This window comes from Mercenaria mercenaria, chromosome 19 (assembly GCF_021730395.1).
Source record: "Mercenaria mercenaria strain notata chromosome 19, MADL_Memer_1, whole genome shotgun sequence".
NCBI classification, from domain to species: Eukaryota; Metazoa; Mollusca; class Bivalvia; order Venerida; family Veneridae; genus Mercenaria; species Mercenaria mercenaria.
The window spans coordinates 44,122,538-44,194,626 of record NC_069379.1 but is presented as its reverse complement, the minus strand read 5'-3'; the positions used below and the strand labels follow the sequence as shown (position 1 = coordinate 44,194,626).

At 34.3% G+C, this 72,089-nt stretch overlaps 2 protein-coding genes across 3 annotated transcripts; both read left to right on the top strand.

Annotated features, from left to right (window-relative positions):
• Nucleotides 1–16,125: 16,125 nt before the first annotated feature.
• On the top strand, nt 16,126–36,789 carry LOC128546170 (fibrinogen C domain-containing protein 1-like). Of its 2 annotated transcripts, XM_053531798.1 has the most exons (9): nt 16,126–16,456; nt 17,248–17,412; nt 17,599–17,763; nt 18,495–18,659; nt 21,116–21,220; nt 26,488–26,618; nt 27,786–27,882; nt 32,974–33,138; nt 33,737–36,789. In XM_053531798.1, the coding sequence occupies exons 1-9, from the start codon at nt 16,162–16,164 to the stop codon at nt 34,006–34,008; spliced, it is 1,560 nt and encodes a 519-aa protein (XP_053387773.1). In that variant the 5' UTR covers nt 16,126–16,161; the 3' UTR covers nt 34,009–36,789. The 2 variants fall into 2 exon arrangements, with proteins under 2 accessions (XP_053387773.1, XP_053387774.1); XM_053531799.1 differs by lacking the exon at nt 17,599–17,763.
• A 1,973-nt stretch (nt 36,790–38,762) lies between these two features.
• Nucleotides 38,763–55,923, top strand: LOC123542214 (uncharacterized). The gene is made up of 8 exons (XM_053531888.1): nt 38,763–39,114; nt 39,563–39,727; nt 40,273–40,377; nt 44,322–44,432; nt 47,650–47,786; nt 48,812–48,908; nt 50,807–50,971; nt 55,041–55,923. The coding sequence occupies exons 1-8, from the start codon at nt 38,820–38,822 to the stop codon at nt 55,301–55,303; spliced, it is 1,338 nt and encodes a 445-aa protein (XP_053387863.1). The 5' UTR covers nt 38,763–38,819; the 3' UTR covers nt 55,304–55,923.
• Nucleotides 55,924–72,089: the final 16,166 nt, after the last annotated feature.

The following is a 72,089-nucleotide window of genomic DNA, read 5'->3' as shown; positions in this document are numbered from 1 at the left end:
TCAATTTGAAAGAAAGATTATTTTTAACCAGATCTGGAGGCATGCTGCTTTAAGCTTCACATGTCGTGAATAAAAAACATTCTGTAGCCTGTTCTGCGTAAAACCTATAGAAATATATATGAACATACGGCTTTAAGAAAATGTTTACAGTCGTGTTTGATTTGTTCACCGAAGAAAGTTTATCGCGAGTGTTAATTTAAAGAACAAGCACATGAAAAAAAAAGTATAGATTTTTTCACAGACATGTTTTATTTTCAAATGCTGGAAAAATAAAAATTATTGTATGCTCATATAGATCTTCTTAGAATTGGCCAGACATGTTGTGTTTCTAATTAATGGTTATCCAGTACTGGTACAAGACGCTGATTGAAATGCGCCAGCAGTGATGTAATAAAGCCGTGGCGTCACCAATGGCTAAAAACAAATCGAAAATATAGGTCAGTGTGTGACTTTCCTCAGGTACTGCGATGTGCTCATGACATGGTACATCATGTATTACACAAAAAAAACACAGACAAATATCAAAAAAACGCAGCCTCCCCAAAACGAAACCCACAGCATGCAGACGTGCACACCACAAACACACACACATATACACATACACGCGCGCACACACAAAGCCAACATATGAGGACAAAACGAACAAACAAAGGAACACAGTGGGGCATCGCCTTGGAACGGTCACACTGGGGGGCTTAATCCGGTTTATGGTGCGCACCCAACCTCACTCTTACCCCTACCATGTTCCAAAGACACGGGACAGTGTAAATAAATTAAAGTAATCCCCTCCAGGTGAATCTCTAACACACGTAATGGAAACAAAAAAGCATGACATGTAAAACACAAAAATGCTCGTGTATAAATATATAAAAAGCAAACCTTTAGAACAAAAAAACGTATGTACTCAATGCCTTTTCAGAAGACAGAACAACAAGAGAAACACCCTTAAGGGCCCGACGAAACAGGCCAGAAGACAGATATCAAAACAGTTCAGTCCTGGTAGGATTTAAAAACTGCTCATCATAGTCCTCCCCCTCTTCCGTCAGACACAATCAAAGAGGGATGAGTAGTGTTCAACTGTAAACGGGTTGAACACTAAACATGCGGTATGTCTCAAAACAGTTGGGTCGTAACCTTTTTTAATAAAACGCTTTATAATTTTACCAAATACATTTCGAAAATTACCACGACCCAAGATCTTATGAAGTTTGTAAACCACATCCCCATTAATATTTTATAAACTTCAGTAATTTATGTTTTTATCCCCAAAACCACTATAATGGGCCTCAAATTGTCAATTTAAATCCGCGCCAAAGTAGTTAGATTCCCCGGCTATATCGTGAATCCCGTGGAAACACAAATAGTCGGAGTCCACGGCTTAGCCGTGAATCCCATGAAATTTAGTATTTGGCGGGACATTATCCTTTAAATAGACTGGACTAGATATGCCTTGCGCACACCACCTTACGACTTTATAGACGAATCTATGTCTGAATTATTTTCTTGCTAGAAATTTATGCTCGATCGAGGTAAGAAATTTATTTGTTAGATTTTTGTATGATTTTTGCATTACGATTTTTATTTGGTAAATTTTTGTGCATTCTACAGAATTCTGTAACATTTACTTTTTGGCACATGATTTTGGCTAGTTTCGGTATGTCAGGATAATTTATTAAATTTTTCAGACTTTTATAAATTATTTAGAAAGAGGAGTCTAAACGTTTCGTTTATATAAGATGTTAGATTTATACTGAAATTTGTAACATGATATTTATAAAGTACTTTGTTTCAAAAACTTATGTCAAACATTTTGTTAATTATGGAATGCCATTACTGCATTGTATGGTTATGTATAAATCTATATGGCAAGTCTAGTGCCATGTTTGTAATATATTATTGTAATTTGTAATTGTGTGCCAGTCTATAGCACATCTAATTAATGTCCGTTGTAGTGTATGGCATTAGATATTATATGGATGCCAACTATGATATAACGTTTGATTTATATTGAATTTTGTTAATTTGTAGTTGTAAATAATGGCTGCAGTTTATCATTTCCATTACTATAATGTTTCATCATATACTTTTCATATCTTTTTCATACTTTAACTTTAGTCTTTTAAATAAGTAATCTTTGTAATAATGGAAGTAATAAGTGACGTATTTTAATCATATGACGTATGAACTTAGTAGCACATATGTTTTGTATAAGTAGCACGTATTATTTATGGGAGCCTACGGAGGTATGGTGTACCCAAAGGAGCAGTTTTATGCCCTGACTTATTTGTTTTGCTATGGTGCTTACCATATGTTATATATTTTAGCTTCTTCCGCCAGACGATTTTACCTGGTGATGTCATAACCCGGAAGTACAATGCCCGAGGTTCACTTGTCTTCACTCGCCTGGATGTGATATTCCCAGCGCAGAGCTTTCGTCCCATGGTTGTGCCGTAAACCGCAAAGACGATGATTTTTGTTATCCTCTGAAGTCAGCTCAGGGATGCAATCACCTACCACCATAGGGAGCCAACACGGAATCAACGTATTCACGGTTTAAAGGGACTGAATTTAGAAGCTTCGTTTTGTTTGTGCTACTTAAAGTTCACAATTAAATTAAAGAACTGTGTCACGTCAGATTAGAATGGAATTATAAGAACTCTTGTATCTAGAGATACTGAACTTTCTTTTTTTTTTTTCTTTCTTATAATCATTTTTTTTTCTTTTCATATCTATTCATTGTTAATAATCATCTTTTGTAAATAAATTTGTAAATATTGTAAAGGGTGTTGATTTGTTCTGATGGTTACTGTCGCCGGTACGGCCTTTCATGTCACAATATTAATTATAATATCAACTCAAAAACTTACAAAAAGATGATGCAATACCTGCATTTACAATACAGATAAAATAAGGCCCGTATGTCAATTTGTGACACACGTTCCCCCTTAAAAAAGAAAATTTATAATTTTCTTAAATGAAAACAAAATGACATACTGAAAATAGCAAACACAAAAGAAAACACACACTGTCACTATCTGTACATCATATAATATAGCCACCTGCCTACACTCTACTCAAATAATCTGCGCCTACATTTTCTCTACCAGGAATTGCTCTAATACTGATCCTATATGGCTGTAATGCCAATGCCCATCTCATCAGCCTGGAATTGCTAAGTTTCGCTTTATTCAAATAAGTGAGCGGCTGATGATCTGTCTCTAATACAAAGTCTTTACCGAACAAATACCGGTGAAACTTAGCTACTGCCCATACTATCGCTAAACACTCCTTCTCTATCACTGAGTACTTTTGCTCCCTAGGTAGCAATTTTCTACTAGCATACGCTACAGGTAATTTCTCTCCATCACTTTCCTGAAGTAATACTGAGCCTAAACCTACATCTGAAGCATCTACTCTCAATATAAAAGTCTGATCTAAATCTGGCAACTTCAAAATAGGCGGACCCATTAAGCTAGCCTTCAAAGTCTGGAAAGCCTTTTCTTGACTTTCACCCCACTCTACAAGATTTGGCTGACCCTTTTTCGTCAAATCTGTGAGTGGAACTGCAATGGCGCCGACATTTGAGATAAACTTAAAAAGTATCAATAGAAGTATGCATACAAAATAAATATCTGTCAATACCTTTGAGAAATTGTCTAACAAATCTACTACTTCCTGTTTACATGCTACTGGTAATTCTGGATTTATCTCTACATCTTTGTACGTTTCTGTACCCTGCTTTATAGGACACAAAACTATATCCTTTTCTACTCTACTCGAAAACTCATCACTACTTTCATTCGGATCTAATCTGTCATAATCTCTCTGATCCTCCTCTACAATAGCTGCTCCAACCTTACTTAATATACCCTTATCTGGTATAGACTTACTATCATCCTTCCTTTCACAGTACTGTTTCAGCATGTTTGCATGAAACGTTTTCAACTTTCCGTCTACATCTATCCTGTAATCTAGTCTATTTACTACCTCTACTACTACGTAAGGACCCTTCCAATGTAACAACAACTTATTATGTTTCGTAGGTAACAATACAAGTACCTTACTACCTGCCTTAAACCTCCTATCTCTAGCCTTCCTATTGTAATACTTTTTGTATCTAGCACTACTTTTTGCTAACTGTTGCTGAGCTATCTTACACGTATCTTCCAACTTTTCTTGTAAATCCATAACATACTGGTAAGTGGTTTTAACCTCATCATTCTCCGTCTTACCAGCCCATAATTCTCTTAGCACAGTTATCGGTCCACGGATTGTTCTACCATAAAGTAACTCAAAGGGAGAAAATCCCAAACTTTCTTGCGGAACTTCACGGTAAGCAAACAACATAGCATTCAAATACCTATCCCAATCTCTAGGTCTCTCACTACACATACGCTTCAACATTTGCTTCAAACTACCGTTAAACTTCTCTACTAAACCGTTACACATAGGGTGATACGGTGTTGTAGTTAACTGCCTTAATGACAATAACCTACTAACTTCTGCCATAAGTTCTGACGTAAACTGCGATCCACAATCGGTAAGCATTTCCTCTGGCACTCCTAATCTACTATACATATCTACTAATGCCTCTGCTACTCTCTCAGTTTCAATACTAGGTAGTGCTATAGCTTCTGGATATCTAGTAGCATAATCTACCATAGTCAAAATGTATCTGTTTTTCCTATCAGTCATAGGTTCGATCGGACCAACAATGTCGACAGCAACTCTCTTAAACGGAGTATCAATCAAAGGCATTTTTCCTAACGGAACTTTACTTACCCTACCCTTAGCTATAGTACGTTGACAAATACTACACGACTGACAGTACCTCCTAACCTCTGCCATTACTCCTGGCCAGTAAAATTCGCCTAATACCCTATCACTTGTTTTCCTTATACCTAAATGGCCTGACAGTAACGAATCATGTGCAACTTTCATCACAGTTTCTCTAAGATATTTAGGTACAATCAACTGTCTACTTTTGTCTAAATTCTGGGCGGTATACTCTCTATATAACAATCTATTCCTAATCTCAAACCTAACTGAACCTTTACCTCTACACTGCTTAATCGTACCTTCCTCAGCCTTCTTTCTACACAAATCTAACGTGCTATCTTTCTGTTGCTTTTCTAAGAATTCCTCTCTAGATATATCTAAAATCTGAGACGGAACATTAAGCTTTACTTGCTTCTTAACTTTGGCTTGCGCCCTAGTTTCTACTGCTGACGCTAAGCTACTAAACTGAGGTTCTACAGCTCCCTCTACATTACCAATTATAACATCATTGGTAGGATTATCTACAACCAACGTCTCTACTGTACCCTTGAAATACGGACAATCAATATCTATTCTAGCTACATCTAGCCTATGTTCACTCCCATCTATGTACTTACATCTACGGGTTTTCTCTAAAAACTGACTTGCTTCTACTAAGTCCCGTTTCACTATCACACATGTACAACCTGTATCTCGCATAGCGATAACATCCCTACCATTACAAGTACCGGGTTTTGTAGGACATGTACTTACACTAAGCATACCTAACTCCTCTACATCACTTAGTTCTATAATACTATTTCCACTCTCTGACCTACTTGACTTACTCCTATCTCTATCTCTATTTCTTCCTCTACCTCTACTCCTAGATCGGTCACGGCCTCTACCTCTATTTATATTTTCCTTACTATTTCTATTCTCCCCTTTACTACTTTCCTGTTCTACCTCTACCTCTGCTGCTGCATTAGCACTATTACCGTACTTTCTACTCCTACAGTAATATGAACTATGCCCTATACGACCACAATTACTACACTTCAGTACACCAAAGGGTTGATAACCTCTACCTCTATTAGCAACATTGCTACTACCTCTATTACTAGTGCCTACATTACGTCTACTAGGATACTGTCTCTGAGGTATTTCATATGGTTTATAGTTCCGGTCCTTATTGGTTCGACTCACGACATACTTCGGACCTCCACGAGTCTTTGCAAACAAGTCTGCATCTTCTGCAACATCCGTAGCTTTAACTAACTTCTTACTACTCAAATTCTGGTATAGTTCTCTATTACATACATCTAAAAATTGGTCCCTAAGAATAAAATCTAACAATCCTTCGTACGTTTTATCTACCTTACTCAATCTAAGCCAACCATCTAAATATCTACTTATTCTGGCTAGAAACATCACAAAGGTCTCATTATCACGAGGCCTCTCAGTTCTAAACTTTTTCTTATAGCCATCGTCAGTGAGTTTGAACTGACGTAGCAAAGCGGCTTTCAGTTTATCATAATCCTTCCTATCTTCCAACGGAAGCCTATCAAAAACCTCTCTTGCCGTACCCTTTAGAAGGAACGGTAAGTTAAGTGACCATATCTCTTTATCCCAATCCTGCGCAACAGCGTACGTTTCGTACACATTCAAGTACGCATCCATGGAATCAATTTTCTCATCAAAGGGAGACATCTTAACCTTTACCTTTTTCTTACTCATCTTTTCTAAGTCTGTCTTAAACTTATGCTCTGTTTCTAATTTCCTACTTTCTGCTTCCTCCTTCTCTGTTTCTAACTTCCTAGCTAACATTAACTTCTCCTTTTCCATTTCTAACTTATCCTGTTCTAACTTACGTCCGTATTCTAACTTATCTAATTCTAACTTACGTTCTAACTCTAACTTTTCCTTCTCAGCCTCTAAGCTACTACGTCGTTCATATTCTATCTTTTCCTTCTGCAACCTAACTTCTAACTCTATTCTTTCCCTATCTGCTTCTAATCTATTCTTTTCTGCTTCTAAACTACTTTGTTTTTCATATTCTATCTTTTCTTTCTGCAACCTAGCTTCTAACTCTAATCTATCTTTCTCTGCTTCTAACCTATCTTTCTCTGCCTCTGCTCTTAATTTCTCTGCCTCTAATCTATCTTTCTCTGCCTCTAATCTACTATGTCTTTCCTCACGTTCCCTAGCCTGCTCTTCCTTAACAAAGTTACGTAACTCATCTCCTTCATAACCTAACTCCTTTCCTACCTTCGTTAACTCTACTACACTAGTCATGTTTAAATGAGTACACTACGTTAACACTACACAACACTACGCACTACAGCTACTATAACAACCTGAGACACTAAATAAACAATCGTGAGGGAATACTAGACTACACTAGTTTACACTAAAGCTCTACAGTTACCACTGGAGCCAACACAAAATAATATACTCTACGTATATACTACACAAAACGTCCTCACTAAAATAATAATACACTAAGTTGCACAACAGTACTATGTGTCAATCAAGGTTGCATAGGCAACAATCAACAAAATACAGTGACAGTAGGCTGTAACAATACCTAAGCCTTATCAAATATCAATCAACTGTAACTGGTGTTAACACTTTAGTGTAACAAAACAAAATAAACCAAAGTGCTTTATCCTAAGATAAAGTATAGGTATAACACAACAGTGTAGCACTAAAACATAAGAGTAGGTTAAAAGTATATGCAAGTAAACAAGCTTGCTAACACACACAAATTAAAAAAAATATACTGTATCTGGTATGTATACAGTACACTAATACAAAATAGGATCACTGGGAGAAGTAGGGCGACGCACAATTAAGAGTGAGTAGGATAACTCTCCTTGTCAAGGGCGGTCACTCTCAGCACAGATATATGGTGGCTTAATCATAGAGTGACACAAAATAAACCCAAAAGAAAAATAAAAGGAACGAACTCACCCCAGAATCCAAGTGTCGTAAACAACTGTCTATCAGTCTGTGACCACAAAAGCTGGTTAGCTGAAGCTACGGATCTGTCTTGTCTGGTCTGAGGTAAGCCGTCACTCTGAAAAATGAATAAAACTATTATATGTGTAACAATAAAACAAAACAAGAGGAATCTTTACAAATTATTGCTGCAGTTAAATGGGTGTTAATAATGTTCGAATAGCTACTGTGTCTGGTCGACCAATCCCACTTCTGACACCATTGTGACATGAAAGGCCGTACCGGCGACAGTAACCATCAGAACAAATCAACACCCTTTACAATATTTACAAATTTATTTACAAAAGATGATTGTTAACAATGAATAGATATGAAAAGAAAAAAAAATGATTATAAGAAAGAAAAAAAAAAAGAAAGTTCAGTATCTCTAGATAAAAGAGTTCTTATAATTCCATTCTAATCTGACGTGACACAGTTCTTTAATTTAATTGTGAACTTTAAGTAACACAAACAAAACGAAGCTTCTAAATTCAGTCCCTTTAAACCGTGAATACGTTGATTCCGTGTTGGCTCCCTATGGTGGTAGGTGATTGCATTCCTGAGCTGACTTCAAGAGATAACAAAAATCATCGTCTTTGCGGTTTACGGCACAACCATGGGACGAAAGCTCTGCGCTGGGAATATCACATCCAGGCGAGTGAAGACAAGTGAACCTCGGGCATTGTACTTCCGGGTTATGACATCACCAGGTAAAATCGTCTGGCGGAAGAAGCTAAAATATATAACATATGGTAAGCACCATAGCAAAACAAATAAGTCAGGGCATAAAACTGCTCCTTTGGGTACACCATACCTCCGTAGGCTCCCATAAATAATACGTGCTACTTATACAAAACATATGTGCTACTAAGTTCATACGTCATATGATTAAAATACGTCACTTATTACTTCCATTATTACAAAGATTATATATTTAAAAGACTAAAGTTAAAGTATGAAAAAGATATGAAAAGTATATGATGAAACATTATAGTAATGGAAATGATAAACTGCAGCCATTATTTACAACTACAAATTAACAAAATTCAATATAAATCAAACGTTATATCATAGTTGGCATCCATATAATATCTAATGCCATACACTACAACGGACATTAATTAGATGTGCTATAGACTGGCACACAATTACAAATTACAATAATATATTACAAACATGGCACTAGACTTGCCATATAGATTTATACATAACCATACAATGCAGTAATGGCGTTCCATAATTAACAAAATGTTTGACATAAGTTTTTGAAACAAAGTACTTTATAAATATCATGTTACAAATTTCAGTATAAATCTAACATCTTATATAAACAAAACGTTTAGACTCCTCTTTCTAAATAATTTATAAAAGTCTGAAAAATTTAATAAATTATCCTGACATACCGAAACTAGCCAAAATCATGTGCCAAAAAGTAAATGTTACAGAATTCTGTAGAATGCACAAAAATTTACCGAATAAAAATCGTAATGCAAAAATCATACAAAAATCTAACAAATAAATTTCATACCTCGATCGAGCATAAATTTCTAGCAAGAAAATAATTCAGACATAGATTCGTCTATAAAGTCGTAAGGTGGTGTACGCAAGGCATATCTAGTCCAGTCTATTTAAAGGATAATGTCCCGCCAAATACTAAATTTCATGGGATTCACGGCTAAGCCGTGGACTCCGACTATTTGTGTTTCCACGGGATTCACGATATAGCCGGGGAATCTAACTACTTTGGCGCGGATTTAAATTGACAATTTGAGGCCCATTATAGTGGTTTTGGGGATAAAAACATAAATTACTGAAGTTTATAAAATATCAACTTTCTTATTACTGAACCGAATTTAATGAAATTTACATGGACATTTAAGTTATGAAATACAGAAAAACATTAGAGGTATTTTATGCATGAAATCTGACATTTACCTCAATAACTCAAAAACTTACAAAAAGATGATGCAATACCTGCATTTACAATACAGATAAAATAAGGCCCGTATGTCAATTTGTGACAGGGGTTAGAAATACCTTCTCACAGAAGTGTCTTTAAATTACTATTGAATTTTAAAACTATTTTAGATCAGAATTACGATAGTAAAATTTAGCAAAATATTTACGCAATTTGTAATAACGGTAGCCTTGCTGAAGAAGTTTACTTGTAATAAATTGATTACCTTCATTAAAATGCTTGACATGACTACACGCTCTGGCAAACCGAATTAATTGAGAAATATATACCCCATAAGAGGTACATCCCCATTCAAAAGGTAAAATTTACAATACTAAAATTAAAATCATCCTTCTTGTCATAAATTTTGGTAGGTATAATATTGTCATAAATAGAGTGATGTAAATCTAAAAATGAAGTATTAGTATCCGAATTGCTAGTTTTAATTAACTGAAGCTCCCTAGGATAAATAGTACCCTCCATTTGCACAAAGGCAATTTTGCTATTTTAAAAAAAAATTGTTTTAGCCATTGAACCATCATTATGTTAGCAGTCATGTCTAAAAGATAAAAGTAGAATTTACCTCAATTACGCCGATTCTTAATAGCCGTTGCTTGTGAATCTGCAGACAGACCGCCAGGAGAGGTAACTAGAGTCACAGATTGGGACTAGGGCTGATCTTTCTTAGTACTAGTAACATCCTTTTAATTCTAAGTACAAAGCGCGGAAGTAGTTACCTGTCTACATTTTATGTCTTTACTATGACACAGACAGACCGTCAGGAGAGGTAACTAGTGTCACAGATTGGAACTAGGGCTGATCTTTCCTAGTACCAGTAACATCCTTTTAATGCTAAGTACAAAGCGAGGAAGTAGTTACCTGTACCATTTTTGTTTTATGTCTTTGCTATGACGCAGCTAGACAGCGAAACCAAAACCCTCAGCACTCTCGCTGATGTTACCAAGTCGGTTTTCAAGAAAATTTGTTATTACATCATTTCTTTACTGACTGGCTGCTTTGTTATAATGACAACTGTTTTGTAAACTCCTAAATGGTAAGTACTAAATATAATTTAATTAGAAAATGTTAAGATTATTTCAAGGATCAAATTAACCCTAACAGACATATTGTTGTATTTCACAGAGTCTTATTTAAGCCTATTATAACCAGAAGCACAGCTGTTAGAAAACGATCTGAATTGCTTGTTTTCTTCATATAAATCACATAATTACTTCAGATAAAAAGTGTAGCCGAGGCGAATCCAAAAAATCTCGTAGTAGTGAAGATGTTCTATTGCAAAAATATTGTACTACGAAAGATTGGTTAACTAGAAAAGCACCTGTTTATTACAATAATTGCGAGTTGGCGAGGACATGTTATGTCACTTAGTGAAGCAGAATCCCAGCTTTGGTATTACTTGACATCTTACATTATACATTAACTTCTTTGTAAACAATGGGATTCTACTATTTTAGTTAACAGACTTCCGTGGCCGGGCTGATCGGGTCGCTAACTATAAATCACTTACATCACACCGATTTGGGTTCGAAACCTCGCTATATAATAAAGACATAAGATGTAATAGAGACATAAGGAGAAGTCATGTACCTAGGTAACGGTTCTAACCTAGTGTCCGCCCGTTTCTAAAATAAAGCTCCAACGGGTACCTGGTGCTTTCTCATGAAAAGTTGGAAAGTTACCATATGACATTAATTGTGTCCATCCTAGCTTTTATATATGAACCTGTAGATTTGTAACTAGTAACTTTGTAACTTATTTTTCTTATTTTTTCATGCAGACCATGTATAATAATTACAATGGAAATACGGAAGAATACAGTTATTGTTTGGAGCGTGTCAGGATAGACGGTTTTCCAACGTTATGTTTGTGTATATTAATATTACAGCGTGCTCAGTTTAAAAAGTACAAGTCTACTACATGAATAGCTAGGCACAATATCAAGGTTTTTGTACCATCACTAAAAGTATGTCCTGCCCGATGCTGGTTAAAAAACAAGGATGAATATCCAATTGGGAAAGCCACTTTCCAAAACCGCAGCCTCTCCAAACGCAAACCCACCACGCGGACGCACACACGACCAACATACAAACACACGCACAACTAAACACACTAGGACAAAAACAAACAAATCAATGAAACCAGCGGGACACCTCCTTCGAACGGTCAGTGGCAAAACCACTGAGGAGCTTTTACTAGTTAAAGGTTCACCTAACCTCACTCTTACCCCAATCATGTTCCAAAGTCACAGGACAGGTAAAAAGTGTAAATAAAAGATATCCCCGTATTGTGAGAAAGCCATCAAGCTGACTTACGGAAGGTCGGTTGTTCTAACCAGGTACCCGCCCGTGATAAAATATATGCATCGAGGGGCACCTTGGGTCTCCACCATCAAAGCCGGAAAGTCGCAATATGACCTATAATTGCATGGTTGCGACATTAAACCCAGCAAAAATGATGGTAATAATATTGTACAATTTTAGCGTTTGACATGAAATTTAAATACGAATGCAGCTCTTTAAAACATATTTAGTGAAAGTAAGTTCATCTGATGAAGATTTAGAAAATATATGTGCGTGTTACATGTTGTACTGGAATACAATCGCTCGCATTCTAGTACAGTACACCCCACGTGTTTTACTTTTTAACGTTTTTATTTCTAAGGTAAAAAATTACTTGTCGGAATTCAAAAGCTATAACGGTTTGGCTAAAGCGGAAGAAAACGAGTCCTTGTATAAATCAGTTTTCATCAAATCATTTGTTGTTATTCTATGCATTTACAGTTACACACATTTCAAATAATTTTGAAAATGGATGTCCTTCTAAAAACACATTAATATTGGTACGGCATTTTGAGATATCAATCTAGCTAAAGTTATCGATCTTCCTAAAAGTTAGATCTGAAGACAGCCTTTTTAAATTCATCATCTGTATAATCGAATTTCCAATATATTTTTTCCCCAATCTATTTTATTTGAACCAGTCAGACGACTCATTTCAACAGGCGTTCGGCTAAAAGGGACTAGACAAAGATTTTGGCTAAAATAAATTTTCTTTAGAGTAAAACATTTGTCATATTATGATCAGAAGTACAGGATTTTTTTTTCTACACTATCTTTAAAAATGTGAAATCACGAACAGATCACGCCAAAGTCTGGAATCGAGCTCTGGCCGCTGCGAAAATACCTATTTTCCTGCGTACTTAACCAAAACACCACAGAAGTACACGTAATTACCGTTGGTTGAATACAAGCAGATTCGATAATCCCCCGCCGAAATGGTGTTTGGTGAGGAATGGCAAAAAATATATCCGGCAAAAAGTTAAGGATGTTACTAAGAAGCAAATAATTTCATTAGATTAAATCATTTTAACAGAAATTATTGTTTTATTCGGGGGGTGTCGGGCGGGTGGGGGCGGTGGGGAGGGGGGGGGGGGCAGCCGAGATGACCGGGTGAGGGTACAAAACTTCACACGTTGATTATAAATATTAATGGAAAATTAAAAATTAAACAAATGGGTTGGGGATGCATGATCAGGGTGGTGGGCATGACTCAGTGGAGAGTGAGATGGGGGAACGGACAACTTTGCATGTTGATAAATATTCATGGAAGGTTTGAAGAAAAAATAATACAAAGGAATGTATTTTTTTTGGGGGGGGGGGGGGGGGCGGGGGGGGTGTATGGGGAGGGGGTTGACCAATGTAAGGTGGTGACCAAGTGTGGGTACACAATTTTACATGTTTATAATAAATGTTCGTGGAAAAGAATGAAAGAGGTGTAATGAAATTCTACCAATTGGTTGGTTTGTTATGTACAAGTCTGTGGAATTTAAACAATTAAAAAGCATTACCTCTAAGGGAAATTGAATAAAAAATCTTGACGGGCATTATAGCAGTATACTGGCTCATGTTTATTTCAAGTTTTATGAAATTCTACCTGCTAGTTACTGAGAAATGGCGGCGGACGGATATTTTTTGGGCATTTTTCATTAAATCAAGGGAAACTAGAGATGCTTTTGAAAAAAGCGCATGTCTCCCAAAACTGCCCCTATGAAAAATGTCTGTTTTCTCAAGATAGTTTAGACGAATGGTTCAAATTAGATGGCCTGGACGAGCGGATCCAATCAATAATTCAAGGCATAATTAAAAAAAAGCCTGGGCAGATTTGGCTAGTTATCGAACTTGGCGAAGGCCTTATAGTCAAACATATTTTGTTCAAGTTTGGTGAAGATCGAATGAGAAATGTTCGACTTAGAGAGCGGACAATGGTAAAAATGCCGATTTTTCAGTAATTCAAGGGCTGTTACTCCAAAATCCCCGGACCGATTTTGCTAGTTATCGAACTTGGCCGAGGTCTCATGGTCAAACACATTTTTTCAAGTTTGGTGAAGATCGGATGAGAAATGTTTGACTTAGAGTGCGGACAAGAGTAAAAAGGCCGATATTTCGGTAATTCAAGGGGCGTAATTCCAAAATCCCTAGACCGATTTGGCTAGTTATCGAACTTGGCCAAGGTCTTATTGTTAAACACATTTTGTTAACATTTGGTGAAGATCGGGTGAGAAATGTTCGACTTAGAGTGCGGACAAGAGGAATAAGGCCGATATTTTGGTAATTCAAGGGTCATAACTCGAAAATACCTAAACCGATTTGGCTAATTATCGAACTTGGCCGAGGTCTTACAGTTAAACACATTTTGTTAAAGTTTGATGAAGATCGGATGAGAAATGTTTGACTTAGAGTGCGGACACTGTGTGGTGCGAGACATAATTACTCTAAGAAAAAATGACCAATCAAAAAAACAGACAACAAAAACAACAACAACAACAACAAAAGAACAAAAATCAAAACAAAAAAACAACAACAAACAAACAAAAAACTTGACGGGCATTATAGCAGTATGTTGGTTCATTTTTATTTTTAAGTTTCATGAAATTGTACCTGCTAGTTACTGAGAAATGGGAAATGGAAAAAGAAACCCAGTGAGCACCGCCTAGGAACGGTCAGTGTCAAAACCACCACTGGGGAAGTTAATCCCTTATGCTTCACCTAAACTCACTTTTACCCCCATGAAAGTCATAGGACAGTGTAAACAGAAGTTATCCCTACCAGGTGATATTCTAACATAAACAAAGGCAACAGAAGGCATGCAATGTAAACCAGAAAAATGCTCTTGTATATTTATATAAATACAAACCTAAAGAACCTAAAACGCATGTACTCGATGTCTTTGCAGAAGACAGAGTAACAAGGAAAACACCATTAGGGGCCGGACGAAACAGGCCAGAAGACAGAAATCAAAACAGCTTATTTAAGAAATATCCATCATAAAGACCTCCACATGTTCCGTCGCCCGCCAGATTAGCACAGTAGGGAAAGCGTTGGTCTACAGATCGCGGGGTCGCGAGTTCGATCCCCGGGCGGGGCGTATGTTCTTCGTGACGTTTTAATAAAAGACATTGTGTCTGAAATCATTCGTCCTCCACCTCTGATAATTCATGTGGGGAAGTTGGCATTTACTTGCCGAGAGCAGGTTTGTACTGGTACAGAATCCAGAAACATTGGTAAAGTTAACTGCCCGCTAACCGTTACATGACTGAAATACGCCGTTAAACCCAAAATCAAACAAACAAACATGTTCTGTCGGACAGAATCAAAGAGGAAAGCATAGCGTCCAATTATAAAAGACTGAACGCCAAACATGTGGTATGTCTCAAACAGTTGGTTCATAACCTCTTTTTTTTAAAAAACAAAAACGTTAAATAACTTAACTAAATACAATTGGACAATTGCCATGACCCAAACCTTACGAAGTTTTCTTTATATCACATCCCCATTAACAACGGGTTTTCACATACATTCCCGCAGAAGTGTCTTTTAATCTTTATTGTATTTCAAAACCAAATATGAAATACGATAATAAAGTTTAGCAAAGTATTTACGTACATGTAATTTATGATAACGGTAATCCTGTTGGAGAACCTTATTTGTAATATATTGATTAAAACGTTCATTGAAATCCTCTACATGACTGCACGCTCTTGCAAACCGAATAAACTGAGAAATATATCTCATAAGATGTTGCTTGGGGTACATTCCCATCCAAATGGAGGACATTTACAATACTAAAATAAAAATCATCCCTCGTCTTAAATGTTGGTATGTATAAAATTGTCGTAAATAGAGAGATGTAAATCTAGAAATGAAGCAGTAGTATCCGAGTTGTCATTGGATGCAAATATTTTCACATTTTATATGATCTACAATTTCATGTCCCAATCAACAATTGTAACCGATATTCAGACCGTTGTTAGCTGTAGTATAAATATACCTTTAAGTATCGTAAATATTTTACATCAAGCGTAAAAGGAAGTACAATTTTCGTCACTAAATTTCGCAGTTTTAGATTTAGTACTAAAGTTTGCTGAAATGGCTTCTGTATATATAAATGAAAGTTTTACAGGAAATGACACTATAATAGAAGAGGCTGTTGCCAAAGAAACAGATATAAAGAGTGATGTGTTTGAATCGGTACAGAAAACTAAGGATTGCGAGGTATATCAGGCGTTAGAAAAGAGTAAAACAAATCAGGAAGTTGACACAAAACGTTTTAAAGTTATCTCACAGAAGAAAATGCTATATGTTTTTCTGATTTTCCTGTCGGCTGCAGTCATCGGGACACTTATTGGCGTCATCATTCTTTTCGCTTCTACTGCTAAAACAGGTATGTTCATAACTTTCAACCTGTGATCTAAACGTCTTTATATCGCTTTATCGCTTTACATAACGAGGATGCTTTTTTTATAAATTTTTATGCTTTATTTGTTAAGGTTAAGAAGTAGGCCATGAGAAACAAAAATCAAACCACACCAAATCATAGAAAGAAAGAGTTGTTTGACATGAAAATTGAACAGCATGTAAAACATGTACTAGTATATTACTTTACGAAACATGTGTCACTATACTGATATAAACATTGAATTCCGGAAATGGACTTCCTAAAGGGGCTCCACTTCCGGACAGTTAAACGCATTTAAACCCTTACCATTTTCAAAGCACAGTTACACATGTTCGTTTTGATGCATTTGCAATAGCGTGCGAATGGTGAAATTTAGCTTTACAAGGTGGAACAAAGTTTTCATCAATTGTTTATCTTCATTTCTTTACAAATGGTATTCATTTTTAAGGGTGACAATTTTTTTTTCCGATTATTTTAAGTACAAATGGCATTCATTTTCAAAGGGAGGCAACTTTTTCCGATTATTTTAAGTAATCGTCGAGAAAATGTTGTCTCCATTTCAAAATGAATGTTATTTGTAAAAAAAATGAACAATTGCTGATAACTGTGTTCCACCTTGTTATGTGAAATTTAACCACTCACACGCTATTGTGGTTCTTATAGAATACTTAGGGGTAGGGTATAACATGTACAGAGGCATTTTCTTTCTGGCCTGGTGCCAGTGTCAAAACATACAAATGCAACTTTCATTTGATATTTATTTCACTGGTACAAAGATGGGAGCTGGGGAAGCTGGCAGATGTGGGGTAACTGCAGTGTTGAATGTGGCGGTGGTTTCAGAACAAGGTCAAGGACTTGCTCAAAACCAACACCGTCTCCTTTTGGAAGATTTTGTCAAGGAAACTCCATTGATATCGAGTCTTGTGAAAGCAAAAACTGTGGTAGGTAGTGCTTTATTTGAGTGACTCATAGAAAGTACTAGATTTGGTTATTAATTGAGTGTTTAACATATATTCTTAGCGAAACTAATTCGTTTCATTTAGTTCTTTAGCCTGCACTTACGAGACCCAACAGGTACATTTATATGTATGCAACTTTCATTTGATATTTATTTCACTGGTACAAAGATGGGAGCTGGGGAAGCTGGCAGATGTGGGGTAACTGCAGTGCTGAATGTGGCGGTGGTTTCAGAACAAGGTCAAGGACTTGCTCAAAACCAACACCGTCTCCTTTTGGAAGATCCTGTCAAGGAAACTCCATTGATATCGAGTCTTGTGAAAGCAAACACTGTGGTAGGTAGTGCTTTATTTGGGTGACTCATAGAAAGTACTAGATTTGATTATTTATTGAGTGTTTAACATATATTCTAAGCGAAACTAGTTCGTTTCATTTAGTTCCTTAGCCTGCATTTACGAGACCCAACAGGTACGTTTATATGTATCTTTTCGGTGCGAAGACATGCTTTCTTAATGGAGAACACAATTTGCTTAAGAACTCAATAAATAAAGATTCTTGTTATTGAAATTTGATATATTCACCCTATAAAACAAGGAAGATTAAAACTGGACATGTATATATATATATAATCTGTATAGATGCATATTTTAAATGGATAAGATGTAAAATATACAGAATTGAGAACAAAAGTCAAAACCGGCGTGCTTTCCAAATTAAATAAAAACAGATACTAATGTATTTTGTCAATACTTTTTTAAACAAACCCATGAAATCTGTCTGTTATACATAATATTACTTACACAAAGATCTAAGCTCAGCTGGCTACGAGATAACTAAGATGACAGTTGCTTTGTTATGCTTTGTTATACTACATTTTGTAAAACGTAACAGGATAACTTCTTCAGTCATCACCTAATATCAATTTAATGTTTATTTCTCATACAAATTATTCAGACATGTTCATTGTTATAAATACTATATTATGTAAAGCGAATCAGGATAACATCAGTTTCACGTTTAGAAAAGAAAGTAATATTTATTTGAAATCTATTTCACTGCTACGAAGATGGAAGCTGGGATAGCTGGCAGATGTGGAGTAACTGTAGTGCTGACTGCGGTGCTGGTTTCAGAACAAGGTCAAGGACTTGCACAAATCCAACAAAATCTCCTTTTGGCAGATATTGTCCAGGACACTCTATTGATATCGAGTCGTGTGTAAATGAAACTTGTGGTAAGATATGATTTTATTTGAGTTACTTAGACATAGAAAATACTAAATTGATAATGAATTGCGTGCATAGATATCTTGTTAGCAAAATATTTATGTATCATTATGTGTTAGTCTGCTTTTATGACACGTAACATACGCGTTTTTCATATATGTTGTCAGAACGAATGTATGTTTATGAATACATTAAAACATTTTGCTCGAAAACCTTATTGAATAAATATTATTGTAATACGACGCGATAATTCCCTATTAAACAAAAATATTGAACCTGTGTGTTACTATGCAACATATGTCAATCACAACGTCGTAACGGAGTACATGAAAAGAAACTTAATCAAACAAGACAGGTATATATTTGGTGAATATATTAAAAGATGTTGATAATAGACATTTGCGAATTAATCCGATACCAAATCCGAGATTGTAATCCGATGTTCATACTGTATTTTAAGGGATGATCTCAAAACATTTTTGACAAGTATTAGTCTATTTAACTTATCTAAAACTATATCAAACCTAACAAAATCTGTTTTTTCCGGTAACATGCTAAAAACATACGGAAGGTAGGTTGGTATTTTTTTATGTTTTTTTTAATATTTTTATTGAGTTGGACTTCTCGGAAAATATTTTTCCGTACGTCCTTCATCTGCTTCCGTTCATACTGTTATGAACATCTTCTCCTTAACCATAGAGTCTGTTTTGCCCAGACATAACAGGAACATTTGTTGTAGATGCTCTTTTCGATACTGAAAATTTGATCACCATGCAGAGTTCCGGTTGCGATAGCAAACGATATTAAGAATTCTTCTCCTTACTGACTCCCTTTTCAACACTATTTCACAGAAGTCATACCTTCGTCAGAATTCCATTCCTGACCGCAAGTTACTTGTAAAGAATGGTCGAATCTTTCAGATTTTCCTTGGCTGTTATGCATAAATTGTTATTGGGTTGCCGACAACTCATTCACTATGTTAAACATGACCGTGAAGGGCAAAGAAGGTTTCTACATACTCTTTAACTATAATGGAACCATTCCACGAAAATGTTTCTTTGGTGAGCCTCTGTCAGATTTATTCAGATCATTTGGTACATTAAAGAATGTGACTGCCAGGGAGCGGAGCAGGGTTTTTTCATACAGCACAGTGTGAATGTTTTAGGTGTTTTTGTCATAAGCGGAACGGCAGAAATCTTCTTCGTTGCATCTACTTCCAGTTTTCAAAGTTATTTGGCAGAGAAATGTCTCTTCTAAACGTTCTACTTGTTTGTGTTATGAAAAAATGTGGAGTTGTGGCGATTTTCATGAGTAAATATTTTTATACAAGTACGTAAGTTCGAAAGAATTTAGACTGTATTTTATTATTTGACATATTTTTTTTAAGAAACAAACGTATGAAAAAGAGTACTAAATCTTTTCATACATTTTTCTGCTAGGTACCATACAAGATAAGAAATTAAGAGAACCTATATGCGATATGGAAAAATGATTCAGTCATACTAAGCTTTGTATTTGGCTTTTTTCATGCATCATGTACTTCAGATCCCCTGATTTTTTTTATTGTTTAAAACGTGTTAGTACAGTAAACAACTATTATAAGTTATGAGCTCGGCAGGTCATACTAAAACATTTAACAGATCGCACCCCTGCTTTCTTGAGGATATTGCTGGACGATATCTTTGCTTTTCAATCAATTACTTCAAAAATAAATATTTTGGCATGAATGGATTCTTCACGTTAAACTAAACCTACAGAAACAGACAGCAAAATTATCAATGGAATTCGTATCCTTTACTTTATTTAAAGTCAAATGTTTTCATTGCATTGCAATTTGTATATTCATATGGTAGATGCTTCTAACCAAAATCCGCAACATGTTGTTATCATGGTAATTAAAGAGTATTTGCCGTATATTATGAAATAGATATTGTGACAGCTTGACTTCCGCGTGAACAACACTTTAAGAATAGATATATTCCTATATACCATGTATAGTTATCATATTTGCGAGCTATGGAATGATTAACTTAAAAAAGTAAAAAGTTCGCATTTATTCAGACGACAGCTTGGATAAGTATGCTGGTCAGTATTCAGTCTACAATATCTCAACGTTAAAATGTTAGTAAAACCCATTTTTATCATTTGAACCACTACATGTTTTGAGAAAGTCCCTAAAATATACCCGATGTCAGATTCAGATTCGGCATCGGATTAATTCACAAATGTCTAATAGTCCTTGTTAACGTGTTAATCTGAAACAATGACCTGCGCTTGAATAAAAATATTGTTTGTCGTTTAGCCTGCCCCTTATGACATAATTCCGTCGCATCTGAAATCCAAACAAGGGTTTATTCAACGACAAACTCACTGTTTTGAATATATTAGTTCTTAAATGAAACTATATATATATATATATATATATATATATATATATATATAACTCAGTATTAAATTGATACAGAAATTTGTCAGTCTCGACCATGCCATGCCGGTATCTGCAGATCAAAAGGGGACAATTTTTATTGCGCATGCCTGCCTGGTTATACAGGACGTTACTGCGAAAATAGTAAGTTTTACTAAGATGTTAATTTTAAAAGTTACTGGGTTCATAATTCATGAGTATATATAATAAATAGTAGGACTTATTTGTTTAGGAAATATCTGAACACCTGTATATGACTACCGTAAGGCTACAGTATCGTACATGATTTTGACACACCTAAGAACACGACATTGAATATTTGGCAGTGCTTTATGTCACATATAACAAAGTACTTTATGTCACATATAACAGAGTCATTAATAAATCATAGCATCTCAATTAATTTTCAAGTACAGATTAGTAATGATAATTGTCTTTTTTTCTTTTTTTTTTTTTTTTGCTTATGGAGCTAAGGGAAACATGTAGTCAAATAGAAAAAATGGAAACTCCACAGGTCGCTCAACACAACAAAAACGAAAATGTTGCAGGCTCGGTTTGATTGGGCCTGTTCATGGACGGTGGAAATGCATGCTACAGTCCACGCCCTCTAGCCCCGGGTTGAGCAGAACTCAACATTTACACATGCTAAAAGTACAAAAAGCAATTTAGAGACATCCGCAGATGTCAAGTCCACTAGTGTATTTTATTTATGAAGTTCCACATTTTAATGATGGACAATCAGTCGTTTTAAGAATGTTAAACTCATTAAACGTGCACAGTACAATGCAAACTCAGCATGGTTACGTATGAACATGCAGGCTGTTATGGTATCACTCAGATACAATACACCTAAAATAGACGGACATGTCAAAGGGAAGTTGACGAGAAACTAGGACGTTGCCACTATGATTCAGTCCATCTTACTATGGACCGTATAGCCTCTACTTCACCTAATATACCCAGATGGAACTACAAGTAGACAAGACGGATCTTTTACCAAATTTTGAGCTCTGTAAAGTCATCAGAGTGGAAGGTAGAGACATCAACAGGGTTGTCAAATATTTCAACGCCAGTATATTAAAGGCTGAAAAGAAAACAATAAAGAAAAGAAACAATCTCTCACAAGGAAGTAGCCTTTCCCTACAGGGAGCCAAGACCAAATTTCTCAGGTACAGACTTGAAGCACAGAAGAGAGCCGGAGAAACAAAACAACCTCGGTCAACCTAGAGGGAGATGGTCAAAAGCTACGGAGATTGACGAAAACAGCTGAACAAAAGTTACGGAGATTGACAAAACAGCTGAACGATAAAGAAACAGGGAGAGGCTCAACAACTTTGAAAGAGAATGGTGAACTTTTTACGGGTAAACAAGCGGAAAACACTTGCCTTCAACTGCAGAGATGTTTACAACATCCCCATTAGTAGGGAACGACAAAGGAACCCCGAAGAAAAAAATGGAAAGGCAGACAAGTCAAGTAACATAAGAATGCATAAAACGGAGTCTTAAACTACATGAGCTACAGACAACTCCCAGACAGCTGAAAACAAAGAAGTCACATGGACCAGATAGAGTCGCAAATGTAATGCTGACCCACTGAGACACTGCAGTAATTTGCAAACTTCTGGAAATTTACAACTACAGCTTGACAGAAGGACTATGGAGGCAGTCATGATCCCCATTTATAAGAAAAGGTAATGGTTCAAAGAAGGCTGCAAGCTATCGTCCAATCAGTTCAATAATTTATCTTGGAAAGTCAATGTAGAGGATTTTGAATGAACGTCTGAAGTGGTACATGGAGACTAACAACCTACTCACAAAACAACAAGCTGGCTTCATACAATTCCGCTCCACTGAGAACCAGACAACATACCTATCGCAAGAGCATAAATATAATCTGAAAAGTAGATCCCTCGGAAGCACCGAGAACAATGCAAACTGAAAATTGCAGACTCGGTTTAATTGAGTCTGTTCATGAGCAGTAATGGAAAATGCAACACTGCCCACGCCCCCTAGCACCGGCTTAAGCAGTATGCAATCTTCAAATCTAAATGAGTTGAAATCAATGTTCCCGAAGGACCAGAAAATATAACAACACTGAGATGAAGTCGGGGCGACTTTTTACGGCCGCCACACAGCAGCACTTAGCACCCGCTGTTGTGAAGTAAATATAATCTGAAAAGAAGATCCCTCGGAAGCACCGAGAACAATGCAAACAGTGAAAATTGCCGACTCGGTTTGATTGAGTCTGTTCATGAGCAGTAATGGAAAATGCAACACAAAGTCGTGATTGCATAATGGTTTGATCTCAAGCGAGCGTACGATATAGTCTGGACTGATTGACTATGTGAAGTAAGAGGTCACATGCTCAGGTGGATTAGGTCATACCTCTACAACAGGAGAGCAAGAATCAGCTTAGAACATGCCAGCATTTGGAAGTTCCTATTGCGTCATGGTGTCCCACAAGGCGGAATCTTATCCCCTATACTCTCTCTGCTTTCCATCAATGACCTGTGTTCGTAACTGTCGAAAGGAATTTAGGCTGCACTCTACGCTGACGGCCTGGTGTTATGGTGCAAGAATAAACATGCCACAACATCCACATACAGGATGCAAGAAGCCACCAACAAGCTGTCAGCTTGGGCTGAGGACTGGTGCGTCACGATCAATAAAAAAATAGAAAAATCGTCCTACACACTATACTCCCTGTCGTCAAAGCAGAGAGCGGAAAAAATCAAGACTTTACCCCATATTAGTCAAGCAGAAAGGAGGGCCGGTAGGGAGATTGCCATGATGCGTAAACTTGCTTGAACAACAGAGTGAGCAAATGAGCACATACTCAAGACAGTATATCAGGGAAAGGTGAGACCCCATTTAGACGATAGCTCAGCTGCTTAGTCTATTACTGCCAAATCTAACCAACAGGCTCAAGACAAGGTTCGAAACCATGCATTGCGCATTATGGCAGGTTCTACAAAAAAAACAAAGAAAAATATCAAACAGGGAATGCCGCGCACCAAAAGCGCAGCCTCCTCAAAACGAACCCCCCAGCACGCAAACGCGTGCACCACACACACACTGAGAGTTTAGAACGAATAACAATCCCTGAAGGATGAAAATATAACAACATTGATTGAATGTACGGGGAGACTTTTTAAAAGTCTACACCAATCTCCTTCATCGAAAAGCTAACAGGTACACAGCCGTTACAAGACAGTAGAAATGCAAAGGCCCAGATTCGAGCAGAGAGGTTGAGATCTTTTCAAGACCATCCCTTGAAAGCCAAACTGGTAAAGAAGAGGAAAAAAATCATTGGCTAAGCTAGGAGTTCAGAACAATCAACAACACATGTGAGCTACAAGGAGAAATAGCACTAACGAGACCAAGGAGAGGACGATGTTTATTATCTCTTTGATCGGTCTGAACAAGTGATGCTGGTCAGGCTTCGCTCAGGGCACAACAAGCTCAATTTTCACATGTACAAGAAACACAGACTGGTACAATCACAAACCTGTTCATGTGGTAAGAAAGATCAGATTACGTAGCATATACTTAAGAAATTTAACAGGCATGACCAGGAGCGGGCTGCGACCTGGCCGATAGTTACCTCATTCCACCAGAAACTGTATGGAGGCATCGAGGATCCGCGAGAAACCAAAAGTTCATGGAGAGTACTGGTCTGACAGTGAAGTTGCGTACGAAGAAGAAGATCACAGAAATTAGTGATACAGAGCTGAAGCTGAGACGAAAATTGTTTTTGATTGATAACTGAAGATTGATTTAGCTTATAATCGTCAAAGATCATAAATGATCTCTGTTAATTTTAAAATCAGTAGGCCAGAGGTCAAAGTCAAAGTAAACTGGAGGCGGAACAGTTTTCGCTCGATAACTGAAGAACGCTTTAGTCTACATCAAAGGATTATTGCCTTTGGCCAGCTGAAGTTCGCTGTTATTTTATGGTACTATGGTGGGACTTTTAAACTGAAAACGATAACTAACGAACGCTGCGGCACACAACCTCAAACCTAGTTGGCATAATGTCCCTATCGATTTAGATCAGTTGTTCAAATGTCATTGGAAAGGTCATGCTGACTTTAAACTTGATTTGTAAATAGGTTTCCATCTTACCGAAGAACACTATGTAAATGTATTGTAGAATATATTCTGTCTACCTGCATCAATATTCATAGAAAATGAACGAAACAATTTTTCTTGATAATGGATATATCCTGTATAATACTGTAACAATTTTTACAAGTCCTACTTCATCAAGTTCTCATTTTGACAGTGATTTATTTCTGCACACTTCTCCAAAGTAATTTTTGCGAGGGTTTAATTTTCGGCCCTACATCTTGCGAAAATTAATCCTCGCGTAAATATCCACAATTTTATGATTCAAATTCAAATGAGATAAATTCATTACAATTTCGCGAATATTAAACCTCGCGAACATACCCGAAATTTAGAATTCGCGACATTTTGAGCTAGCGAAAATATGTGCTTTTACAGTATGCATTAAATACGATTGTTTTAAACAAAAGTATGCCTTATTTACCCTATGTAGACTATGTAGAACATGGCGCGGGTACGATTTAAGCTCCTCAGTGGTTGTTTTTCTGTTGACCGTTACAAGTAGGCTAGCTGTGTTCTTTTATTTGTTCGTTCTTTCCCATAAATTGCTGTTTGTTTGTTTGTGTGTGTGTGTGTGCGTGCGTGGCGTGCGTGTGTGTGTGTGTTAAGGTCATGATTATGTCTGTGTGCTAAATTAATGTCTCTAATTAATTAATCTCTACAATATCTCATTGTATGTATGCACGACTTTACTGACTTGTTAATACTAGCATATGCTTTAAAAAATACATAATGTTATTAAATTGAATCTTCTGTTAAAATCCACTGATTCATTAAAACGGTACTGAAACACCTAAAAGGAAAATAAGTGAATTCGACGTTAATCAATTCTGTTTAGTTTTTAAGTGTCGCTAAATAAAATATTTCTGTACAATCATGTTTTGTACCATTTCCGAGCAAAAACTGTGATAGATGATATGATGGAGTAATAATCTGTATTAAAACACCAGCCCTTTTCAAACTTACCCATATCGGCCAATGAGTGCACATGAAAGTTCTTTAAACATGCGACACATATCTATGAACCCAGTCTAGATGCATCAGGATCATTTATGTTCAGCTAGTCAACTAGTCAATACGACTGTGGAGAAGTGTGCAGAAATAAATCACTGTCAAAATGAGAACTTGATGAAGTAGGACTTGTAACAACTGTAATAGCGAAACTTGTATTTCATCATGTTCCCAATTTTCCATTGATTGGTTATATAACAATATATATAACAATGTATATATATATCGTTGTATTTTTGCTAGTTTCTTTACCAAATTTCTGTTATTTTTAGTTCTGTCAGATTGTATTGATATTTTACATTACGGTGGAGATAGAGACGGGGTTTATACAATCAGAACATGGAAGAGTCATCAGCTTATTAAAGTATACTGTGATATGACAACAGACGGAGGTGGTTGGACGGTATGTTAATGAAACATCATAAACTACATCTAGATTAAATCATACTACTTCAAACAAATATTATCCATGAACTATCCATTAGTTCAATATTAAAAATGTGGGTTATTCCATAAGAAAAACTGTATAAGTGACATGATCTAATTATTGCATAATAAATACTTTACACTATTTGAAAAGCATTTTCTTTCTTTAGTTCATGCACCTTAAATTAATTCCAACATAAACTTTTATTTTTGATTTCTAATCTTTTATTATTTATGCCATACAGTAAAATAGTCTATCATAACATTCGTGCATTACAAAATCAAGCAGTTTATGAAGAATTTTATAAATAAAAGGCATGACTTTTACGGATTTTAAATTTCGTGTTATTATTGAAGTTTTCAAAAACCCCGCCCATCTGCAGTGAGATTGTGAATACTGTTTTGTTTTACGTATCCACTGTAACTGGTTTTCTTCTCGTTTCTGGTTTTGGGATACACAATCATGTTTCGGGTCAAATCGCTTTAAACTTCATAGCCGAGAGTTTGTTCTTTTTTCGGAATTTTGACATCTATGTTCTGCATTTTGGCACACCGATGATTTTTGAAGTCTGTAACAATGCCTACCAGTTCTTGCTAGGAACCTCAAAACGTCTCATTTTCTGATATTCAAGGCAAACATTTATGCTATGGTATACTAGTAGTATAACAATGCAGCACGTCTTCTAAAATAATTGCCACAATACATATTAGTTCCAGATGCAATATCTCAAAATGAGACCTGATATTTTTGAGGATTTGTTTTCTGTGTTTCATTTCTATATTTATATACTACTTATTCCAAACGTTGGACTTAGATCAACCATAATAGTTAAAATGGCGAGCCTATTTATTAATACTTTCTTATCCCAAATTTTTGTCATCCATACAGACTTTGTGACAGAACGGCCCATATGTAATGCATTACCTTTTTTGCAAAAAATAAACGACTAATTTCGGTTAATCAATTTTCAGTGCTGAAACTATACTCATTTGAAAGATACTAACAAAATTGAATCTGGATGCATAAACTTCCATTCAATTTATTGAATATTACAGTTGTATATCTTTGTAAGTTATCACTTATGTTGCGATCATCTTCTATCCAGACCCACTGTGAAACCGTTATCACTTTGTTTCATTTTAGGTGTTTCAGTACCGTTTTAATGGATCAGTGGATTTTAACAGAGGATTTTCTCAGTATGAGGAAAGATTTGGAAATTTGAAAACTGAATTTTGGCTGGGTAAGTCTTACTTTATGTGTAAGAAGGCGGGTTACATTTCTCTTTTAGTTGATTATAACACGACCCGTTGTGTTTGTCTATTAAAAGAAAGAAGTTTGAAATAGTTTGTTTTATGCAACACATGCACTTTTTGTACGTCCCAGTTATTACGACACAGCGTCAAGCGTTAAATCAGCGTGCGGGAAATAAACACACACATCAAGCAAATACTTGGAGAATATCCTCAAAGATGATTATCATAATAGTTGATAATGTCTGAAAGCTAAATGATATGTTTCAAAAGTGATTAGCTCCTGAACAAAATCATAGTCGATCAGAGGCGCTCTCATGATATGACTCATTCGCATCTGAACTCTAAAAGCATATTTTCATTTTTTTAACGTTGCACCGATACAATAATATGTAGTATGGCAACTCTCAAACTTTGGTGGTAGAGGAAGACTCCTGGTGCCTCTCCGCGCATTATTTCATCACGGACGTGCACCACGAAGCTGGCTGGATGGCCTCCATACATGAGGAATTCAACACCACATGGACTCGAACCCACGTTGATGAGGGGCAACTGATTTGATGTCAGCGACATTTACGGTTACGGAGATTTTTATTCAAAAATAAATCAGTGTTTGGAATAAATTATTAGTTTAATTTCATTCAAACAGAAATCACTGTTTGGAATGCATTATTCCATAATTTCAATGATTATTCTTTATCTATAAAAATATTCATTAGAATTTTTATAGCACAAAAAGAACATGTGAGTCTTCGAGTTTTCCGTACCTACAGAAATGTTATCATCTCACTGCATACAGTATTTTGAATTTTGTTTTCTTTTATCACACTATTACCACTACGAAAATTAATAACTTGAGATCTAAAATAGATTTTCTTCTTTTTTGAACGACTTCTGATTTTATCTATGTGATGATCCTAGAATCCTGCTGCAGTAAACAATGCTATCAATTAAAATAGTATCATTCAAAATAATTCGGTTTTATTAAGTTTTTTTCATGACAGGTAATGGAAACACCGCTCACGCTTCTTAGCACCAACTAAAGCAGAACACTATTACATAAGTTTGAATGAACTCCATTAACCCTAAGGACTAGAAAATATAACAACACTGAGACCAACTACGGGAAGGTATTTTACGGCCGCCACACGACAAATTAGTATTAATTTTAATGCTGTTGTGATAGTTAATAAATTCTGTATGAAGATTCATTGGAAGCATAGAATGCAACCAAGCAAAATAATAGCTAAGAATTGTTTGATCTGAAACACAATACGGATAATTGTTTGCAATTCTTATAATTTCGTTAATATTTGAGAGTAGAATAAACGTCTTATACAATACCAACCCGCAGTATATACAAACATAAGAAAAATAAAAACACGACATAAACAAAAATGTTGCAGACTCGGTTTGGTTTAGCCTGTTTTGTTTTTTCGAGGTCCATATGGGTTACCCCGTTTATTTCTTTACATACATGAAACATTAACATACACGTAATAATATAATCCAGTATACAAAAGCAATGCAATAAAATGCAAATAACACAATGAATAAATATAAGTTTCAATTTTTCAATCATATTTATCAAATATGTATCGATTCAATTATAATATGCATATGTATATAGAAGGAAAGCTTTTGTTGTTTTTGTTAAAAGGAAGATGTGGTGCTGATTGATGAAAAAGAAAGGGGATAAATAACAGAAGAAGAAAAAGGGGGATCGTTTCAATCAATCCTTAAATTGAAAATGTATTTTTGATTTATGCAAAAATTAGAGTGAAATTTTGGGGTGGCTAAATTTCAGTTAAAAAAGACCATTTCGATTGATGATCATTTTCTAATCTGTGTTTCATGAAAGCTATTTCTTTTTCCAGGGGTATACGCAAATATAGTCGAGAAACTGTTTAAAAATTGGAATTGTCTTCCTGTATTTTATTCTAAAAATAAAAACTTACATAATATAATATCAAAATTTATTTCGTTTTTCATTTTAGTATTTTCTATATAACCAAAAGAGACATCTTCAAAATTGACTGTATAGCGGAAGTTTTGGAAAACATGTATATTCCATAAAGCCTGCACGTGCTGGTATCCCAATACAGACGCTCGGTTGTTTCAATATTCATATTGCAGAAATCACATAGATTACTGGTGACCAGTGGCCGTATTCATAAAGCATCTTAAGTATAAGTATAAGAAACTGATTATTTACTTAAGTATTTCTTAGGTAAGAAATTTATTTTACTTAAGTAAATTTGTTATCCATAAAACAACTTAATAAGTAATTTTTGGCTTTTTTTGTGGACGAAAACATTAAACAAACAATATTAATTTCAGACAGATACAACATGCACAAGTATGTTTAAAGTGCTTATATCTGAAAAACAACACTTTAATCGTACTCACGACGCCATTTTGTTTTCTGACTTAAGTCATTTCTTACGTATCTTAAGTTTAAGCTGTTTTGTGAATACGACTTAAGTGTTTTACTTAGACTTAAGCTGAAATCACCAGAAAACTTAAGTAAAATCTTCAACTGATGTCAAAACTTATACCTAAGATGCTTTATGAATACGGCCTCAATTAACATGTACATATAAATATTTGTTTGTTGGTAGCAAACGCATAAAGAATCTATACTGAAAACTTAGAAAATAGTAGTTGTAAATGGTACCGTATATACGCTTCAAGTTAATGTCTTCATAGGGTATACATTTGATTTGAATTTTATATAGTATTTGGTTATATTTATCAATGGTTTTCATTTTATTAATTAATGTATTAATAAAGAAATTTTGGATCAAATATTTCCTGCTGCTTTTTGGAATACTCTTTATTACATGTAATTCAAAATAGTTAAGAGAATCATGTTCTTCTAAATCTAACATTTGTTTCGCATCACTAAATTTGTAAAAGCATTGTTTTCGTTGTTGAACAACTGGTCTGTATATTTTATATTTTTATTATACCAATTACTCCAGAAAATTGTTTTGTTTGGCATTCGTATGTTTAAGTTATTCATAATATAACATGCTTTATATCTTCTCTTATTTGATTGTATTCGTGACTAACCTTAAACCAAGCAATAAGAATATCCTTCAAGAATAAGTTTTTATTGCAGATAAGATCTATGTAATCTTTATTTTATTTTTTTTGTTGGGCTTAACGTCGCACCGACACAATTATAGGTCATATGGCGACTTTCCAGCTATGATGGTATAGGAAGACTCCAGGTGCCCCTTCGTGCAATATTTCATCACGAGCGGGCACCTGGGTAGAACCACCGACCTTCCGTAAGCAAGCTGGTTGGTTTCCGCACATAAAGAATTCAACGCCTCGAGTGAAGCTCGAACCCACATCGATGAGGGGCGAGTGATTTGAAGTCAGCGACCTTAACCACTCGCGGCACTCAGCCACGGAGGCTCCTATCTTTATCTAAGTTACATTAGAAAACTAATTGAGCACCAACGTTTTTAAGAGTATTTACGTACAATAGTTTCCAAGGACCTTTATTCCCGTCACATATTAATCGTTTTACCAAACAAACAACCGACTATCTGTTAATTTTAACCTTCTTAGTTCATAGTCCTTAGTTAAAACCTTACGTTTCATTTTCTCAGACTTATTATATTACCCATATAAAACTAATGATCGTTCGGAAAATATCTGTTATAATGTTTTCTGTTGGAGGCGGCAAGACAGTAAAGTGATATACGAGGTTTGGCAGAGCAAACGTTTTTACTACAGTCACTTTACCTAAAAGAGTGAGTTTTCGGTGTTGCCACTGTTTTAAGCAGTTTTTGAATTCTTATAATTTCGACTCAAAATTTAAATTTATATTCAATTCCCTGTCATTATAATATGTCATACAGAGAGTTTTCGCCCTTTTTGATGTCCAATGAAATCTTCCGTTGTTGCATATTTCACATATGAGTTTTTTATGATCATACTCTAAGTACTTTTGTTTTTGTAATATTAAGTCCCGAAACATTGACAAAATCAGTTATAACATCTATTAATCTCTCGAACGATTCCTTATTACCGTTGTTAAGATAAGTTGCTTCATCTGCAAAAAGTGCTTGCTTTATTTCAGTATTTCTTATATTGAATCTTTTAATGTGTTCATCTTTACTCATAGTTGTAGTTTATAATTCCATACAAACGATAAACAGCAGAGAAGATAAAGGACAGCCCTGTCGAATCCCAAGTTCAATTTGAACACTTTCTGATAAAGAAAACAATGTTAATAATCAGACTAGTGATATCAATATAAAAGAGCTTTACCCATTTTATGAAAGACTGTCAAACATTTAAGTGCTTTAAACTTTGCATTATGATGTTATGGCTTAAACTATCAAATACCTGTTCAAAATCTGAAAACAAGAGCAGGTTACGCCCTTGTTGAATGAGATATTCTATAATTTCAAAAATAAGGCGCACATTTTCTCCTATATAATCTAACTTTCATAAATCCAGTTTGCTCATAACTTATAATATATGGTAAATCGTTCTTAAGTCGATAAGAGATAGGTTTTGTTGCAATTTTGTAGTCAACATTAAGTAAACTGATTGGTCGCCAATTTGCTATTGAATTTAATTTTGGTCTTTTTCCATATTTGGGAAAATCACTTACTTACGGAAAATTACTTCCGTACGGACCGATTTAGAATAAATCATTTCGTAATTACTCTTATCATCTTTGAAAATATCGATCAGAAAATTATAACGAAACAACGATATGTGAATTTTTAAGTTTTTAGAATTTACAAAAATGATATTAATTACCTCACGGCATACAGTTTTTGGCCTGTCGTTATATTTTCTCTAGCTATCATCGCCGAATATATCAAATACATTTATGACAGTTTTTTTGCGATTGAAGAATACCCAGCTATTTATAACTAAGTATTTTTGACTAGAGTCTTTTAATTGCGTAAGACTGGTGATTGGCCATAAGGCTGTCAGTTAAGATAACTAAGTTATAACCAGTTTGCTTTTAGTTTTTAAGATTTTGTTTTTAGTTTTTAAAAATTTTTTTCAGTGTATTTTCAAATTGGTACTAAATGCATTTAACCTAGGTCTGCGGTACATTGAAGAGTTGGCGAGTCAAGGCCGTACTGACCTGCGGATCGATTTAGAAGCAGCAGATGGAACAACAGGATTTGAGAAATTCGACAGGTTCTCCCTATCCGCCGGACCGGCGTATACCCTGCATATTGGATCAACTATAGCTTCTTCAGGAAGTTAGTATTATAATCTAATACTTCCATTTACAATATCAGTATAATTAATAAATGAGCCGTACCATGAGAAAACCAACATAGTGGATTTGCGACCAGGATCCATGCTGTTCGCTTTCAAAACCTATAGCAATTAGAGAAACCGTTAGCGTTGGTTTTCTCATGGCGCGGCTCAAATACTTTGTATTTGTATGCTTCTAGAAATCATGACAAAGTTATGTTGATATTATTATCTAAACATCAGACATTTCTCATCAAAATCAGTTTAGCAGTGTATCAGTTACGTTTAGGGAAAATTTAAGTATTGTTAGCAACAAGGAAGAGATGACAAGGTAAGCTGACTACAGAGTATGCCTTAAGTTTAAAAAACAGGTTTAAGCACCGACGAAATTTTGAAATCAGCCCCAATACATAAAGTCATCCTGTTTACTCAATGCTGGGTATTGGACCAATAATCATTTAAACTATTTTTTCTTGTTGTTGTTTTAAACTTTAAAATATAAAAAAGTGATGTAAAAGTTTGAAATCGTATCTAGGTTTTCATAGTCATTGACATAAATGCAGCGATATGCTACATTTATCTATTTCTTTATATATTCAGTTTCAAACGTGCAGAGGGTTGGTCCGTATCATAATGGCATGCATTTTTCTACATACGATCACGATGCTGACACTTATAGCGGCAACTGTGCTGTTAAATTCTACGGTGGCTGGTGGTATAAGAATTGCTTTGTGGCCAATCTGAATGGAGAGTACTTCACACCAGGGACAAACAACGCTCAATCTATGTGTTACTATAGCTTCCTAGGTTTAGGTCAAATTTCCTTGAAATCCAGCAAGATGATGATGAGAAGAACCTTTACTTCGTACTAATTAATAGTGACCTGAACATTTCGACATTTTGTTTTCACATTGACTTCATTTTCAATTTTTATATTGGATGTGTGAGTCATTTGTCACGTCAGTTTCATTTATTTCGTCAAGTGTAAAAACGACGATATTTTCAATTTTACTCCGGCCTAATAACAAATTTGTATCGTTGATATAATAATTTGCAGTGTATTCTCGTATGTAATAAAAGAAAACATTATGTTTGCATCAAGAAATATGCACTCAGTCTTTCGCGGAATAAAATCGGTTCTGGAATCGCGCAATATTTCTGCTGAAGAACACATGCATATTTCTCGATTCAAATTTAAACACCTGTAAATATGTATGACTACGCTAGATAAGCGGGTGATTAGAAATACTGTATACTTTTTTAAGTTTGTAAAATTAAAAATGAAATGAACCCGATTACCGTAGTAATTTCATATTTCTAAAATAAAACAATATTTGTATTCGTATAAACGTACAGAAACTCTTGAGTATTACTTGTACACATGTCCATTTTAGGAACTAAAACTATGCTAATCCTGAAGTTCTCTTACAGTATAACTTACATTAAGCGGTGGTCTCTTACATGTAGCACCACTTGTCTACTTAAACAACATATTTTTTTCTTCCTACACACAAATGGGAACTGGAAACGAGGTCTCCTAATGCAAGTGGTCTTTAAAAAGACATGGTCTCACGAACAAGTTTGACTTTATATTAGCATAATTAAGAAAATAATGCCCAAAAGGCGGATACAGCTATAAGACCCGTAAATAAATAGTAAAAGTTTATACAACATTGTATAAATATCAACATATTCTAAAATTCAAATAGCATAAAACAGTTGCTTATTATGTTAGGATTATGAGGCATTTCTTCAGAAATTCAAACATTGTATCATTAAAAAAAAAAGATTTATTGCATCTTATATTTTGCAATCGCCCTATTGAACATTTACAGATATACCCAAAGCAAATAGATTAAGTCTGTTAGTCAAAGAAAATGGTTAGACAAATTATACAAACTGCTTAAGGTTCAATACAGTGTCAGGACAGATAAAACATATTAGAATGATATTGAGTAGTCTGCTTCAACAGATCGACATTTTGAATTATTATATTTATGACATTTTTATTATGACCAGGCAGTCATAGGAACATTTTTCTGTTTATCTAGGGCAGTCACAAGAAATTGACTGCAGAAATAAATACTGAATCACCAACTGTTGTCCACTTTTTGCAGATATGTGCATTTTCTATATATTTTTCAGCGATTTATGTATAAACATGTATCACATTTTTATCTATGTAAAACTAAAATGTTTTAACAATGATATTTGATTTATATTGTTAATAGATTTATGGTTTTATATATATATATATATATAATCTTGAACACTATGACTGCAGAAATAAATACTGAATCACCAATTATTGTATACTTTGTACAGGTATGTGCATTTTTTCTCTAAGATATTTTATTGGTCAGCTATTTTGTTTTACCATGTATCACATTTTAAGTAATGTAAAACTAAAAAAGAAATGTGTATGGTAATAAATTTATATTGTAAATAGATTTAACGTATATTTTCGCTTATAAGACGCTCTTGCTAATAAGACACACCCTGACATCGGACAGTCTCTTGTAGTACACGCTTATGAGATGCTCCCTACCCATTGCATTGGAAATATGACTCCTAATAATACGCCTTATAAGCGAAAATATACGGTATTACTAAAGTAATGGATCTTGAAATTACTGCTTTAGTTTTGAATTTTCGGTATAATCTTACTAGTCAAGCAAATGTCTAAATTAAGGTATCCGTTCCATAAATAGATAATTTTTTTGCCTTGAGACCCCATGTGTTTTGGTATCATTTGAAAGAGTTGTGCCTGCTGAACACAGATTAGTAAGTAAGATGACAACAATAATTTGCGCGAAACATTACAATCATGATTTGACTGCGAAACACTGTAATTACTGGAACTAAATATAATTAAATACAAGAAAGTAAGAAAAAAATATAACATATTTTGTCATGCAATTCATATTTTCTTTTTAGTTGGCAGTACACTTTCAAATGATGCCAAAATTGTATGAGCTTACCAGACACCAATATATGGTATCTTTTAATAGCTCTGATAAATACAATATGCTAATTTGTGTATCGGATAGCTTAAACAATTTTGCCTAAATGGAAAAAACAACTAATATTGTTCACATATCCATATTCACAGAATGTTCATAATTACCTTTCTTTCAAATACAAAGTCCCCGTATTAAACGTATTATTCATTATTGTATAATTGTTAAACATGTTCATTCTTGAAACGTTACATGATGCTTATTTTTTGGTGAAGCAAGCTAGTATGGTCAGCCTGTTCCTTTTTGTTCTATCCAATATATGTATGACCTTTTTGCTCTATCCAATGTATGTATGACTGATGCTATTTGCTACAATATTGAACATGTTTAAATGTAATATACATGATTGTTAATTGATTGTCTTACAGAATTTATGATTTCTTATATGAATGATGTTTACTGTACACAACATATTGACAGTAGAAATAAATACTGTATCTAAAATTGTTTTTTAAAGCACACAAACCCAAACACAAAAACTCCGTTTCACACACAATTGTAAAACATATATGATTGTATATGAAAAATGAAAACACAATTTAAAACTAAGCAGTGCGGAGTAATTTCATAAAAGTGTTGAATCACAATGCCATCATGCAGTTGTCTCCACTTTTGATACTAAAAATATGGATATATAAATTAATCATATTTAAACGTTTCAAAGCTGTAAATTAGATTTCTGTAACTTTAAGCTTATAAAATATAGCAGTATATCACAAATCGGCTACCATAAGATTGAATACTGAAGTTTACGTACATGCCTAAATCAAAGCTGGCACGTGTATTTGTCACGTAGTATCTATTGCTTGGTAGTATTTGGAGGCATTTTGATATGCTACAAATTACTATCTTAATCGTTTTAAATTGATTGTAGTACTAATAATATGGTGTTTTGCTAAAAGCGGAAAAAACAAAGATTTTTTGAGGGCCAGAGCCGCTCAAATGGCCTACGGCAATACAAATCGTCTGAACCACAAGTATCTGTGTTGTGTACAAAATAGATAGAAGTGGTATCAAATATGCACGTTAAGGGATTTATCTACATGTATATAATTGTACGTAGTAGTGTAGTGTAAAAAAGAAGGCTTCTTTGACGTACGAACGGACAAATGTACAGACATACTGATTTGAAAATTTGATATAACATGATGTAAATGCATCATTTGGAGTAGGTACGAATAAGTTGGTACCTAAGTTTGTATCAAGAATAAGATAAAATCTAACTTTTACTAAAATAGCGTTCTTATATTATATGGGCCACTGTGATGTTCTAAAATTGAGTTGCCAAAGATCTGTGACCTTGGCCTTCACAAACTTGTATCGGTTCAACATACATATGTGCAAACTTTGGTACTTTTGTCCTGTCTCTCTAGAATGTTCATATTATACGAAGAATTTGAACTAAGCTACAAATCCGGAAAGCCATGTGTGGTCTCTGGTAGTGTCCAATATTTCATTTGAACAGTTTTTAATATTTCAGAAACTGAGCTCTGCTGATTTTGTAGAACGATTGTAAAAGGATCACACAATAATTGGTGTAGATCAGGTAGTTACTCCTGGTTAAGGGCCTTCCGGGTGTTAAGAGTGATGGTTGCTTCCAAGGTCAAGGATCTTCTTGGGATAAAAGTAGTCTTTTCTAGGTATCGTCTAGGTTCAGAGATATATTTCTCCAGGTGTAAACGTCTGGTGTAAAAACCTAAAGTAGACAACACATTGTCAATTACCTAAAACAATAGGGCATGTAACAAATGTTGAAAGATCGCACAATTATTCACCAGGAGAGTAGATCCGGATGTTCCTCCTGGTTTAGGATCTTCTGGTGCAGCGGATAAGGGTTTAGTCGTTGCTTCCAGGGTCGAGTGACTTCTTTAGATGAAAGGAGAGTCTGGGCTCAAGGATCTAGGTATATACGTCTGGGGTAAAAAGCTGAAATAGACAATACGTGGTCAATACTTTTTAACATAAAGCAGCAGGGCATATAACATCACCATGGGACACACTAAACTATCTATATGTTAGACAAAATAAAGTCAAATATAGTTCCCTTTAGTACGCCATAAAATACCGGTATATAGGTTCGCTAAAACTAATGTACGATAAAATCTAGGCAAATAAATACATAGTCCCTTAAGTATATAATGCAATCAGTAAGTTCTCCAAAATGCAAGTTGCTTCAAATATGTTTCATTTGATACGTCACTTATTCAATGTGAGTGTACGTTACTATTACTTCACTGAAAACTATTTAATTAACTTAAGTGTCCAACTACTCACAAAAGTTACAAGTTGAATTAAATGCAGATCTTTTAATCAGATAATACGACACTTCACATATCAATCTTTTGACAGATTGTTCACCGACACTATGAACTTGCACTTCTGCCACAGATATTCTACAGCTGGACATGTGACCGCGGTGTTGATTACCCATAGTAATTAAACAAATTTTTTTCGTATTCATCCCAGTTGAAATTATTTAGATACCACCAAATAACCATACACTTCCCACTCAGTCAGTGCATATTCAAATTATAACATATATGAAGTTGGATGTTGTGATAAAAGGCCTACCACTTGAAGTACAACAAGTGTAACAGGAAGGAAAGTTTAAGTCACTTTAGATCAATATTTACATGAAAACTTAAAGCTTTAAAATTTTGATTATGGCTGCTCTATATATGAATGAAAGTTTCACAAAAAATGACAATAATATAGAAGAAGGTATTGTCAAAGAAACGGATATAAAGACTGATGTGTATGAATCGCTACAGACAACTAAGGAGTGCGAGTTATATCAGGCATTAGAAAAGAGAAAATCAATTCAGGAAGTTGACACGAAGCGATGTAAAGTTATTTCAGGGAAGAAAATGATATATATGTTTCTCATTTTTCTGTCGGCAACAGTCATTGGGACACTTACTGGCGTTATCATTCTTTCCGCTTCTACTACTAAAACAGGTGAGCTCCTATAGTTTTGAAGATATGTGTTTTAAACGTCTAAATATTGCTTTAAATTATGAGGAAGCTATTTTTAGATGAAGCTTTTGCTATAAATGATGTGATGTTTTTAAAACGCATAATTTTTATGATCAAGTAGCTGCTACTAAAATTATATAAGGGCACATTCGCGGGTATTCGCGGGCAAGGCAAAAAAACCCACCTGTCTAATAACAAAAAGATCTTGTTTCTGTTCTCTAACTGGTGTTTCCGGAAGTACTTTAATAAGTTAAATCAGTTAGAACAGAGTAATTTCGTAGGGTTAGGATTAGGGTTAGTCAATTTCTGCTTTATTTGTTTGCATAAGATGTTAGAATTAGTTGTCTCGTTAGGTAAGGTTGTTTTATATATCTATAACCATCAAATACAAATGTAATTTTTATTTTATATTCATTTCACTGCAACAAAGATGGAAGCTGGGAAAACTGGCAGATGTGGAGTAACTGTAGTGCTGACTGCGGTAGTGGTTTCAGAACAAGGTCAAGGACTTGCTCAAATCCAACACCGTCTCCTTTTGGAAGATATTGTTATGGAAACCCCATTGATATCGCGTCGTGTGAAAACCACAATTGTGGTAGGATATGTTTTATTGAGTTATCTAGTCACAGAAAATACTAAATTTGATTAAGAATTGTGTGCGAGGATATATTCTAAGCAAAGAAAATATTTTAGTCATTTTGTACCTTAGTCTGTTTTATGAGACGTAAAATACACGGTTATATGTATCTTATCGGAGTGAATTCATGCTTTGTTAATGAAGAAAACGTTGATAATGGAGAAAACATTTCGCTTGAAAAGCACAATAAATAAATATTTTTGTAATTTAAATTGATTTATTTTCCCTATTAAGCAAGGAACATTTAAACTGGACAATATATATAAAAACGCGTACCTTGTCTACGTGATGACTATGATAGTCCTTATTCACGTGTTAATCTGAGACAATGACCTGCTCTTGGATAAAAATATTGTTTGTCGTCTAGTCTGCCCCTCATAATACAATTTCTGAGAATCTGAACTCCAAACAATTTTTCCGCGAAAATCAATGTTTGTTTTATATATTATTAGTTCTTATTATAAATGAAATTCTATTTATGATACAATATTAAATTAATACAGATGTTTGCCAGTCTCGACCATGTCATGCCGGTATCTGCATATCAGAAGGGGAAAAGTTTGATTGCACATGTCTGTATGGTTATACAGGACGTTTTTGCGAACATAGTAAGTATTACTAAGATGTTCATTTTAAAAGTAACTTGGGTAAAAAAAAAATTCTCGTTATTTGAAAAAAGTAGAAATTGATTGATTATGAAATATCAGAAAGCTGGTGTATAGCTACCTTAAGGCTAAGAAAGTGAAATCTGCAGAACGGTCCATGAATTTTCATAACACGTCATTGAATTGTTGGCAGTATTTTCTGTCAAACATTACATAGTCTAGAGGTTTCTTAGAGTCTTTAATAAATTATAGCATCTCAAATATTTTTTCAAGCACAGATTAGTATCGGTAGTGGTTTTATTTTGTTTATTTTGACGTTATTGGCCATTGGGATAATTTCCGCAAAAATGTAGAGACCGTCAATAATTTTCTGAATGGTAATAAACAAAGAAACAAAAATATGAACCCGTTAGAACACATTTCCTCAAGCATGTTATCCATATGTGCAAATTGTGATTCTACAACAAAGGGAGACTACTATGATATATCCGGATAAAATACTAAAAGAAAAATACACTTTTATTGATCAGAACCAGAATTTCATGTGGATGATAGTGTTTTATTTATGAATTTCTTCTTTTTAATCATAGACAATCAGTTATAAGTCAGTTAACGTGCTATACCAATTCAGCAAGGTTACGTATGTACATGTGGGCCATAGCAGTATCGCTCAAAGTGTGGCCTGTTTGAATGACTCTATAATCAAATCTTTTTGTAACAACAAACTTCCCTTTTGCGTTAACCAGCCAGCCTAGCAGTAGACGTTTTTAGAGAGATCAGAAGCCGCCCCTACATTCGGTAACTCTTACCTAATAATATGGATTTGTTTAGAACCTAGCGTTAGAATTTGTTTTCATTTAAACATTTGGGTTGGCTGCAACTGCCCTTCTTTCCGTAACAAAAGAGAGTCTCTTGTCATAAACCGTTAAATATACATGATACCATTATCAATTGATCTTGCTTCGCACTTACATAACAGTTAAACGGAAATTAAATTGTAAACGATTTATATCTATTGTTAGCTTGTCAATGTGGTGTTGGTGTTAAGGTAGTTTAATAAACCGGAAGTCATTTATCCGGAAAACGTAGAGTAGAGCCTAGATTCGGCTTATGGAAATGAAAATCATTTTATGAATTAATGGCAACCTGTGAGTAAAGTTATAACAATGACACTGTTACTATCTTTCTAAAGTTGAAATATGATATTAAAACATCTGATAAGTTAAATAGTTCAAAATAATGTCTTGAGGAGGTAGATTACCTTAATATGTGTATGTGCGCATGTCCAACCGGAAGCTAACGTGACGATTTACGACGACGTTTACGACATACTAATGTGTTTGTATATCCATTCTTCTGAAAATAAATCATGAATCTGTCTCCGATCTGATGTTTTTATTTCGAAAGTACGTAATTCTGTGCATTTTCCTTACTTGAACTATTTCCAAACAGCCATTATTTGCTGAAATATTTTTATGAGTCTTTTGCTCTGAATATTGATCAATATGTTGCTTCTTTTATGTAGTTATATTGAAATGTTATGCGCAGTGAAAGAAAATCGATGATGGTAACCAATGTTATTTGGAATATAGTTGGGTGAAAGGTTACTTGTTACAGCCATTTTTAAAACAAAGGCTGGCAGTTTGATTTGTAAGACGTATTTTTCAGTCTCCGTTGATAATTTGTTACTTATATACTAAAACTAAGCTCTGAAATTGTTCAAATTTCAGTAGAAAATTTTGGTTTCTTGAATTGAATTGATGTTACCATGGAAACGAAGCCCGTGACCTAAACATCTAAATGTAAAATTCAAAAGCGTTGACACTGGTCTATCTAAGGAACACCCATTCGGCTTTTTATTTTCATTTCAACAGTATCTATGAGAATAATAGCAGCATGCTGAACGATTTTTCCATGAAAAATGCTAAACGAAGGGTACTGCTGTAAGTATTTTAAGCTGTGAAATTTGTTTGAATCAATGCAGAAAACACGAAAATATAACTGATGTTAGAAATTATATGTTTTTAAGCTACATTAACAAAAAAGTTAACTTTATTCAATATTTTTATAAGAAATTACGACAAAAAGCAAGATATACGCTATTTTAAACATCTCTGTTGCCATGGTTACTTTAAACTTTAAGAAAAATAGGGTAATATTTCTGTATTACCTGTGAAGGTTCATGCACTTCATACCTGGATAAAAAATGTAATTGAAGGGACAGAGATAAACGAAATTGAGATTGTAGCAGTTGAAACATTAAATTACACGAAATACAAAAAAAAAAAAAATTGTTGCGGTTCTACTAATTTGAATTTACTCTGGTGACAAGGTAACCTACCTCCTTAAAATTAGCTTGAAATATGCGGTTCATTTTAATCATGGTCAAATATCTCACAAACAAGCACACGCACCTATACATTTCATTTCACCACATTATAGGCCATATGTTTGTTTACGACTGTGAGAAGTTTCATTAAAATCTACGTTGTAGAAAAATTTCTATTCGCAAAAATGTTTTGAAAGTTGTTATTTTCCCATAGACTCCAATTATGAAAAATTGCGTGAGGTCCAAAGTTTTCAAATCAGTCTAGCAAAAAAATCAAGCACACGACCCATTCTTTTTATTTGCTGAATTTTCTAAGTATATTCCGAGGTTTTGAAAAATCTGAGTTTAATCAAATTCTACATTGTAGAAAAATTTCGTCCCGAACGTGCAAAACTACCTTTAAGTTAACAAACAATCAATGCTTTATAATTCTGTGACAAGAAAACATACATAAAACTATAAAGTGTTATTATGCTTAACAAAACATATTAATAACAACTGGTAACTAGAAACTGAATAAACAAGCCATTAACTTTATATTGTAAGAAACTGACATTCCGTGTAGCTCTAGGCATGTAGAGTAGCTAAACAATTCTTTGTAGGAACATATACGTAGCCCTGTGAAAAACGAACCAAGGAAAATAATTAACTGTCCAATTTACCGGCTGGGTCCAAGGTCCAATTGCTTACAGTAACTCAATTGACCCCTGTCGCTATTTCAAGATGCATTTTTTCCGCGATACAATAACGTTCCACTAAAAACAAAAATCGTCAATATGTTCAAATTGAAGAAAATCAAGCTTAAATCATTTAAAACGCCAGAACATTTCGATATACAGTCGACTCTTCAATATTATTTGTGCACAAACGAACTTTACATATTTTACTGAACATTTTTCTGTTACATATCCTCCATACGGACTTTTACTTAAAACCAATTTGACTTTAATATGAACCAGAATGGCTAAGCCTACAAAATACAATCAGTAGTCTAACTCGACAGGATTATTGTCTTTATCTTTGTTGGGATTAGATGGTCAAAGGACATGCTTACAGTGAATTTGAGACTGAGAATGGTTTCCACTCGACAATCGAAGAACGCTTTGGCCTATAGGCGTCAAATTTCAAAGGACGATTGCCTTTTGTCAGTAAAAGATCCCTATTGCTTTTAGGTTTACAAAGGCGAAAGTCACCATGACCTTGATACTTGAAAAACGCTGCAGCACAAGAACCTCAAATTTGGTTGGCAGATGACCCCTATCGATTTTGACTTCGGTTGTTCAAACTTTATGGGTAAGGTCATGGTCACCTTGAGCTTGATCTGGAAATTGGTTTTCATCTATAACTGAAGCACACTAGCGTTTGTGCTTGTCTGTATGACGACCAAGGATTTCCTATTTATAATTAAAGAATGCTTTGGTCTACAGGCGTCAAACTTCTAAGGATTTTAGGCTGTGGTCATTAGATAACCCCTGAGGACAAATGTCATTGCGATTACGAGGCCCGATTGCGAGGCTTGCGTGTTGTACAAACATATCTCGTTTATCTGTGCGTTTAGTGTGTAATTACCTAACAGACATATAATCAATATAATATACAAACATATTTATGATTAAAGATATTGATGACTGCAGCTCAGTTACGTGTGGTAATGGAACATGTATCGATGGTATTGGTGAGTACAGCTGCTCGTGCAACGATGGATTCGATGGAACCTACTGTGACCAGGGTACTTTCTATATTTCTATATGTTAAAGTGTTAAAGAATACATTCTGTAAACTTGCATCGACACTTCACCGAAAATAACACCTCATTTCTCTTGATTATGGCCATACCCTATAGACTAATCGGTAACCACGATTTTTTTAAAAACCTTTCCCGCCATATTTTATTGCATGCATGCATGAGTTTACTGACTGATTAATAGCGACACATCATATCAGTGCTAATGTTAACATAAACGGAAAGCTGACTACTCATGTAAATGTAAACATTAGGCAAATCAACAAAGTTGTTGAGAAAGATATATTTATTGCTTTTGCAATAAATTAGGACACAATTTTATTACAATTACATTCCCTAATTTCCTGGATCATATATGAAATCTGTTATCGCTTTTGCAACTTACATATTTCATCTAAAATAAAAATATATGGTTTACAGTTGATCTAAGACAACAGAATTTCTGTCCAAACTGAACAAATGAGTCGTTCCTGAATATATCCTTCTTTATTTCAATGTTACAGATTCTGACAAAGCCGAAATCTGAGAATTCCGTTTTAAAAACGACAATTTTGGTCCCGCTATACACAATTGCACTATAATTATATTCTAAATAGCAAACGATTATCGGGTATTTATGCGATCAGTTGATACCAGAAAACAGTGATTTAGAGTTGAAGCTATCGCATGGATAATACGTATTATTTCATTTGACGGTCTTATATGCATAAATTGGACTGAGTAAAATTAAGAATTTTGATTTTGATTTTGAACATCAGAGTCTTAACAAGCGAAACAAAAAATTAAACATTAACTAGATTTTATCAAATTTCTATTATTTTCGGTCAGTAGGTCAAAGATCAAGGTCACAGTGACTTTGAGGCTGAATATGATTTCCGATTGATAACTGAAGAACGCTTTGGTCTACAAGCGTAAAAAGATTTTTAACAGACTGAGTGTAATCTGAGAAATCCGAAATCTGAGAAAACAGAATTTCTTAGAATGATTGCCTATGGCTAGTTATTTACCACTGTGATTGTTGGGTCTTTAGATCTAATCCGTAACAAATAGACGATAGCATTTATCTTGTAATATTTTGTAAAAGATGTTAAATCTACCCTGTTTTCAAGTGTCCCTAAATAAAATCTTTCTATAATTCCTATAGAGAACGAGTTTTAGAGCAAGTTTACTTTTTTCATTTTAAACTGCAATAGATAACATGATGTTGTAATAATCTGTATTAAAAAGCCGGTCATTTTCAAACAAACACATATCGGCTGAAGTGCGACATATATTTACAAATCCAGTCAAGATCCGTCGATATCATTTTAACTATGCGACTGTGGAGAAGTTGTAGAAACACATAACTTTTACATTGAGACCGTGATGAAGTAGGAACTTTTACAACTGTAATAGCAAAACTTGTATTTTGAATATGTACACCACCATATCTTAACATGTACACAATTTTAATTAATTAATTATATAATAGAAAACATAAAGGTTTACCATAATCACGTCTTAAGCCATTGTAATTCAGCCTCACAATTGTAATATAAAGATGTAAACTGGACTGCCTCTGACCCATCTATTTAACCAGCCGGTTTCCAGCTTTATCTTACAATCTTAAGGTTTCGAAGTAGACCTTGAGAAACAAAAATCAAACAACACCAAATCATAGAAAGAAAGAGTTGTTTGACATGAAAATTGAACAGCATGTAAAACACGTATATTACGTTACGAAACAAGTGTCAGTATACTGATATAAACATTGAATTCCGGAAAAGGACTGCCTAAGGAAGCTCCACTTCCGGACAGTTAAACGCCTTTAAAAACTCACCATTTTCAAAGAACAGTTACACATATTCGTTTTGATGCATTTGCAATAGCGTGCGAGAGGTGAAATTTCGCATAACAAGGTGGAACACAGTTTTCAGCAAGTGTTTATCTTTATTTCTTTACAAATGGTATTCATTTTCAAAAGGAGAATTTGATGTATTATAAATATTATTTTTGATCTAGTGGAACTATTGAGTCTATTCAATATTCTTTTTTAATATAATTCCACTGAAACCGGTGCTACAATGTATGTAGCCTGTCCGGCTGGTTAAGTAAGCACACTATATAACTACGTACCGAATCGTCATTAATTCAATGCCAGGTTAGGCAAATGCAAAATTTACGATACGACAGAAGATAACATGTAAATGTAATTCGTTCTCCAATTCTAATCTGAATAGGGGGGAAACTTTCAATTCATTGCAATTAAAAGTGGTAAAGCGTCCACATCGAGTACAGGGTGTCGTGGGGACAATTCCCGATGGCATCATTCTAAGGACGTGAAAAATGGTAGCAGCAGCTCCCTTACCTGACATTCAGCATTTAAAAGGAAACTACCTTCTCTTCTCTTACACTCGTGACGATGTATTCAATCAGGAATATGGTTTCGGGAGTAATTGACATGATTTGTAGAACTTCCTTCAACATCGACCTAAATCAAATTAGCATTAACTAATTACTTGCAAAGAACAACTCATTTTAACCAAGTTAACCTTATATAACAATTAAGAACCATCACAAATTGAATATTCCATCCAATTTTCTATCCACATGAAGATTACGGAAATCGTTCTGATAATACTGGATTAATGAAGCATTACTACAAGATGACATGTGGACAATTTAGGCCCGTCGTGAATACATGTACGTGTGTTTTCACAATTTCATCTGCAAACTTATGAACTCAATTTCTTTTCAGTATAATTTAAAATACATAGAGAAATAATCTGTAGAAAATGGATCAAAATTCAACTTAACACATCAAATAATGTGCACACTGCTACATTAATTCAAACAAATGTTTAGACATTAAATTCATGTCTTGGCCTAATATATGTCACTTTCAGTTTGTAAATAAATTCTTGTATCACAACAAAGCAGACTTTACGCTTTTATTTGTTTTATCTCGAAGATTTTACGAATTTCAACCTGTCTGCAATAACGTGATTGCTGTAACTAAATTACGCTCAGCGTAAACAATAGTTTTGTCTGAAGGTTGACGTATAACTATCTAGTATTTGTATAAAAGCGTTCCGCCTAAGTTAGTGCTAAGTGATGCGAAGAGTATTGAACATTTCATTTCTCATCATGAACATACTGAATCAAATTGGGTCTGTTTGTTTTTGTTTTGTCAGTATCTTAATCAACATTTTGATATATTTAGTAAAAACAGATGATTGCCTTGACATTTTACGGTACGGGGAAAATAAAGAAGACGGGGTTTATACAATCAGAACATGGAAAAGCCGTCAGCTTATTGAAGTATATTGCGACATGACCACAGATGGGGGCGGATGGACAGTATGTCAGCTATATATTAGAATTACATCTAGAGTAAATAATACAAAACAAGCACTATGAGAATATAGAGTTGTATGGATAAAAGGACCATGATGACTCCCAAAAAAAATAATTCAGCTAGTTTTCAGTAAAACCATTTCAATTGTTTCTAAATATTCAAATAAGATGTTCAGTTAGTAATACAATATATTTTTCGTAAAATTGGCATGACTGATACACACCATTTACTAGGACGTTATACTGCATTCATGACGTTCTTAATGCCACGACTCTATTTATCTTCGATGATTTTTTTTTAAGCAGCATTGTAAGACTTCAATATGCGAATAGTATTACTTCAAAGATTCTATTAGGCCGGTTTTATAACATGAAATAACGTCAGAACCATAAACTAATTCCAACATAATATATTATTGTTGATTTTTAATCTTTAGTTACTTATGCAGTACAGGATAAAAAACTTCATATGAAATACAAGTCAAACTCTGAAAATAAGGTGATATTTCAGTGAAGCTTCCTTTAGATTTTAGTTATACATTTATGTCGGGTATACTAGCGGTAGAACAATACAACATATCGTCCATTTGTCTAATACATATCAGACGTTACTTCAGAATTCCAGATGGAATATTTCAAAAATGTGCCATGATATTTTGAAGGACCTTTTCTGTCTTTCATTTCCTTGCATACTACTTATTCCACGCCAAAAAGTTTATGCTGGAATCCTAAAAATTAAAATTTTTCAATATTTTATGGTCCCAAATTTCTGTCACCTATACAGGCTTTGTCACGGAACGGCCCCTATATAATGCATTACCTCTTCCGCAAGAAACAAACGACTTATTTATGTTTATCAACTTTCAATACTTAAAGATTTGAATGATACTATCAAACTTGCATTCATTGCTTGGGTGCAATTAATTGAATGTTACAGTTGTAAATACATTGAAAATTATCATGTTGTGGTAATGTTCTATCTAGAGTTGAAGTAAAGCCAATTTCATTTTTATTTTATTTTCACGTAGATGTTCCAGTACCGTTTTAATGGATCAATGGATTTTTACAGAAATTTTTCTGAGTATGAGCAAGGATTTGGAAATTTGAAAACTGAATTCTGGCTTGGTAAGTCTTACTTTGTATGCAAGAACGCGGTTTAAATTTTGCCTTACAGTTGATTCTAACACGACCCGATGTGTTTGCCTATTAAACAATGAAGATTGAAACTGCGTGTTTTTATGCAACATATATATTATTTGTACGTCACAATTTTTTAAATCATAGCGCCAGGCGTCATACCAGCGTGCTGGAAGAAAAGCACACATAACGTAAAATGTTGGTGAATATCTTCAAAGATGTATTCAATAACCGTTGATTATGTCTACAAAGCTAAATAATATGTGTAAAACTGATTTGCTCCTTCGCATCTGAACTCCAAAAAATTTATTCATTGTTTTTGTTGTTTTCAACGTCGCTCCGATACAGTTATATGTACTGTGGCGACTTTCCAACTTTGATGTCGGAGGACGATCCCTGATGCCTCTCCGTGCTTTATTGCATTATGGACGTGTACCTGGATAGAACCACCGACCTTTCGTAAGCCAGCTGAATGGCCTACTTACATGACGAATTCAACACCAACAAAGCTCGCATCTACGTCAATGTGGGGCAAGTGATTTGTTGTCAACGACCTACTTGGCCACGGACGTTTTTATTCGAAAATAAATCAGTGTTTGGAATATATTATAAGTTAAATTTTATTCAACGAGAAATAACTGTAAGGAATGTATTATTTCATAATTGCTATTGTTATCTATTAAAGTATTCATCAGAATATTATACTAACACAAAGAGCACATGTAAGTCATTGTATTTCCAATACCTACAAACATGTTATCATCTCACTTCATATAATTTCTTAAAATTTGTTATTTGTTACTCTATCATCACTATGAATATTAATTACTTGAGATCTAAAATGTTTTTCTTTTCTTTGAACGACGCCTAATTTAATTTATATGATGATCATTTGGAAGTATAGAATACAACCAATCAAAGTAATAGCTATCAAAATAATACGGTTTTATTCAGTCTTTTCATCAGAGGTAATGAAAATGGAAACACCGCTCTCGCTTCTTGGCACCGGCTAATGCGGAACACTATTACAGAAGGTTTGAATGAACTCCGTGATCTCAAAGGACCAGTACGGCGGAACATTTTACGGCCGCCACACGGGACTTAAATATTACTGTTGTAATGGTTAATAAAAATCTATTCTAGTGTATGAAGATCCACTGGAAGCATAGAATGTACCTAAGCAAAATAATAGCTAAGTAATGTTTGATTAAAAACACAATACTGATAACTGTTTGCAATTGTTATAATTTGTTTAATATTTGCGAGTAGAATGTACGTCTTATTCAAAACCGTTGATACCAAACCGACCGCATTATATACAAAAATAAAAAAGTGGAATACCGCAGGTCGCCTAACACAACATAAACAGAAAAGTTGAAGGCTCGGTTTATTTGAGCTTGTCGATGGAAAATTACTTACTACGGAAAATTACTTACTTACCGACCGATTTAGAATAAATCATTTCTTAATTACTCTGATCATTAAAATATCGATCACATTGTCACAACAAAACATTTTCTATTTTATCACGTTTTCAGAATTTACAAGAATGTTATTACCTCACAATCAAATAGATTTATGTCACAGAAATTGACTTGAGAATTGAAATGGATCTCGATGTAGTTGAAAGATCCTTAAGAATTGTTTGACCTGAAACTCCGAAACAGAATATGGGCATTTTTTTGCGATGTAAGTTTGAATACTTACTTATTTCCTCTTAACTAAATAATTTGGACTGTAGGGTTTTTTTTTAAATTGCGTTTGAATGATAATTGGCCATGAAGCTGTCAGTTTAAGATAATTAAGTTATAACCAGTTTTCTATCAGCTTTTAAGAATTTTTTTCTTAGTATATTTTCAAATTTGTACTTATCGCATATAAACTAGGTCTGAGGTACATTGAAGAGTTGGCGAGTCAAGAACGTACTGAACTAAGGATCGATTTAGAAGCAGCAAATGGAACAACAGGATTTGAAACATTTGACAATTTCTCCCTTTCCGCTGGACCGGCGTATACCCTGCATATTGGATCAACTATAGCTTCTTCGGGCAGTTAGTATTATAATTTATTATTTTCATTTACAATTTCAGTATTATTACTAACCACTTTATATTTCTATACTTTTTAAAATCCTAATTATTTTGTATTATTATCTTGACATCAGTCATTTCTCATCAACTTCTGTTAAGCAAGGTGTGTCAATTACGTTCAGGGAAAATAGGTAAGTATTGTTAGCAACCAAAACAAGATGACAAGGCAAGCTAACTACGAAAATTTCCTTACGTTTCAGAAACAGCTCTAAGCACCGACAAAACAAGAAATGTCGGCGCCATTACATAAAGTCATCCTGTTTGTATAGAATACAAAAATTGTTTTATTCATGCTATATTTATTTCATTCAATGGGTGTGTGAATTACTATTTATCGGTGTTTCGGGTTTCATTGTGTTCCACTTTGTAGCAACAATGCTAGACAGAAATGTGAAAAAATGCAGACTTTGCAAAAACGATTTATACATGTTGTATCTTTCATCTCTATATTTTAGATTTTATTGAATTCATTTAATTTTATTCAAACATTTTTAACAACCATTTTAGCGTCAGGTACCTTTCTGCTGCACTAATTCAGTTATGAATGATAATTATTCAAAATGCTTTAAATGTTAGCCAGATTGACCTTTCCAAATGTCCATCTTTTTGGCCATTTTAAAAGAACCCTAGACATTTCGGTATCTTTTTATAACTTTGTTATATCTTTTTATAACTTTAACCTGAATTTAAATGATAAAGTTGATAGAACATATTTCCGTTATATCATCAGACATTTATACTACAATACTTTTATAAATCAATTTCGACATGTTGTATAAGTAGACATGGTAAACCTAAGACATTTGCGTTGCATATAAAAATAGAAGAAATGGAAAACCGCAGGTTACCCAACAGTAGGTCATATTCACTAAAAGTCAGTTTTAAGATCGGTGTGCAAAACTGTACATGTCATCCAAATCTGAAGGCTGTATCTTAAAAAACAAGAAAGTAGGTCAGTAGGTCACATTCGTGGTCACTGAAAGTCAGTTTTAAGATCAATATGCAAAACTGTACATATTATCCAAATTTCAAGGCTGTATCTTAAAAAAACAAGAAAGTAGGTCAGTAGGTCAAGGTCACAGTCGGGTGACTCCTTATCACTTGGGGTCATCAGGTAAATATAATTAAACAGTCTAGGAAATAATTATGATCTGATAATATTTGAAGTATTTTTTCCTATATAACTGATATATCAAGTGACCCCTGGGGCGGGGCCTCTTTTCACCCCAGGGGCATAATTCGAACAATCTTGTTAGAGATCAACTAGGCAATGATACCAGCATAATGTCTAATGGCATAGGCTTGAACTTTCAGACAAGAAGATTTTTAAAGTTTTTTCCCACATGTCTATGTAAAAAAACAAAGAAAAATATCAAACAGGGAATGCCACGCACCAAAAACGTAGCCTCCTCAAAACGAAACCCCCAGCACGCAGACGCGTGCACCACACACACATACATACACACACACACACACACCAAAAGCCAACACATAAGGACAAAACGAACAACACAAACGCACACAAAGCCAACACATAAGACGAAACGAACAAACAAAGGAACACAGTGGGGCACCGCCGTAAAACTTGGGACCCCAGGGCAGGGGCTCTTTTCACCCGAGGGAAATAATTTGAACAATCTTGGTAGAGGACCACAAGGCAATGCTACAACCAAATATCAAAAGCCTAGGTCTTGTGGTTTTAGATAAGAAGATTTTTAAAGTTTTTTTCCTATACAAGTCTATAGAAACCACGAGATCCCCCTGGGCGTGGCCATATTTCATCATAGGGGAGTCTTTTGAACAATCTTGGTAGAGGCCCACTAAATGATGCTACATACTAAATATCAAAGCCCCAGGCCCTTTTGTTTTTGACAAGAAGATTTTCAAAGATTTTCCCTATATAAGTCTAAAGAAACAATGTGACCCCCAGGGCGGGACCGTATTACATCCTATGGGAATAATTTGAACAATCTTTGTAGAGGCCCACTAGATGATGCTATATACTGAATATCAAAGCCTCTTATGGTTTTGGACAAGAAGATTTTCAAACTTTTTCCCTATATAAGTCTATATAAACAATGTGATCCCCGGGATGGGGCCATATTTGATCCTAGGGGGATAATTTGAACAACCTTGGTAGAGACCCACTAGATGATGCTACATACCAAATATCAAAGCCCTAGGCCTTGTGGTTTCGGACAAGAACATTTTTATTTTTTTTCCTTTCGGTTGCCATGGAAACCAGAGTTCTGTACGGAATTCAATTCTTTGAACAAATTGTAAAGAAGACCATCCAAGGATCATCCCTATTAAGTTTCATCAAAATTGGTATGGTGGTTTAGGAGGATATGTTGTTTAAAGGAAAGTGTGGACGGACGGACGCCGGACGGTGAGCGATCACAATAGGTCACTCTGACCGCTTAGCCTTCGGGATGTTTGGCATTAAGACACGTAAAAGACTGTTCAAAACTAGCCGGAATTGGATTTGTCTGGTTTATTTTTAACGCTAGAAGAACATAGACAAAGAAATAAATTCGTAGTTGCACCTTTTCCATACACCACTGAATTCCATCAATAAAATGGTATACTTATGTCAGCATTTTTCTTTATTCTTGTTGTGTTGAGCGATCTGTGGAGTTTCCACAGTTTTTATTTTATTATTACAGCAGCGTTGTTTGTGACATGTGGTGGCCGTAAAAAGTCCCCCGTACATTCAGTCAGGGCTGTTATATTTCAATCTTATCAGATCGTTCAGCTCGACTTTTCTGTCGTGTTATTTGTACTTTTTAGTGTCTCAGCTTGAACATTTCGGCCTGGGTGGTTCCAATACTCCCGCTTTCATAGCTTTGGGTATTGTACAATCACCCCTTTGATATGGTGCCTGTTTTTTATTTTTGTCTTTTGACAGTTCCTGTGATATGCAGGCTCCGTAACCTCAAATACCCTTTCTAAATTCCAGTTTGTTTAGTTCTGCCCTTTGTTTTCTCGTTAAGGGCAAGACATTGTTTTAATTGGGGACCATGGGGACCATACGCCGCTTTTCATGGAGTGAAACCTAGTGTATCATTGAAAGTTCCATATGCACCGACGTATGAACACATCTGCGGATGTCTCTAAATTGCTTTTAGTACTTGTAGCATGTGTAAATGTTGAGTTCTGCTCAATCCGGGGCTACAGGGCTTGGACGGTAGCATGTATTCCACTACCGTCCATGAGCAGGCTCAATCAATACGAGCCTGCAACATTTTCGTTTTTGTGGTGTTGAGCGACCTGTGAAGTTTCAACTTTTTCAATTTTGTCATACTTAACACAATCGGTTAGTATGCTGAATAAATTTGTACATGCAGGTATATTTGATTCGACGCTATTTCGAACGAGCCCTTCGCATTTTGGCACTTTTCGTAACTTTATAATTATATCTGAAATACACTGATTCCTTTTAAGATGTCCATTTTAACGATTACTAGATACATTCGTATTACAATTATTGGATGTAAATTATTTCTGACATGATTTATGAATAAACACGTAAATCCAATTACTAACAAAAAGCAATTCGTTGAATTCTGTCTCACAGTAAGGGTCAAATACATAGTATTAAAAACTTTCAACGTTTTAAGGAATTACATATTTTTCTATTGTTTCACCGGTAATTGTAACTGTAAGGAAAGCGTAGATGATTTAAATAATACATTTAAAAGGTAATATATAAGCAGCTTATATCTATCTGCAATTTTTATACAGTTATCCTGGGTAATAAACCAGCAGCTTATATCTATCTGCAATACATTTACAATTATCCTGGGTATTGAACCAACAGTCATAATTATGTAAGCAGCATATATCTATCTGCAATACTTTTACACTTATCCTGGGTATTGAATCAATAATCATTTAAAGTATTTTATGTTGTTTTGTACTTTAAAATATGAAAAAAATTATGTACATTTTGAAATCTTATTTACGTTTTCATATTTGTTGAAATAAATGCAGCGATATGCTACATTAGCTTGTTTCTTTACATATTCAGTTTCCAGCGGGTACAGGTTTGGTCCATTCCACAATGGCATGAATTTTACAACATACGATCACGATGCTGATCCTAGTAAAACTCGCAACTGTGCTGTTTCGTTCCACGGTGCCTGGTGGTATAGAAATTGCTTTAATGCCAATCTAAATGGCAAATACTTGACACCAGGGACAGTGAGACCGCTGTCTATGAATTACGAAAGCTTCTTAAGTTTTGGTTACACTTCCTTGAAATCCAGCAAGATGATGATGAGAAGAAATTAAAAATCGTAATAATTAAATGTGAGATTCAAATTGTATGTGGTTCACATGTTTACTTTCTCATTTCCAAGTGATTCATTTTAATTGACTGATAAATGTATGTGTAATATTTCATTTCCTTGTTGCAGTACATATGTATGTACATATATTGCCATGTCATATATTTTTCTTTGAGTTTAGCTGTACAATTTGCTGTCTGTATATTTTGTATGAACACATATACATTTTGTTTTATGACATATGCTATACCATGTCGCTGTTGTTCTGTGTTAAGCGCATCTCATTCATGAATGTATTTTTCGATCGAATGAAATGAAAATAAAATATTCACGGACTGTTCTACATTCAAAATATTTGTTTTTATTTAACTGTGTAGAGCATTAAAGCATCAGTATCGCAGTCTGTGCATGAATGAAACAATACGCTTAAAACTATGATTGAGTTTGCGAAAAGCGTCATAAGACAAAATAATACATACTAATTTAATAACTCCTTTAAGTTTCATTGGAATCTGAAAATGTCGACATTTTTTCCATATTGACGTTCAATTGTTAATATTGAGTGTGACGTCAGTTTCATTTATGTCGTCGAGATTAAAAGGTCTTTATCGATGATAATTTCAATTTTACTTAGTCCTTATAACAAATTTGTATCATTGATATAATAATTTGAAGTGTATATGCGTATGTAATACAAAAGCATTCAATTTGCATCATGAAATGTGCACTCAATCTTTCGTGGAATATTACCGCTCTCCTAGAGTCGCGCAATATTTCCGATGCAGAACTCGTGCATATTTCTCGATTTAAATCTAATAACCTATACATAATAATGACTATTCTAAATAAGCGGTTGAAATGTTTTTTAGTTTGTAAAATGAAATGAACCCGACTAACACAATTACTTTATATGTTAAAATAGAACAATACTGTGTTTCGTATAAACGCACGATAGCAACAAACCCTTGAGTAACACTTGTACTCATGTCTATTCTAGGAAATAAAACTTATGACAATCCTGAAATTCTCTTAAAGTGTAAATAGCATTTAGCAGTGACCTCTTACTTGTAGCAAAACTTGTCTCATAAAACATATTTAGTTCTTCCTTTACACGATTGGGAATTGGAAAAGAGGACTCTTAATGCAAGTGGTCATAAAAGATCATAATTAACCTGTAGCCTGCTAATAGCAAGTGATTCTGCCTTTTTGACCAAGATTGTCTGCACCGTTTGCTATTCAGTCTGCAAATTTTCAGTGAACACGCCTTCGAATAATAAATGGTGTTGCAATAATTGAATGATGGTCAAGTCCATTTCAGAAATTTAACAAGCTAAAGGTTATGAGAATAATAAACCAATATGCAACAAGCGGATACATCAATAATTACCCTAAATTTAATTGCATAATTTTATACAAGCACTGTATAAATACATGTATTATCATATTCTAAAGCTCATAATAACATTTGTTTCTTTCTTTTAATTCTCTTGTAGTACACGCTTATAAGATGCCCCCACCCTACTCTTTGAACTGGAAATATGACCTAATAATGCGTCTAATCAGCGAAAATATACAGTATTGTTACACTAATGGATCTTGAAACAATGAGTTCTTTTCAAAATTAACTGCTTTGGTATCGAATTTTTCAGTATAATCTTACTAGTCAGGCTAATGTCTAAATTAAGGTATCCGATCCATAATAAGACAACAATTTGCAAACATGTGTTTTGGTAGCATTTAAAAGAGCTGAGTTTGCTGAAGAACAATTAGTAAATACCATGACAACAATACTATGCACGAAGTATTACAGTCCTGATTGCAAAATGATAAATCTTACGCTATAAATAATTGATTTCTGTTCAAGTATCATTAAAAACAATAAAGTAAAAAAAATGTATGACATATTTTGTCATGTAATGAATATTTTCTATTCAGAAGGCAGTACACTTTCAAATGATACCAAAATTATATGAGCTTACCAGACATCAATATTTGATATATTTTAATAGCACTGTTATATACAACTTGTTCTTTTGTGGATCGGATACCTTAAACAATTTTCCCAAATTGGAGAACTTACTAATAGTTCAAATATCCATGTTTACAGAATTTCAATAATTACATTTCAAATACAAAGTCCCCATGTTAAACGCATTATTCATTAATGTATGATTGTTAAACATGTATATGTATAATCAATCAGAAACTATCATACATTGTATATCATTTTATTTAAGTTTTTACTCCTGTAACTTTATATGATGCTAATTTGTTTCAGTGAAGCAAGCTTCTATGCTCAGTCTGTTCCTTTTTAAGCATTGATCTATCCAATATATGTATGAATGATTATTAAAGCAATATGCTATTTACTACAATATTGAACATGTAATATAACATGTATGTTAATTGATTGTGTTACAGAACTTAGAATTTCTTATATGAAAGATGTTTACTGTACACAACATACTGACTAGAAATAAATATTGTATCATAAACTAGTGTCTATTTTTTAAAGGAAACAGATCCAAACCCAAAAACTCCGTTTCACACACATATCTAATGTGTAAATCATATATGATAGTATATGAAAAGCGCAACACAATTAAAACTTAGCACTGCTGATTCATTTGAGAAAAGTGCATAATGCCATCATGCAGTTGTCCGCCCTTTGTACTTCGGTAAATAATATGTGCTAATTCCTAGAAAAATTAGGTTCTCGAATAAAGATAAAACTCTATTGCAATGTAATCACGAGCTCCTTGCCTGCTATATTACCATTAATGTATCTGTTATCAAGACGTAACATGATAAAACAGATTAAAAACCAAAATCGTTTCCGTGGATGAAAATGATAGTGAAGAGTGTATACAGCAATAACCTGACTTATTCATTTACATCTATGTTTTAAAGCGTACATAATCAATTATATTTTGGCGATATATCCATGTTTTACTCAGATTCGCCCCCACAGTGTGTGCTTTTGAGGCATGACATCCTTTAATCGATATGAGAAACAATATCTAAAGCATATTTTTTTTTAAAATTCAACATCATTTACCTGTAGAATAATGACATTCAAAGTAAACATTTGGTTCATATTTATGATATATACTGGTCAGATAAACCAAATGTTTTTCGCGACTGTTGGGTCAATATTACAATTCTGATATTTTGTCAATGCTAGCAGACACAGTGGCCATCATTATATTCTTAATCATAATAAGATCAAAGTAAGAGATCAATAAACATGAAAGAAAAAAGAACATGTTTACGTTCAAATATCTATGCAGCAGAATCAGAGATATCGAACTTTCAAACTGGTACAGGCAGAGATTCGATTTCCCTTTTCATCAAGAGCCCGAAGTGCCAAAAAGTTTTGAACAATTAACTCATAACTACTTCCAAATGCAGTTCCTTCGTCTTCTGGTTTATTCTCCTTTTCCGTAACAAGCTTTTTCATTGTTTTCTCTTTTCTTAATAATTAAGATAATATTGTATTCAATTTGTATAACTAATATTATTCGTCATTCTAAAGAATTCCGAGAGGGAAAATAGGAACTATGTAAAGGAGAAAAGCCGAAAACTATCCATTATGTGAAGGAATGGACAAGTCGAGGCGCAACGCGCCGAGATTGTCCATTCTTTCACATAATGGATAGTCTGAGGCTTTTCTCTAACTTAAAACACGGTCCTCACTAAAATATCAAGATTATTGTGATATTACATAATATCTCTAATATTGTCCTCTTTGAGGCAAAGACAATTTATTGACTTGTGTCTTTGTGCTAAATAAAAATACCAAGTCAAAAGGAGTTTAAATTAGATTGCATATAAATATTTATTGCAATTGAAAGTTTTTTTAAAAACATTACTGATATTCAGTGTTGATTCTTAGGAAAGTTTTTAAGATATCTCGTTTTATCATATTTATGAGTGATTTGAAGTACCTTTACAAAAAGTAAAATTTAATCTGGCCGTATGATGTATATATCAATAATTGTCCATGCTTTGTTCGTGCTGAGTTTGCTGTTTTATATGAATGACGGGTACAGGTGAAGACATTCTAAAATGCATATACGTATTTCATATCATAGAAAATATTTCGTTATTACAATAAATAACATCCTTTTTGAAAGAAAATTTTATTGTTAAATTAAGATCATTACGGCGAAATTTTATGGTAATACCGAAACGTGCAGTAAAACTTTAGGGAACTTGACGATGTTTTCTAGTTCGACTATTCAAACAGGTAGAACTAGTGGACTCGCCCGTGCGTCAGGGTCGGGGTCCGCGTCTGTGTCCCAATTTGGTTCACTGTCATGATGTGACATGCACGGTGCAGGTCCCATAACTCTACTTTGCATTTTTTTTTTCAAAAGTATGCCCTATTTTCTACTTAGCAGATTTTGGTTAAGTTTTTGTATGTAATCTGGTATCTCAGTATCCACGAATGGGAAGGGATTGAAACTTCACACACTTGTTCACTGTCATGATGTGGCATGCAGGGCAAAGGTTCAATAACTATACTTTGCATTTTTACAAGATTATGCCCTTTTTCAACTTTGCAGTTTTTGATTATATCTTTATGAATATGTAAGCTGGTATCTCAGTACCCATTAATGGGAATTGATAAAAACCTCACACACTTGTCAACTGCATGAGCTGATTTATAAGCACTGTTCAAGTTCCGTAACCCTGTTTTGCAATTTTACAAAATTGTGTCCCTTTTCCGACTTCTGTATTCATTCAATTGACAAAACTGTTGAATAGTCGAGCGTTGTAGTCCTCCGACAACTCTTGTTTGCCTTTGTGGTAGAACGGTGAAATTGCATATTTCTGCAACAAATGTCAGGTATGGCAATAATTTAACCAATTTTACACGGACACTGCATGAGTAAGGTAAGTCTGCAGCATCTGAAAAAGAAAGAAAAAATAATTTTTAGCTCGACTATTCAAAAAATAGGTGGAGCTTTGGACCTCTTCTTGTTTAATTCTGCCCATTGTTTTCTCGTTTAGGGCACAGCCATTATTTTATCTGGGGACACCATACGCCGCTGTTCATGGAATTACACTCTGTGCATCATTGAAGATTACATGTGCACCACCGTATGAATACAACTGCGGATGTCTCTTAATTACATTCTGGTACTTATAACATGTGTAAATGTTGAGTTCTGCTCAACAAGGGGCTAGAGGGCGTGGAAGCTAGTACTTCCACTACCGTCCATGAACACGCTAAATCAAATCGAGCCAAAACGTCACCTTATGTTTATTTATCCACATTCCTTTCCTTCTGTTTCAATTCAGGCGTGATACAATAAAATGTTAATTTGATCTTACAATTTTTATAATACTAATACACTGAACAGTGCTTCAACGAAATATGTTGTAAACAGATCAGACAGACAAATTACGGCAAACCAAAGAGCTATAAAACTAAACAGATCGGCAACTTAAAAGACGTTGTTAGCAATTGACGCTATGTCAGACAAAAACGTACTGTTACTCCGCTATAATGGAAATATTGATACAATAACTAGTTTTCATTAACAGGCTTAAACTTTGCGAAAGATTCTCTCTCAATAACCTTTCCAGAGCATTATAATTGATATAAACGACACTTGCAACAGACCAGAAGACGGACCATATTAAATTCATTTTTTGTCGCATTGATCGGATCATTCCGTCTGTTGGTATGTTTTCGTGGCTTAAGAAAAAACATCGGGGAATAAGCATTATATCTGTGTTATATAGCAGAGTAGACTGTACAAAATTTAAAACATCTTAGTAGTTTTTAACCTTTAGTCAGTAGCTTTTAAGAGAAAACTCCTTCGAATAAAAAGTTATGCTGCCGAAATTGAATGATAGACTAGTCCATTTTAGACATTTAACAAGGTAGAGATAAAGTCTAGGTATTTGCTATGCAATGTTTATGTGACTGAAATAATTTTGTTGCAAGTTATAAAACTCACCTGTTAAGTAAATGAATGTTTTGAAGATATTTACGCTCTCCTGACAATGACAATGCCTATATCAATCTCAAAAGTTGGCATCCATGTTAATGATGGACAGAAAATACTTTTGAAAACCTGCACAGTTCATATAGAAACAAAAAGTAATCAACTGAAAAATCATCCGGATATTTCTGAGTGTGTATTTCCTTAAAATTTTTAACCATTTAAAGAGAAAATTTGATAACACTGAAATTTAATTAATCTACATGTAGGACTACTGAAACCCAACTCCGAGCAGCAATTATCTCCCCTACCGCTATATTTATCGCCACAGTCGCAAATGCCACGTGGCAAATGAAATAATACGTCCGTTTAAAAGATATTCAGGTATTTTTTTTTTTTGTATTTTCGCAATTATTTCTGTCTGTCTTATCACACGCGTTAATCTCCAATCTTTCAGATATATTCAAAACAATATCAAAACTAAAATAAAAAAAAAAAAAAAAAAAAAAAAAAAAATAAAAAAAAAACAAAAACAAAAAAACAACAACAACAACAAAGAAACAAACAAACTTTATAAAATGTGATATAATGTTCTTGATTGCAGAGGTCTCTTAATTGCAAAGGGAGACAACAGTGTAAGAGATTATACTGACTTGCTTGAAGTTTGTCAATAGATTACCGAACGTTGGATAATCATGAAACTTTGTACCTTACTAAATGTTTGTGTGATTTTTTTTAATCAAGAACATTATTATCATGATCTAATAATGCCATATATCTCTGTTATATTTAAGCGGATATTTTACTAGCCCTGGTGTGCCCATTAATCGTCTGCTTGATTTATTCAAGATGTAAAGAAAGGCCGTAATAATCACCTGGCCTAAGACAGGGTATTTTGTTTTAAATAACTAGTGTACTTAATTTTATTCTTTAGATTTAATATCACATCAAATTTCGTCTCGGTTCTTACGTTTCGAGAAAAATAATTATACAGAATTCGAATATCTCCATGATGTTTATCCTATGAACAAAACATAGGTTGAAATAAAACTACACGAAGGATATTGCTAAAAGTTTTATATAATATATAAATGACACGTCAGTCATGTTTAGTAGTTTCTCCATATTATATTTCAAGGCTATAGAGGACTTGTTTAATGATCGATATACAATTTTCTAACGAATTAAAAATATACAAAACATGAACTCCAGTAAATAACTCGAATGCAATTTGGAAACATTTCATATCAGCTTTAACAGCTGCTTTTCCCTTGAGATTATGTCTGATTTCTGTAGAGATAGAAATAATGGTATCAAGTCTGATTCAACAGTTCCTCAACCGAATAGCTTTGTGATATATGCCATTAAGTTCTCCTACGAGACCATGCTAATGTAAATTAAGTAATGTTTCACCAATCTGCCTGTCAAAAACATAAGCCGGTCATGATTTGTACACAATATTTGAAAAAAAAAATTTTGTCAGAAGGGAAAAAAAGTCAATGGAACGCCTTACGGTTGTCCATTAAAGCAGAGATAAAGACCAAGTTTTGTTCCTTCCTTTTCGTTTGATATTTCTAGCGGGTGTTTCTATAGGATTACATGAGATTCATGTTCAGGTCTCGATACACGGTATTAAGGTAACTACGTACTATTTTAGTTTGATGATATTGTCTCATGTGTTAATATTAATTTTTTTAGGAGAATGTAACCTGAAAATATAGGAATCGATAGATCATGTAGATACTGGTTATCAAGTTCTAAACTGATAAGGAAATTTGCAATGGTAACGAAAAATTCCAGATGATAGAATACGGATGATATGATGATTTATGCCTCTTTCTCGTAATTCCGAGCCTTCTCATTGATCCGAGCCTTTTCATTGATCCGAGCCTTCTCATTGATCCGAGCCTTTGGAAAATATTTGCACTTGCAGCTATTTTCTGTTTCAAACTTTTATGCATGTTGTGGCAAATCATATAACAGTTAAACAAGAATAAAAAGAAATAGTATTACTTGCATTCAAATAGAAATATATACAACAGAAAATTTTTGCACAAAATTTGCTTATCTAAAATCACTGAGGTAATATATTTACTTCTTATAGAAAACTGAAACCACTTATTGTAAAACAGTTTTGTCTGCAAAACAATTATGTATCTGTTCTTAATTTTAAAAACTATTTTTTAAAAAAAAAAAAAACATTAGTTTTTGGAAGCTAGTACAAATGATCACAAGTCTCGGTTCAACGAGAAAGTTTCTGGCTGTTTCAGAAGGTGAGGGTCATCATGTGAAAGCCTGGATTATTCATTGACAATATTCCTTAGAATTTCTCTTCATGGGTATTTTTAAGTTCAGATGTTGGAGTATCAAACTATAGCAAAAACTCTTTTGAAACTTAAGCTGTTACTGACAAGAACTGAAATACCGGTTAAGGGGCTCAGAATAACGAGAAAAGGGCATATACTCAATTCAATTGAAATGATGTTTTCATTAAAACCAGTATAAAAAATCCATTTAAAATGAGGTAAATTTTCATGGACGCAATATGATCGCAATCCGCATTATAAAAATCTATTACAGTGACATTCACCTAAGGAAACTTGATATGTTTTGGTTGGATTTAACGTCGCACCGACACATGATAGGTCATATGACGACTTTGTTTCAGTCTAGTTGTCTAGTTACTAGTTAATTTACGTTCAATTATCACATGTTTGACGTCGTTGTTTGTGCAATAAGACTTTGACTTGTCTATAACTGTTAAAGAAAGTTGATTTATTTTGTTTTGGCATGAAAAGCTAACATGTGATAAAAAGAATATTACATTTGTGACTTTCCACATTTATTTTTTTTTAATCGTTGAATAAAAGTGATAAAATGCTCGGCAGTCTCGCATTTTATTATTTTATTCAACTCGTTTAATAAATTCATTATGAAAGACATGTAATATCCTCTATATCTTCAATGGTGTATGGATGTACAAAATGGAGATCATCACTTCACTTAAACTGATAAAATTCCACCCAAATCAGTGGTAGGGGGCGTGAGGCGAGTTGCACATTTCATTACCTCTGGTGAACAGACTCAGTCAAACCGATCATTAAGGTATTGGACCCGTAATGGAGTACCTCCTTTTTGAAAAGTATTTTACTTTTTTCAAGACTTATTATGGATGTATTGTACAAAAGTGGAAATTTTGTTTTTTATAACCGATTTTTTGCTGTCCTAAGTGAATTTACCTCTGAATCAGGAGGGGTAGAGTTAGACATCTTTAAAATACTGATTACATGCGGTAAAAGTTCCCCATTTTGCCTTCATTCTTTAGATTACATATTGTGGTAGAAATGTAGGTAGGTTTTACTTCTGCCCCAAGGTTATTTTTGAATGTAGTGAGCAAAATTCAAAACCGACCCACAGGATTCGACCTTGATGTTTCAATATTGGAGTTAGAATTCTGTCTCATTAAATCTGTTTACTTGAGGCACCCTAGACAAAAAAAGATATTTACAGTTTTATTTTGTGTTTTATAATTGTTTACTAATAGTTTGATGTTTCTTTTATCAAAATTAATGCTGTAATGAATTCTCTACAAACATTTTAGATAGTGGCGATCACATTGAAATTTATCTCTACTTGAGCTTGAGGAAATACCGTAAATTATACAAAATTTACAAAAACGGCACGGTAAAAGTTGTTTAAAATTTGCAACACAATGCGAAACATGGCCAGCTTTAAGAATATACCATGCATATGCCATTTTTTAAACATTACTATTAGGGGTCCAATACCTTAAACTGAAATGGATATTTTACATAAAGATAAAATTCGGGTCTTCTGTGTTCGTGTATATCAGTAACAGATTTAACAATTTTGTTCAAATAATTATGACATAGTAGCATTCCTTGGATTCCTTACATGTCGCTCTCCAATTCCGTAAAACGATGGTTTATTTGCGATCTATTGGTATTCCTTTGTTTACCATATTTCAGTTGATGTCGTAAAAGTATGTCGTAAACGCATTGACATGAGCAGTCACGCTTGATCTGTCAGTAAAATACCAAGTCGTCTTATTAAAAATTCCCCGTTTTATGTTTTAATGTAAGGGCAAATATTATCATTAACTGTCAATTGTATATAAACAAAATGTATTGTCTACAAGAAAATGGTTTCACGGTGTAATATATCATGCTCTTTGTTTATGATCTATCATAGTTTATAAGTTCATAGATTAGTCGTGGAGCAACTTTATCTTAGAACAATGAAACATTTTAACCGTCTTCACACTAAAGAATCAAGGACAAAATGTCTAATAAAAAACAAACGCAACATTAAACAAGAGGGCCATGAAGGCCCTGTATCGCTCACCTGACATATTGACCTAACGATCATGAAGATTAACATTCTGACCAAGTTTCATTAAGATGTGGTCATAAATGTGGCCTCTAAAGTGTTAACAAGCTTTTCCTTTGATTTGAATCGGTGACCTAGTTTTTGACCTCACATGATCCAGATTCAAACTTGACCTAAATATCATCAAGATTAACATTCTGACTAAGTTTCATGAAGACACAGTCATAAATGTGGCCTCTAGAATGTTAACAAGTTTTTTCTTTGATTTGACCTAGTGACCTAGGTTTTGACCCCACCTCATCCAGTTTTGAAATTGACCTATACATCATCAAGATTAACATTCTGATCAGGTTTCATTAAGATATGGTCATAAATGTAACCTCTACAATGTTAACTAGCTTTTCATTTTATTGATCTGGTGATCTAGTTTTTTATCTTACATGACCCGGATTCAAATTGGACCTTGAAATCATCTACAATAACATTCTGACCAAGCTTCATGAAGATAGAGACATAAATGTGGCCTCAAGAGAGAGCACCCACTGCCACATTTTTTCAACGAATTTTTTCAGGTGAGCTAAAAACGCATCCGCTCATACAACAAAGTAACCATTCTTATAGACTTTGAGTATTTACAAAGATACGTAACACATATCAAACCAGTTTTCATTCAACATGCGATGTAATAGTCAATTGATGTGTATTTAATTCAAATGTGTCCTTTTCACAATACTGGTTTTAAATAAAATTGATTATGTATAAATTTCAATTTCAAAACTGTGTTGTACTTTAGACCATACGTTTCTGAGCTATTTATTTTAACGTTCGTGAATCGAAAGGTTGGTAATGACTGCATAGAAGTTTATATTCTGGTTTTCTGTCGCATAAATTTAAATGTTTCTGCATAAGTATACGTCAGTCCGACACTTAACTTATGCGTTACGACAATAAAAGTCTCAAAATATCAGGCAACCTATAATTCTTGAAACTTTATCAGAAATGTTTTTCAGACAAGAATGTCAACAATTTCTTGCATCAAAACAGGCGTATTTACGTCTGACAAACGAGCTTCAGTCACTTAAGATCAATCCAGGGAGTGTTTCAACATTTTAATGATACATATAGCATGTATCAATGATTAAACATTTTTCTTGACATTGAAGTTCGATTAGTCTTTGAGCGATATTGCATTCCGCCAGATAGCGTGGATCGTGTGTGGTATAGGCGAGATAGTACAAGTATTAATCCTTTGAAATGAAACATAAACACGATTTGCTAGACGTCGAAGTAAAGTAGATTCTCTGGTACAAACTGAAGATAGAAATTACATTATACCTTGATAAGTACCAAAGGTACATGTTACAATGTGTACTGCCAGTCTACCCTAGTCTCAAGCAAATTGGATCTTTCTGTGGATATACATATATCAAAATCAAAAACAAACCGCTTACCGGACACTAGTGTCTGTTTGTAACAGGCAAATTAATTTAATCAAATTCACAACAGTTTATGAATATAAGGAGAAAAGATCAAACGAAATTATAAAAATGATTAAAGCATTTTGAATAAAAAGACAATTGATAGCATTTGTAAAAATAAAATGTTATATATAGTTTATGCAAGGGCAATTTTATTTAGAACTGCAAACAATACAAAACAATGCGAATCGAGGCATCTGAACAAAACCTTAAGAAAAACTAAAATCTACTTTCCATACTAACATGTTCGAATTACACCAGGAAGTGAACCCGCCCACTAAGCTCAGTAGGGAGAGCGTTGGTCTACGGATTGCGAGGTCGCGAGTTCGATCCCCGGGCAGGGCGTATGTTCTCCGTGACGATAAAAGACACTGTGTCTGAAATCATTCGTCCACTGATAATTCATGTGGGGAAGTTGGCAGTTACTTGGGGAGAACAGGTTTGTACTGGTACAGAATCCAGGAACACTGATAAGGTTAACTGCCCTCCGTTACATGACTGAAATACTGTTTAAGAAACGGGGTTTTAACCAAAATCAATCAAACAAACACCAGGAAGTGATACTAATCTGGAATCATTTTTAGGCGGAATAATCAAAAGCAGGTCATTTTGCGAAACGTGTTTTAATCGACAAGACAAAACATGGTAAAATCCGTCTTTGTTTATATAAAAAAATCTTAAAAGTGTTAGAGTTCTTAATAATGAGAAAGAAGGTAATTTATAACGTTGCCTAATTGTACACTTTTCTCCTTGCTAACTTTAATGCTTCAAAGCCCCCATAAGCGACAGTTTAGCCGTATTTAAAAGTTAAGTAATGTCTCGAGCGAGTTACAAATCATTTGAAATCTGACAGAAGTCGAATGTAACATAATGATGTATTTTCAGCAAACACCATGGAGTCAGACATGTTCTATTTTCATTGATGATTTAAAATGTTTAATAAGTTATGTTTACTGCAGCTATTAAATCAAACTTAGTAGTCTCTTTTGAAGAAAGTGCAGTCATTCTTTCTTTATTAAGGTAGATTTTCACTTTTGATAAATCGTAAGTCATGGTGTGATGTCATTTATCCAGTTAGCACTGAATGAAGCCTGGATCCGGCATTAGCGAAAGGATAATTATAACAAGCATAAATGTCATCCCATGTGTACATTTAGAAATACGACTAAATCTAAAGATAAATTTGTAGGACAATATTTGAAAGTGCAGAACTACATTAAGATTTTACGTGGCAAACGCATTTCTCATAAAAGTTTCGTCGGACCTTTAATGTTGTTTGGCAAACGCATTGCTTAAAAGTTTCGTCAGACCTTTAATGTTGTTTGGCAAACGCATGGCTTATAAAAGTTTGGCCAGACCTTTAATGTTGTTTGGCGAACGCATTGCTTATAAAAGTTTCTTCGGACCTTTAATGTTGTTTGGCAAACGCAATGCTCATCAAAGTTTCGTCGGACCTTTAAATAAATGTTGTTTGGCAAACGCATTGCTTATAAAAATTTCGTCGGACCTTTAATGTTGATTGTCTTGATTCATTGTTATCTGCAAAGGCATGGAGATCATGCATGTATGGTTAGTATTTCGGATTGTTTTTATATAAATCTACATGAGCTTTATAGTGATTGAAATAACATACATCTTGTTACCATTAGGTTTGCAAGGGATTAACTCTGAGGTAAAAACTTTATTTACACATTATTTTATCTTTAGCCGTTACGTGCACCCGGTGGTGATTTTGCAACTTAATACTTTATGTCAGTTCCCGTCTGAGCTCATTTCGTCCTTGATGTCTATGTGTCTTTGTTTGTCTTTATACTTCTGTGTATATATTGATGCTGTTCCTATAATAATTATGCATGTAAAGAAAGTTCATATGAACCGCACCATGAGATAACATAGTGCGTTTGCGACCAGCATGGTTCCAGACCAGCCCGCGCAATCTGGTCAGGATCCATGCTGTTCGCCAACGGTTTCTGCTATTGCAGTAGGCTTTGAAAGCTAACAGGATGGATCCTGACCAGACTGAGCGGATGCGCAGGCTGGTCTGGATCCATGCTGGTCGCAAAGCCACTATGTTGGTTTTCTCATGACGCGGCTCATATATGATGGTGCAGATCATATGAAGCTTTACACACATAATTCATGTATATTTTAGTGAAGTTACATCCTTTGATAAGGACTTTCTACATTTAAAGTAAATAGCTTAAGATCAAATATTCTAGTGAACAATGACCATTGGATATGTTCAAATAATTGATATCAATATTTGAGTGCCGTGTAACGGCCGTAAAATAAAAAAAAACAAACATCTCCCATGCTTGAACTCTAATGTGTCTTTTAGTTGAATCTGTAGATTAATAATGTAATTCCGTTAAAGTCAATGCTTGGAATGTTATTGCACATTAGATTACTTCTCAAATCTCGATCAAATCGAGATGACTATTACCCTATATGCTCAAACATTACCTTTTATAGATTTGGTTTCTTAAATTTAACTTTGATTTAATATCTACTTAAAAATGATTTTTATCTATTTTTCATATACATGTAACTAAAGTGAAAACCACGGCGACAGATTCAGAAAGTAAATATTTTTGTATTTGTCTTGAACAAATAATTAAAAAAGGAAATAACAATGTTCTGCGCAAAAGACAATTGCCTACATTAATTTTGTTATCTGTCTTTTGTTATGTATGGATATTGCTATTTAATGCTATTTACAACTGCCATAATCATCTGTGAAATTCCTGTAAGCAATAAAACGAGTCATTTTTCTGGAGCATGTCCTATATATTTGACCTAATTGCATTTTTGTGTACTTGTATGTGTGTACTTTTATTTCTTAACTACGTATAATGTTATAGTGGTGTACTGATAGTGATTCATTAATTTTATTTCATATTATAGAAATGAATGTTCGAACGTGAATATAGAATGCTAAACATTTTTTTATTCCCTTTTTCAACCGAATCTATTTTTGCTTGGATGCGTTCTATGTTTCCCAAAGGATCTTCTTAAAGGTTTTATTTACTATCACAAAAACAGTCTTTAAGTGTTGTGCTATGTCTTTCTGTACGTGGACTAATTGTTGTATTTTCTGTTTTTATTATATACCTTATTGTTTGCTGTGTATCTATCTAGAAGAAATAGTGCTAAAAACATGGTTGCAAGGATACGGGAGACGAGTATGGCACGCATTTTGCTCGTGAGATAGGTACTTATATAAGTTCTATAAATATCTATCGTCAGTTCTGATGTGTTGTAATAATCATGTCCACAAATGTATCAAACGATGGTCATTATCATATCATCCCACATGTTATCATCATAAGTGTCTGATTGATTTCCTTTCCTGAACTATTTATGTGGTTTCTAATTGAATTTGTTATTTTGTGTACTTAAATGAGAACATAATATAAATGAACAATATGAACAATGCTTGTTAGAAAGTTATATATATACACAATGTTCCCTCTCTACAACAACACCTTTTGGGTGGCGGAGAATTTGGTTGTTGTCCGCGAGTTGTTGTAGAGAGGTAAAATAATGAACAACAAGCATATTTTGGAGTCCGAAGCAAGTGTTGTTGCAAGGAGGGACTTGTTGTTCTGAGGGCCGCTGTAGAGAGGGAGCACTATGTCAACTAAATGAAAACAAAACACTTACATTTAGAAAAAAAGTAGGTTAAGATATATCACGATGTGACTGAATCTTCAAACAATTTATACGTTAAAGTCGCTGTCTTTTTTCACTAAGGTGCTTTATTATTTGAAAATTGAATGTGAATATCTTTATATATATTATGTACAATAATTTACATAAATGTCTAAATTTTTATTCCATAGACATACGCTATAGTGGAAAGAGTACATTTAGTTATTCATTTAGTTAGACTACCGCAGCATAGGGATGGAATTAGCCGCGACCGTTTACAAGAGACACAACTGTCAGGCCATCAACGAATGTAATTAGACATGACCTTATCTGTAATTCTGTAGGCGGTTCTCTTTGCATAAAGGATAAAAAGTACATTAATCAATAGGGTTTAGAGCCTCGATTCGATTATTCTTAGAATTACATTGCATTGTTAAACATTAAACGAATTGCTTCGATATTACATCTTTATCCATATGGAATGGAAAATATATCAAATTAGCTCTCTACCTAATGCTACACACCGTATGCTCAACATTAGTCTTAGTAAAAATCCGCAGTACTTTCAATTTTAAACTTTAGTTTTGCTTTAGGTCTGCATTAGATTACTGACTGTCCGTACTGCTTTCACCTCATGATTTTAGATTTTTTAGCGGAGGGGCGCGGATGGTGTGGGGTGGGGGTGGGTTGAGTGGCGGAGGTTGAGGTAACCCCTCACACACGCAATTTAAAGTCAACATATTGCAACTCCCTAGCTTTTACGAATGTGGTGGAATACCCAATGTGCCACAGAGTCTCTGAGTAAGATTTTATCTCCGGCAGGTACCTATAAGAACTACAGACGTTCTGCAATCCAGCTGGATGGCTTCCACACATGAAAGAAATCTACACCCCAAGAGAGGCCTTAAACCAACGGCCGTGGGGTAAAGTGGAGAACCATTTCAAATGAATTGTATTTAGAGAATATTAGGTTACTGTCTTTCTTAACGTAAGTTTATCCACCGAGTTGGAGAAAGATTTATCCACCCGAGGCTTGCCTAATATTCCATGTATCCTGCAGTCAATAAAACCTGTGTATAACATATATTTACTTCCAAAATGTTTCCAGAATTCCACTCACTTGTGAAGTCCTACGCCCTTCAATCCCCTTGTCTGCTTGATCCAGTTACACACGATTCCTTACAATAAAACATTATTTCATGCCTCATACTTTGCCTTCTGAAGTTCTGTGTATTATAAATCATCGGTGCTAACAGGGCATTCGCGTACAAAACAAGCAGAATGGTTTTGACTCGGATAAAATATAGCCGAAAACCACGCTTGAGATGAATTCAAATACCCGCAGTCTTAAATT

What these genes read in the sequence shown, in the direction of transcription:
- LOC128546170 (XM_053531798.1), top strand. Translation starts at nt 16,162, where the DNA reads ATGGCTTCTGTATATATAAATGAAAGTTTTACAGGAAATGACACTATA. An exon ending in GTGTGTAAATGAAACTTGTG is followed by an intron (nt 18,660 to 21,115) that starts GTAAGATATGAT and finishes AAATTGATACAG; the next exon opens with AAATTTGTCAGTCTCGACCA. An exon ending in AGGACGTTACTGCGAAAATA is followed by an intron (nt 21,221 to 26,487) that starts GTAAGTTTTACT and finishes TGTTATTTTTAG; the next exon opens with TTCTGTCAGATTGTATTGAT.
- LOC123542214 (XM_053531888.1), top strand. Translation starts at nt 38,820, where the DNA reads ATGGCTGCTCTATATATGAATGAAAGTTTCACAAAAAATGACAATAAT. An exon ending in GTGTGAAAACCACAATTGTG is followed by an intron (nt 39,728 to 40,272) that starts GTAGGATATGTT and finishes AAATTAATACAG; the next exon opens with ATGTTTGCCAGTCTCGACCA. An exon ending in CAGATGGGGGCGGATGGACA is followed by an intron (nt 47,787 to 48,811) that starts GTATGTCAGCTA and finishes ATTTTCACGTAG; the next exon opens with ATGTTCCAGTACCGTTTTAA.